The sequence below is a fragment of the Mus musculus genome, chromosome 1, assembly GCF_000001635.26.
Source record: "Mus musculus strain C57BL/6J chromosome 1, GRCm38.p6 C57BL/6J".
NCBI lineage: Eukaryota > Metazoa > Chordata > Mammalia > Rodentia > Muridae > Mus > Mus musculus.
In genome coordinates, this window is record NC_000067.6 from 166,067,297 (window position 1) to 166,128,244 (window position 60,948).

At 45.1% G+C, this 60,948-nt stretch overlaps 1 protein-coding gene across 2 annotated transcripts; it reads right to left on the reverse strand.

The window, feature by feature from the left end:
* Nucleotides 1-30,851: 30,851 nt before the first annotated feature.
* Nucleotides 30,852-60,602, reverse strand: Dusp27 (dual specificity phosphatase 27 (putative)). 2 transcript variants are annotated; one of them, NM_001160049.1, is made up of 6 exons: nucleotides 60,496-60,602; nucleotides 59,774-59,903; nucleotides 44,735-44,829; nucleotides 42,756-42,987; nucleotides 40,677-40,894; nucleotides 30,852-34,090 (listed from the first exon to the last, which is right to left on the reverse strand). In NM_001160049.1, exons 2-6 carry the CDS (start codon nucleotides 59,881-59,883, stop codon nucleotides 31,329-31,331), a joined length of 3,417 nt encoding a protein of 1,138 aa, NP_001153521.1. In that variant the 5' UTR covers nucleotides 59,884-59,903; nucleotides 60,496-60,602; the 3' UTR covers nucleotides 30,852-31,328. The 2 variants fall into 2 exon arrangements, with proteins under 2 accessions (NP_001153521.1, NP_001028516.2); NM_001033344.3 differs by having other exon boundaries at nucleotides 59,774-59,907.
* Between the last annotated feature and the right edge of the window lie 346 nt (nucleotides 60,603-60,948).

Genomic DNA, 60,948 nt, shown 5'->3' on the forward strand with positions numbered 1-60,948 from the left:
ACAAAACAAAAACAAAAACAAAAACAAGAAGAGACCAACATTACTGAGGTGAAATCTTCTGGGAAGTATTTTCTGAGAGCACAGAGGCTGTGTTCCAGAGAGAGCCAAAGCTGTACCTCGTGCTGTGGCTGGACGTGGTAATGTGTAGGAGTCACCCACTGGTTTTGTAGGCATCAAGGAATTATGAAGAGCAGCTGAGGCTTCGCACTGTGAGAGGCCAGGGAAGGCCATTGGTGAAGGTGCAGCTTCAATTGCAGTTGATGGCCCAGAACTGAAAGGGTCATATAAAGGAGTTGAGGCTTGGCACCATGAAGAGAGCCTATAAGTGGCTTTTGGTGAAGCCTAGTTGCAGCAGAAGACAGCAGTGTATTGGAGATGCCAGTACCGTGGGAAGATCACCAAGAATAGCAGCAGCAGTGGAGTGGATCAACCTGAGCTTAGTGTGCTACAGAGAACAGAGCTGGAGAAGTGATACCAGCCCTTTGGAGGAGCCCAGAAGATCATGCGTGGATCCCAGACATTGAAACAAGAAGCTGTAACACTGAAGTTGCTTTGGAGACCCCCAAGATGTTCAAGATACCAGAGTGGGCTATCTGCTGAGGAAAGCTGATAACAAGGAGTGGAACCAGCCCAGGAGAAAGAAGCTTATTGCAGTCAACAAAGATGAAAAAGGAGTTGGAGATCTCTTCAGATCAGACGTGGAGATGCAGAGTTTGGAGTTTTTCCAGCTGGTTTCCTGTCTTGCTTTGGGGATTACAGTTAAGTGACTGGATGAATCTCAGAAGAGACTTTGAACTTTGGACTTTTAACAATGTTGGTACTGCTAAAGACTGTGGGGACTTTGGAAATTGGACTAGATGTACTTTTTTATTATGCTGTGTTTAGGTATGCCCCCCCCCCCATAGACACATGTGTTTGAATAGGCCCATGGGGGGCAGGGAGTGGAATGTGAATGGTTTGTATAGGCCTGGCCCAGGGAGTGGCACTTTTAGGAGGTGTGACCTTGTTGGAGTAGGTGTGTCACTGTGCGAGTGGGCTTAATACCCTCATCCTAGCTACCTGAAAATCAGTCTTCTGTGGGGAATTGCAGGCTGGTATCCAGTTGAGCTGAGGTCTGAACCCCTATGGTAGTAATTCACCTACATGACACGGTAGGCGTTCCCTCATGCTCCTGGAACTCTGGCCCCTACCTAAGTTACCACCTCCCACAGCCCCCACAAAAGAAGCATGGTCAGTAGTCACATAAGCATGGCCCAAGCTTCTGACCTTCAGGCTAAACTCCTCCCCAGTTACCTAGCAACAGTAAAGACCATAAAAGGGGCTGTTAGGCCCCCACCTCGCTCTTACTCCTTTGTTCCTTTACCTCTCACTTCTCTCTCCTCTTCCCTTTCTCTTTGTCCTCCCTTCTCCCTCTCTCTCTCTCTTTCTACCTTCTCTCTTTCCCCCTGCATTTCTATAATAAAGCTCTTAAACCATAGAGAGTCTCTGCTCCATTAAGATCTGCTGCGCACTCTGGTCAGTGTTGGGAACTCCTTCCCTCATCCCTCTCTATAACAACCCCAGGGCTTTAGCAAGGTAGCTCTGGGGTCCCAGGTTGGGGGCTGCCCTCCTCCACCCCCCGCCGAGTGGGGTCAGCCTTAGATGCTCACCCGGGGCCATGTGGAAAGCACCGGCAGTTCTGCCTGCATCTGCCTGCCCAGAGCACAGGAACTCTGACTGGACATGGGCCCCTTTTCTTCCCCAGAGCCTCCCCCACCCTTATTTTGTTCCCAACAAGTCTTCCACTAGCAGCCTTCAGATGAAGATGTAGAACTCTCAGCTCTGCCTGTACCGTGCCTGCCTGGATGCTGCCATGCTCCTACCTTGATAATAGACTGAACCTCTGAACCTGTCAGCTTGTCCCAAATAAGTGTTGTTTATAAGACTTGCCTTGGTCATGGTGTCTGTTCACAGCAGTAAAACCCTAACTAAGACAGAGAGAATTTGATTTCCATAGTTATATTATTATGTTCCCAGTCTTCTGGGCAGAAAACAAGTTACACATCTCTCCTTTGAAGAGACAATGTGTGTATTTATTTAACATTTATGGTTCTTCTAGTGCTTGTCTGTAAGCCCAGGGACCGCACCCCTACCCCATGCCTCCTACATGGCATACAAACAAAATGGAAACATCAATAAAGAGACCAAAAAACCTTAAAAACAAACAAACAAACACACAAACAGAATCAGAGCCAGCAAGACAGTAAGAGCCTGGAGACCTGAGTTCAAGCCCTGGATCCCATAACAGTGACTCACGAAAGAAATCCTCTGACCTGCCCCATGGCACACACATGCTCCCACCTGCATACATGCATACACATCACACATATACATGAAAAGATGATGGGAGATGCCTTAGTGGGTAAGGGTACTTGCCACTCAACTTGACCCACATGGTAGAAGGAAAGAATTGACTCTGGAAAAGTTGACCTCTGCACATGCGCTGTGGCGTGCGTGTCCTCCCTTCCTTCCAAATGAATAAATGAAAATTTCCTGGAGTTGAGAAATACAGTAATGAAAATTCAAATTCCACTGGAGGGATTCAGAGGCAGATTTGAGCAGGTATAAACCAAAAATCACCAGGATGATGAACATTACCAAGTTAGAGAAATTGAAAGAAGAAAGCTTGGAAAGAAAGAACCACAACGTGAGGACTCCCCACGTCCTGACTCAGGAGAGGCGACACCCCAAATCACTCACAAGAAACGGTCTTGCTGCAAACTGCAAGAGGACTTTTTATTTCAAAAGTGCTCTCGGGCCCACAGTCATACACCACACAGAGGTAGAGGACCATGGCGCCCCGAGTAGCTGGGTAAGGGGGTATTTAAAGGAAGAAACCACAACTCAAGGGGGTGCAAAGGGCGTTGTTGGAAAATACCAAAATGCCAGTTAAGAGTCACAAGAAGAGCAGGGCGTGGTGGTGCACACCTTTAATCCCAGCACTCGGGAGGCAGAGGCAGGTGGATTTCTGAGTTCGAGGCCAGCCTGGTCTACAAAGTGAGCTCCAGGACAGCCAGAGCTATACAGAGAAACCCTGTCTCGAAAAACCAAAAAAAAAAAAAAAAAAAAAAGTCACAAGGAAGTGCAAAGTCATAAGAGTCACAAGAAATACCTGGTAATCGTCCAGGTAATTTCTCAAGACAGTTTCTAAGAGTCCCTAACAATAGCACATTTGCATAGCAGGTTCTAGCAATGGTCAGGGTGGGTGACTTTCTTTGAATGAACACTCCTTGAACCCAGGAAGTGGGTGGTTGGAGGAAAGTCGCTATCTGTTTTATGATTAGCATACCTTGAAGCATTGAGTCACAGAGGTCACATTCTCAAGCCTGGGCCTAAAGGCCTAGAATTTTGCTTTTACTCTTTCAGGACAAGGTTGGGCAGACAAACCTAAGCACTGCAGGAGCCCCAGAAGCAGTGGAAAAAAAGGAGAATATTTAAATCAATCATGACTGTAAACGCCCCCCCAAACTTAAAGAAAAGCATAAATGTAAACATCTAAGCTCAACAAACAAGCAACATCAATTCACAGTGTGTCACACTGTGGTAAGACACAATCGAAGCGAACTTTTGTAAGACATACCAAAGAGCATCCGCTGTGGTAAAGTCCACTGTCAGTTCCCAAGTAGATTTCTCATTAGAAACTTTAGAAGAGAGCATCAGTGGGTTAACATATCCCAGTTGTGAAGAGACAAAACAAAGACTCCAACATCCAGCAGTTTTTTTCTCTTTAATAGTGAGGGAGAGATTAAGACATTCCTAGATAAACAAAGCTAAGGGGATTTGGGACTATTGGATCTTGTGCAAGAACTGCGTGTGCATGGTCTGGAAATAAGGGGACACTCGGTAACCTTTTCTAACCCTGCATCTTGCAGCTGGACTTTGAATCTCTGAAGCTGTGCACTAGTTAAACTCCTTTCCTCTCTAAGTAGTCTGCGTCAGGATTTCATTATGGGGCCAATGGTTTACTGATGCAGGATGGTAAATGCAATCCTTGTAATCAGAAAGAAAATAACCTTAGAATAGACACAGAAAGAAATGAGAGACCAAAAAAAAAAGTTGGGGCTGGGGAGATTTTACAATGGGTAAGACTGCTTGCTCTGGGAGCAGGGGGACCTGAGCTCAGATCCCCAATTCCTATGTCAAAGAAAGAAAGGAAGAAAGAAAGAAAGAAAGAAAGAAAGAAAGAAAGAAAGAAAGAAAGAAAGGAAGGAAGGAAGGAAGGAAGGAAGGAAGGAAGGAAGAAAGGAAGGAAGGAAGGAAGGAAGGAAGGAAGGAAGGAAGGAAGGAAGAAAGAAAGAAAGAAGGAAAGGAAGAAGGAAGGAAGGAGGGAAAGAAGGAAAGAAAGAAGAAAAAAGTATGGGCATGTGAGTGCCTGTTACCCAAGTGCTACCAGGGTTGGGGTGGGGACAGTTTGAAAACAGGCTCTCTGGAGCTTGAGGGCCAACAGCCTAGCTCCAGGTTCTGTGAGAAACCCTGTCTAGAGGGCGTAAAGTGGAGAGAGATAGAAGACCACACATCTATCCTCCTTTGTCTTCCTCCACATGCCTGCAGGTATGCCTACACCACACACACACACACACACACACACACACACACACACACACACATACACACCCTCCTCTCCTCTCTCTCTCTCTCTAACACACACATACACACACACATACAACCTTCTCTCTTCTATCTGTCTGCCCCTCTCTCTCTCCTCTATCTTCTTCCCTGTCTGTCTGCCTCTCCCCTCCTCTCTCTTTCTCTGACACACACTCCTCTCTTTATCTCTTTCTGTATTTCTCTTTCCCACACATTCAACTCTCTCTCCCTGTTTCTCTCAGTCTCTCTCTCTTTCACACACACATACACCTCTCTCTCTTCTCTCTTTCTCTCTTTCTTTCTCTCTTACACACACACACACACACACACACACACATACATACACACACACACACACACTCCAACAGAATACAAAAGAGGAGACAACAATGCTAGAAAACAAACAGCAAAATCACAGAAGACCTTCCTTATCAACAATCCATTCAAATACACAGGAGACATTTCATTTTAGGTTCGGCAGAACGGGTCTATCTACGTACCACTGTCTATAGGAGCTATTTTAGCTCCGGAAAAGAAGTGAGTTGAAAATAAAAGAATTAAATAGCAAAGAAAACACTGCACAACTCCATGCCACCAGTAACCAATAAAGAGCCGAGGTGCCTTTAGTCCCAGCGCCAAGCAGGCACAACCAGGACTGATTCTCAGGACCCACATGCCGAGTCGTCCACTGACCTCTGCATGTGAAGTATAGCATGTGTGCATTCTTCCTCCAAAACGGAGAAATGAAAAATGTCACCTCGAGAGGCAGGATGATCTGTGTGAGTTGAAGGCCAAACTGACTACATAGTTAGTTCCAAGCCACCCCACCCAGGGCTACAAAGTGAGGCCCCATCAAACACAAACAAACAGACAAACAAACAAAAAGCAAAACAAAAACTCATGCATTTGAATATCAAACAAAATAGACTTTAAGAAGAAAAGGGTTAGAGGAGACAAAAACCAACAGAAACACCAACACAGCAGACTTTTATAATAATCATAAGCATTCACGCATAAGAGCAGACTACCAAAATATATCGTGCAAAACTGATGACCAGAGAGAAGATAAATAAGTCAGCGGGGGCACTAGACAATATCGTAAATCAACTAGATGTGACAGTCACTTCCAGTTCACCCTGCCCAACTGTGGCTTATACGGGATTTTCAATTGCACATGGGACATTCTCCAGGATAGGCCATTTTTCAGGCTACAAATGAAGTAAAAATGTGTTATATACACACAGGGGAATATTCATTCAGTCCTTTAAAATAAGGGGAGTTTGAGTCTGCTAAAACATGGATGAGCCTAGAGAATATTGTTCTCAACAAGATAAATTACCCATGAAAAAGCAAATATTGCATAATTTCAGTTATATGAGATATTATGGGGGCCAGACTTCTTTATTTATCCAGTGCTGGGATAGAACAAGTGGACTCACATGTGTGGCCCATGACCACTGGGCTACCACTCTCGCCACCCTGTGAGCTCCTGTTCAGTTGTCATAGAACATCAGTCGGTGATAGAGGAGGAAAGCTGTGACCTGGGAATTAAGAGTGGTTAAGGTTGCAACTCTGAAACGCTCTTAATAACACTGAGCAGTATATGTAAAAAGAGTTATAAATTGTATGTTATGTGCATTTTGCCATAATTAAAAACAAGAAGTTGGGGTGTAGTGACGTGTGCTTATAATCTCTGCATGTGTCATGACACTGGGGAAACCAAGACGGAAGGATTTCGAGTCTGAGCCCAGCCTGTCTCACATCTTCACTGACATCAAACCTTCAGAAACCAAAGGACAAAAACTGGAGGAGCCTTGCCCCTTTTCTCAGGGCTGCCTCTGAGGTGGCTGGCATCCCGAAGACTTTGATGTCAAAATTACACCTAACTGACAGAAGTCCAGAGAACACCTTCTTCCAGCCTCCGAGGGCACCAAGCCTACATGCAGTGAGCACACACAGGCAAAATAACCACACACAAAAGAAAAATGAGTAAGTTTTTTGTTTTTTGTGTTTTTTTTTTTTTTTTTTTCTGAGTCAGGATCTCACTACGTAGCCCTGGCTGTCCTGGAACTCACTCTGTAGACCAGGCTTGCCTTGAACTCACAGAGATCTGCCTGCTGGACTGAAGGTGTGCACCACCATGCCTGGCTCCAGGAAGTCTTCAAGATAGACATTTTAACAAGAGGACCATCGCAGATGTCTCACTTTCAATACTAAACAGAATAAAAGATCACCGAGTAAACAGAACACTTCAACAATGCACATCTACGTGACCCAGTGCCATCCTCAGAACACGCACCAAGAGAAACAGGATGCGCATTCTTCCGAATGGCTCAGGGGACATCTCATTTGATAGACCACATGCTAGGCTTTAAGATGCATCGCAGTAAATGTAAAAGGATTAAAATCCCACAAACGGTGCTCTCTGACCATGAGATTCAATTAGAAACCAGAAACAGAGGGATATGGGACTATGACAAAGCACAGCAAGGTTTTGATTTCTAAGTATTCCGTGCATTGGTCAGCAAGGAAATAAGAAAAATCAGAAATTTTTCTTGAGAGAAAAGAATGAAAAACCAACACCTCAAAATGCAGGGGAAAAAGCCATGCTTGAGAGATTTGTAGTTACAAAGCCTCATATGGGAGAAGACTGACTTCAAAGTGACAGCCAGGCCTATTACCTGAAGATGCCAGGAGAAGGGCCGTGGAGCTGGCTCTGTAAGCCCAGGCCTGGCGAGCCTGAGGTCCTGGTCTTGAGCCCTAGGAAGAAGGACAGTACAGACTCCACAGAGTGTCCTCGGGCCCCAACCTATGTGCTGCGTGCACTCATATGGACATTTTAAATAATAACGTTTTAGATTGTTACAAGAAAGAGCCTTTAAAAAAGAATCAGATTGCTGACAGGACCCTGATATAGCTCTCTCCTGAGAGGCTCTGCCAGTGCCTGACTAATACAGAAGTGGATGCTCACAGCCATCCATTGGACGGAGCACAGGGTCCTCAATGAAGGAGCTAGAGAAAGGACCCAAGGAGCTGAAGGGGTTTGCAGCCTCATAAGAGGAACAACAATATGAACTAACCAGTACCCCCAGAGCTCCCAGGGTCTAAACCACCAACCAAAGAAAACACACGAAGGGACTCGTGGCTCTAGCTGCATATGTAGCAGAGGATGTCCTAGATGGTCATCAATGGGAGGAGAGGCCCTTGGTCCTGTGAAGGTTCTATGCCCTAGTATAGGAGAAGGCCTGGACCAGGAAGCAGGAGTGGGTGGGAAGCAGAGGGAGAGGGGAGAGGATTGGGGATTTTTTGGAGGGGAAACTAGAAAAGGGGATAACATTTGAAATGTAAATAAAGAAAATATCTAATAAAAAAGAACCAGAAAAAAAGAACAAAATAACAAAACAAAATTTGAAGGAAGGAAGAAAATTATGTATGTATGTATGTATGTATGTATGTATATAACAGAATAATAAAAAAAATCAAGGATATCACAAAAGGTTAGTCCTTTGGGACCAATAACATGGCAAATCTTTAGTTAGGGTGATCAAAGAAACAAGGGGTAGAAATTATTTACATTTCTATTTACATTAGAAATTGAAATTATATCCTTATTTACATTAAGGATGAAAAAGAGACATTGTTACCAATCTTAGGGATGAGGAAGGATCGCGAGGGGAACACCATGAACTCTGGATACCAATCAATAAGAGAGCAAATGAACAAACACCTGGGAAGACATGAGCTCGCAGGAGAAGACACAGACCTGACGACCTATGGAAGGCAGACGCTGATTTAGAAATGCAAATGTCTCACAAGGAAAAGCCCATGCCCAGCTATTCACTGCTGAATCTGACCAAATATTTAAAGAAGAAAAAACACTTGTCTGTCAGCCTGGTGTGGTGGTGCGTGTCTTTGATCCCTGCACTCAGGAAGCAGAGGCAGGCAGATCTCTGAGTTCCTGGACAGTATGATCTACAGAGTAAATTCCAGGATAGCCAGGGCTACACAGAAAAACCCTGTCACAAAACAAAACAAGACGAAATGAAATTTTAAAAAAAAAAGAAAAACAAAAAACAGAAACAGAACAAAACAACAAAAAGACAAACAAACAAAACTGTAATCTTTCAGAAACACGTTTTGGAAATAGACGATGAAGGAACATTTGCAGGCTACAAGGCTAGGATTACCCTAAATACCAAAAGCAGACAAAGATGTCACAAAGAAACATTATAAAAATGCTAGGAAGACACATGAACGTTAAGTGTAACAGAAACAATACATTTCCATTATTTTACATGGACATCACTTTGAGTGGCCAGGGTAACTACCATGGGCATGCCTAGATAAAGGAGCTTGGAAACACTAGGGCCTTACTTTCAAGTTTCTCCCAGAGCAGCAGACAGCGGCCTGGGGCAGGAAGGTTTGTCTCACCTTAATGGGTATCACTAAAATTTCTTCCCAGGGAGAGAGATCCCTTCCCCTCCCTTTCGTCCTTGCCACAGGTGGCCAGGTGGAGTCATGAGAGTAGCAGAACTGGCCCTGCCCCTCACCTGCTGCAGCATTGAGGCGAGCAGGCCCTGCATCTCACCTCAGCAGCACAGCTGAGCCGGCCCTGGATGTGGAGGTCACAGGCAAGCTGGTCCCAAGGACATGAATATGGGAGAGCTAACCCTGCTTCTTGTATTCTGTGCAGTGGTGTGGGAGAGATGCCTTCCTCCCCTCCCTGGTCCCTTGACATCTATGGCAGGCAGGAGAGCTTGGCTCCAGGGTCTCACCAGCTATAACACCCAAGAGAACAGGCAGAGTAGAGCTGGCCCTGGTCTCAGGAGTTGCTGGTGAGCCAGCCCTGAGTGCATAAGACTGGAAGAGCTAGCCAGGTGAACAGCTCAGATACCTCAGGCCCAGATCTAGAGCTTTAAATTGGCCCACTCCAACATCTATCCCAGTGGTGAGCTGCTAGTATGCATGAAGAGACCGGTTTCTACAGATTCAAAGCTACGGGATCTCTAGAATATAGGATAGCCAAGAGGAGTTTCAGGGAGGGGGGTTGCAAGGAGCAGGGGCAGGTATGAAGGTGGTGGGGGGGAGATGAGTGGGATTGGGATCCATAATGTGAAATTTACAAAAAAACCCAAAACAATAAAAAGTTTTGTTTATTATTTTAAAAGAGAATTCTTTCCTTGGAAAACAATGTATTTTTCCTCACTAAAGTCTCAACAATAAACTCAGATATGATGCTATCAAAGTCCATTTACTGGTGTGCCAGTAAGTTTATTGGGCTTACTTACAGAGTATAGGTGAGTGGCTATTTACAGAGGTGTGGGTGAGGTCCCTTGTAAAATACTACACTGCAAAGTCTTTAGTCAGTAGGAATGATGGTTCTCCTATAACTGCATAGAGAATGTCCCTTCTTTTATGAGAGAGAGAGAGAGAGAGAGAGAGAGAGAGAGAGAGAGAGAGATTCCCACGACGCTTCCCACCCTTTGCCCTTCCTTCTAGGAAGTCAGCAAGTCTGGCTAGGATGACCTTTTACAGTCAGGAACAGCTGAACTCCCAAAGATGGCTGTTGTTTGGCTTAGAGGATTGTCCTGTACAACAGCTAGGCTAACTGGACTGAACACTGACACAAGCTGTTATCGAAGCATTGGCACAGCGTCAGTACACGGCAGTTACTGACCTCAGTGTTGCTCTATTGAGTGTGTTTTATAGTAGCAGGCACAGTAAGAGTATGGGGCAGTAAGTGCTGTTGCTGACGCTGAATTTGCACAGGCTTTCTAGAAGGCAATTTGGCTTGTATTAAAGGAAGGTGTTCTTGTTTTTAAGGTGTCTATGCACCGAAATTGTAACTTTCTAATTTGTTCTGAAGACATAACTGGACAGATGTATGTTGTAGCCACACTCTCCTACTAGGGATGTTGACAATCAGGTGTTTATAAGTCGGTGATTCATCTCAGTGTTGTTTGTAACAAGCACGATGCAAAAAAGAAAATTAATTGTTCAATAATAGAGATTGGTTAAAAAACAAACAAACCAGTTTCAGCCTGAAGATGGACTACCATAAGGCCATTGAAATTTTATAAACAGAAAAAAATCAACAGCAACTATCTTCCAGTAATATGCTACAGATAGCTTTACTAAATAGCGTTACTAAATATTTTCTTGAGAGACAGAGACAGAGAGAGACAGAGACAGATAGAGACAGAGACAGATAGAGGCAGAGAGACAGAGACAGAGAGAGACAGAGAGAGACAGAGACAGACAGAGACAGACAGAGACAGAGACAGACAGACAGAGACAGACAGAGACAGAGACAGAGAGAGACAGAGACAGAGAGAGACAGAGACAGAGGGAGACAGAGAGAGAGAGAGGCAGAGAGAGACAGAGACAGAGAGAGACAGAGACAGAGAGAGAGAGAGAGTATGCCAGCATATGCTGCATGTGTAGAGGTCAGATGACAACTTTTGGGAGTGTGTACTGAGCCAGGGCACATTTTCATTTCTGCCACTCTGTTGCTTACCCAGGCTAGCTAGACTTTGTGGTTCCGGGTGATTCTCCTGTCTCCACCTCTCATATTGCCATAGGAATGCCAGAATTTTATAGGAATGCCATGGAGTCTGGTGCTTCCCGGGAGTTTCCAGGGACGGGTTACCAGACTTACATGACGAGCATTTTATCCACTGAGTCCCTCCAGGTGCTTTTATATTTAACTTCATTTTTGTATTTTTCTGTATATTCATAATTACATCAATAAACATATCTTCAGTGGTATAATTGCCCATGTTGTCCTCATTTACATTTTACTATTCGTTTAACACTTTCTAATTGATTCTCCTGTCCCACCTTGAGTGTTTATTTGTCTTTTCCAAAAGACTGGGGTCAGTATGTATGTCTTCCAGGAACCTTTCCTTCCATGGTGCATTTATTCTCAATGCATCCCTCAGACCCAGCTTCATACAAGCAGCTCCACTCTGAAATGACAGCAAAGGGTTGCAGCAGCCCATGATCATGCCAACCTCCTGCCCGTGCAACCTCAAATGGACTTACCGATCACCTGAAATAGGTGCAGGTCTCTCTTGGATGCACAGTGAGTGGAATAGCTCGCCGAGCTGCAGAATGACCTTCAGGGCTCCGAGTCTATTCTGTCTCACCTAAATTTCCTAAACTACCAAGCACCAGCAATGTAATGAAGAAAGTTCATAGAGGCAATGATTGCAAATGTCACTCTCATGCAATGTGAATGCTCTCTTGTAATAAGTATTAATAATGTTTGTGGTATGCACCAACAATTCTGAGGAAACATATCTGATACTTATAGCTAACTGCAGTGCACATTATCTGGCAAACTGTCATGTGCTTCTTGCAAGGAGACTCTGGGAGCAAGGAGGGCTCACTTGTCCCAGACACAGGCTTATTTATTTCAAGTGTCTTCCAAAAGTCACTGTCTTGGGTGGGTCGGGCTCTGTAACAGCAAAAGGAAAGAAAAACAGCAAACAGCCAAGGGTGTTAAAAACATGCCCTTGAGAACAGCTATATGGTAAACCCTTCCCAGCAGAGTTTACTATTGTTATCTAATGGCATAAAAATGCCTGCAGTAGGATCAGAAGCCAGAAGCTCATTCGTGGAGTGTGGGAAGCCACATGTGCCGTTGCTGAGTGGCACTGACTACTGCTGGCCACCATGCATAAGATTGGACAAACAACCAATGTGTACATATGCAGTAAAGTTTTTTGCAAAAACACTGCCTGGCCCAGGCATGATAATGAGGTTCTGTAAGGTACTGAGAGTATAACCAATCGGATGTGAGACATGCAAATGAGGTATGATAATGAGGCTCAGTGAGGTACTGAGAGAGAGTAGCCAATCAGATGAGGAACATGCAAATGAGGCTTAGTGCATAACCAATCAGGGTATGAGACACGCCTCTCCTAGGCCTATAAAAGCAGCACCAGCTCTGGGCAAAAAGTCTTTTCGCCTCTGCAATCAAGCTCTCCCAATAAACGTGTGCAGAAGGATCCTGTTGCAGCGTCGTTCTTGCTGGTCGAGTCGAGCGCGCGCAAGAAGTGGTGCCGAAAACCCGGGACAAGAAACATCTTCAGGCACGAGCGAAGACCCCCTACTACAGGGAGGATTCAGAACTGCATCGCGGGGAAGGAGCGGTTAATAAAGGTTCCCGTAAAACAGACTGCTGAGAAGGATCCGGCGTGGATTCAGAACTCTTCAGCTGGGGAGCGGTGTTAATAAATGTTCCTGCAAAACAGACTGCTGAGAAGGATTCAACTGCGTGGATTCAGAACTCTTCAGCTGAGGAACGGTGGTACCAGTAAGTATAAAGAAATTAAGGTAAGTCTCTGAGAGGTATGCTTTCTTACGCAGTGGGTCTGGTAATTGTTGCTGGGTTTGTGTGGGACCAGCTGTTAAGGAAGGGCAGCGACTTTGTAGGAGTACCAGGAAGGCATATCAGAAACAGAGAGAAAGGAAAAAGAAGACACGCGCAGAAAAATAAGTAACTTAAGAAATATAAAAAGAAAAAAAGAAAGGAAGCTAAAATATAAAGATACAAAGGATAATATAAAATGTAAAGATGCAAAGGATAATATAAAGATATAAAGGATAATATAAAAAATGAAGAACAAAAAATTAAGTCAATTTACCCTCCTCTCGAGGACTTTGACTAAAGAGGCAGCCTTCATCAAAGGCTTAAAGATAGCTCTCAGGGAAAGAGGAGTAACTATTAGAAGCAGCCACTGTGCAGAATTCCTAGAAGAAAAAAAAAATGAAAATAAGCTATTTCAGAGCCCTCCTAGGGACAGACGGAAAACGGGAGACGTCCTGCTTCCTCTCTGGCTCCTATGGAAATATTTTTAGCTTCGAATAGGATATCTGTGTTCTATTTTCTGTTTTTTGGTGCACCAAATTGTCTATATGTCTGTCAACTCGTGTTTGTTTTTGCTTGGATGATTGAATGATTGTTGTTCTGTGTTTCATGTTGAAAAATAAAAAAGCAGTCTCAGTCTGCACAGCAAAAATTGACAAGTTAGCTGCACAGTGGCTGGGAGTCAAGTACAGCTGAAAAAGCCCTGCTGAAGGCTGATTGCAAATGGAGCTTTTAAAGGGGCAGGCAGCCTTTTGCTTGTAACAGAAAGTTAGCTTAAAATTGGAAACCCAAGGTTGGAGTTATTCTAAACAACATAAGAAAACAGGTAATATGCAAAAGCAGTGTACAAAGGGTAGAAAGAGTATGTTTGAAAATAAAGTACATATCTTTACAAATAGAAGGAAAAACCTTTCAAGGTATAATGGATACAGGAGCAGATAAAAGCATTATATCTAGTAAGTGGTGGCCTGCTTCTTGGCCTGTTAATCAATCATCACATAGCTTACAAGGATTAGGATATGAGGCTACCCCAACTATAAGTGCAAAATCCTTACAATGGAAAGATAAAGAAGGAAGGACAGGGCTTTTTCAACCTTATGTACTCCCTTTACCTGTAAACTTATGGGGGAGAGATGTGTTATCAGCTATGAACTTTATATTGACTAATGATTACTCCCAGAAAAGCAAGGAAATGATGAAAGGAATGGGATATATACCTGGACTAGGTCTTGGAAAAAATTTGCAAGGTAGAATTTCACCAGTTAAAGCCACTGTAAAGGCAGACAAGAAAGGGCTGGGTTTTTTCTAGGGGCCACTGAAGAGCCTGTGCCCATCCCGTAGCATACGGAGGACATGGTGTAGGTGCCTCAATGGCCTTTACCCTCTGAGAAATTAAAAGCAGCTAAAGAATTAGTACAAGAACAATTAGACCTGGGACATGTGGAACCCACTCAATCACCCTGGAATACCCCCATTTTTGTTGTAAAGAAAAAGTCAGGTAAATGGAGATTGTTACATGACCTAAGAGCCATTAATGCACAAATGCAAGTTATGGGTCCTGTACAAAGAGGGCTCCCCCTACTCTCAGCTCTACCTAAGGATTGGAGAATTATAGTAGTAGATATTAAGGATTGTTTCTTTTCAATTCCATTAAATAAGAAAGATAAACCTAGATTTGCATTCACCTTGCCTTCTATTAATCATATGGAACCTGATAAAAGGTACCAATGGCGGGTATTACCCCAAGGAATGGCAAATAGCCCTACCATATGTCAGTTATATGTAGGAAAAGCTTTACAACCGGTTAGGGGTGGTTTCCCCTCCTTAAAAATTTGTCACTATATGGACGACATTGTAATTTGTGGACCTGAAGAAGAAAGTATACAGCAAGCTTATGGCTTGCTTAATGAAACTTTAAAAAATAATGGTTTGAGTATTGCACCAGAAAAGGTACAGCAGTCTAATGTTAGTCATTTTCTAGGAGCCACTATTACTTTACAATGTGTCACCCCACAAAAGATTAGTATTAGAAAAGACCATCTAAAGACACTAAATGATTTTCAAAAATTATTAGGAGATATAAATTGGATTAGACCTTATTTAAGGATCCCTACTTCGGAATTAAAACCTTTATTTCAAATTCTAGAAGGAGACTCACATATTACCTCATTGAGACAATTAACACCTGAGGCTTCTGATGTTCTTAGGAAAGTGGAAAAGGCGATCCAAACAGCACAGTTAACTCGTATAAATGAGCAAGAACCTTTGTGCCTATGCATATTACGCACCATCAATCTGCCAACTGCTGTGTTATGGCAAAATGGTCCTTTAGTATGGATACATCCACATATATCCCCTAATAAGACTATAGAGCATTATCCCACCATGGTAGCAAATATGGCCCACAAAGGGATAAAAACTTCAATCACTCACTTTGGAAAAATGCCTGATAGCATAATTGTCCCGTATACTGTCGCACAAATGCAAATATTGTGTGCTACTATAGATGAATGGGCCATTCTTAGATGCAGTTATTCTGGTTTAATTGATAATCATTATCCTAAACATCCGTTATTACATTTTATGTTATTACATCCAGTAATATTCCCAAAGGTAACGGCTAATACCCCTATAAAGGGAGCCATTGATATTTATACAGATGGATCCAAAACAGGAGTTGGAAGTTATGTAATCAATGAAAAGGCTGTAAGGTTGCAATTTACACCAGGAGCCCCTCAATTGGTAGAATGTTTGGTGGTTTTAGAAGTCTTAAAAAGATTTCCTATGCCCATAAATATTATCTCTGATTCTGTTTATGTAGTTAATGCGGTTCTAGCATTAGAGACTGCCGGAAATTTTAAACAGTCCAGTCCTGTATCTGAAATTTTGATGAAAATAAAAAATTGTATTCTGATGCGTGAGCATCCCTTTTATATTCAACATATTAGAGCACATACATCATTACCTGGACCTATGGTTAAGGGAAATGCAATTGCTGACTCAGCCACCAGAGACATGGTTTTCCTATCACAAAGTTCTATAGAAAGTGCAAAAAATTTTCATCAGCTTTATCATGTCCCTGCCTCTACATTACGACAAAAGTTTAAGCTCACAAGAAAAGAAGCCCGAGATATTGTCCTACAGTGTGGTAAATGTGTAGAATTTGTTAATGCACCTTCCGTGGGTGTTAATCCTCGCGGATTGCGACCCCTAGATGTTTGGCAAATGGACGTAACGCATATCCCATCTTTTGGGAAATTACAATATGTACATGTATCCATCGATACCAGTTCTGGTGTCCTACATGCCTCTCCCTTGACAGGGGAAAAAGCAGTTCATGTCATATCTCACTGCTTAGAGGCTTGGGCTGCATGGGGCAAGCCCCTAGTGTTAAAGACAGATAATGGTCCTGCATATACTTCTTCTAAATTTAGCCAATTTTGTAAACAAATGCAAGTAAAACATATTACTGGATTGCCCTATAATCCACAGGGCCAAGGCATAATTGAGAGAGCCCATCGCACTCTGAAACAATATTTGCAAAAACAGAAAGGGGGAATAGAGGCTATGACGCCAAAGATGGCTCTATCCCTTACAATATTTACTCTTAATTTTTTAAAATTGGATGATGCTGGAAGATCACCAGCTGAAAGGCACGGACAATGGCCTCAATCACCCAATGAAATGGTCAAATGGAAAAATGTCCTTGATAATAAATGGTATGGCCCGGATCCTATTTTAATCAGATCCCGGGGAGCTATTTGTATTTTCCCACAGGGTGAAGAAAATCCACTTTGGGTCCCGACGCGACTGACAAGGACCGTGAAAGAGCAAGATGAACCCCAAGATGATTCTCCTGCTCCTGATGATTGAGACCGGGATAAGTATACCTTTGTGGGCCATAGTAAGATCATGGCCAGTACCTTTACCGGTACATTCCAATTCTTCTACCTTGCCTTTATTTTTTGCAATGGAATGTTTTTTGGATGCGCCTTGTGCACGACAAACTCCTCAAGAGCCACGGGTGTATAATAGTACTAGTTTTCATTTGAATTATACACTATGCTTTGTGCATAATGTGGATAAACCTTTTACACCCTGTATATTTTTAAAGAAAAAGATTATCTCTAATTGGGCAGATCCCATTAGCCAAAATAAGGTGAGCTCTGGAGTGTTGTTTAATGCTTTAACGCAAGTTGCTCAAGGAGCGCAATCAGGCTCAGGTGATGTTGAAAATAATATAACTTCACCTATAAACATCACCACTATTATGATAAAGGGAAAGGTGACCATTCCCAAAAGATCACGATGGCCTGTTGGCAATGCTACTGCTATACGCAGCATGCCTTGGTGTCATCCGGACCTCGCATTTCCTATAGTTTTTTCACCTTGTCAATCAAAAATTTTTCCTCGGAAAGAAATAGCAAAGGGTTTTGTCTTGTCACCCCCACTAGATTTTGCTATAATGAACGATAAAGGAGATGCTACAGGGAAAGAAAATGTTTGGCCATATTACCAATGGATTTTAAGCAATGAGGCAGGTGCTAGTACCAGTCTGTCAGCCTTTGCATTGCTGACTGGAACCTTTCATGAGATATTGAATGTTTCTGCCACTCTTTCCAATACCTCTACTCATTTAGATAATGTGACAACTAATAGAATTATCAGAAATATGACTACTTCTCCAGTAGAAGTTTGTGTCAATCCTCCATTTTTCTTTATATTGGCTGAATTTCAAAATAATACAGAATGGTTAGATTGTACAAATGTCACTTGTTTTTTGACGCAATGCTGGAATGGAACCAAATTCTTAGCCTTAGTGGTTCATCTACCAATCTTTGTCCCTGTGCCTGTTGAGGCAGATCCAGAGAAGTTCCCAATAACGAGTCTTATTCGGCAAAAGAGAGGTTTTGGAATCACAGCTGCCATTATTACAGCCATTGTGATGTCCGCGGCATCAGCAGTTACCGCAGGAACTGCTATGGCCCATCAAGTTAATACTGCTGACACCATAAGTCAGATAGCAGAAAAATCCTCTGAAGCATTGCTTACCCTGCAAAAGGTGGATTCTCATATCGCCTCAGGGTTAATGTTAGTGAATCAGAGAGTGGATATCTTACAACATAATATGGAACGGATGATGGATGTCATACAAATGAGTTGTGTGGCATCCACATCGCATGTGTGCATTACTCCCAATAAGTATATTAATAATTCTTTTATTAAAAGTACAGACCTATCGAATTACCTGAAGGGGAACTGGTCGCAGGAGCTGGAGAGGTTGCAGGCGAGACTGCAGATGCAGATCCTGAACCTTAATGGGACCAGAGTGGAACCAGTGACCCTCAGAGACTTTACCTCTTGGTTTACCTCTGCTTTTTCTTACTTTAAGGAATGGGTGGGAGTGATTTTGTTTGGTGCTGCCATATGCTGTGGACTGGCGTTCATGCTCTGGTTGGTATGCAAATTCAGAACCCAACAAAAACGTGACAAGGTGATTATAACTCAGGCACTTTTAGCTATTGAAAACGGCTCCTCCCCTGAAATTTGGTTATCCATGCTCAAGAATTAGTTGACATCTGAGTTCTCTGCTCTTGCACTCCACGGCACTGAGATGAGAGAGACTCAATGATCATTGATCAGCCCTTGCACATCACTGAGGTTTCCTCATTACAAGCGATAGAGTGATCATGATTTCACCACTAATTCATTTTTTGGCTGGCCTCTTTTGCAGAGTTCGCCCTAGGTCATTTAGCAGTTATTGTCACACAGCACTGCGGTATCCAGAGACGGGCAACTTTCCTCGTGCACAGTCCAACCTAAGACATGGGGCCCGGTGGCGATAGGGTTACCCTATGACGGGTAAGGCTGTGACATTAGAGGAACGACCTAAAACAGGAGCCACGGCGGATGGGCATAATTGCACAGGCCTAGTCCAGCCTCATTTTATTAAAACAAACAGGGGGAGATGTGGGAAGCCACATGTGCCGTTGCTGAGTGGCACTGACTACTGCTGGCCACCATGCATAAGATTGGACAAACAACCAATGTGTACATATGCAGTAAAGTTTTTTGCAAAAACACTGCCTGGCCCAGGCATGATAATGAGGTTCTGTAAGGTACTGAGAGTATAACCAATCGGATGTGAGACATGCAAATGAGGTATGATAATGAGGCTCAGTGAGGTACTGAGAGAGAGTAGCCAATCAGATGAGGAACATGCAAATGAGGCTTAGTGCATAACCAATCAGGGTATGAGACACGCCTCTCCTAGGCCTATAAAAGCAGCACCAGCTCTGGGCAAAAAGTCTTTTCGCCTCTGCAATCAAGCTCTCCCAATAAATGTGTGCAGAAGGATCCTGTTGCAGCGTCGTTCTTGCTGGTCGAGTCGAGCGCGCGCAAGAGTGGAGAGAGCCCTCTGGCCTGCCTGGAAATCTCGCATCAGGAACTCCAGTCAGGTTTGGCAGGGCTTCTCGGGTCATTTCTGTTGTGTGTCTTTGTTGCTTTTGCTTGCTCGCTCAGTCCAGTTACTGCGAGTATTTGTGCTGGATGTTGTAAGAGCCTGATTTGATGGTGTTTTTCTCTCTACCTGCAGCTCCTAGCTATCCGCTGTTTGCTATTTATTCTTTTATTTTTGCTTGCTACATACTTATTGAACACATTCATTCAAAGCTAAAAGCATGGCCGTCATAGATCATTTTCCATACAACATAAGCTTAAAACAAAAGCAGAAGATAGCAGATACTCACAGATCAAACATCTTGAGGAAGAAGGAACTGAGAACACCCCAGACAAGATGAGACTGTACCAGCGAGGTGTTATCAACACCACTGACCATTCAATTAAAAAGTATATGCCCCATGTACTAGTACTAGTTCTAGTACTAGTTCTTGACTTGAGGAGCCTAGAAATAGTAGATAAGCTGAATTATGTATAACTGAAAAGTCTGTGGACTTCAAGATCCCATGCCATTCCTGTAGAGCATGTTGTAAGTGGGAAGCCACAGGGAATGGGGAAGACACTGTTTGCTCTACAGTTAGGCAGAAATACATTTTAAAGTCAGCCCTGTCAATCTGATATATGGTTTTGTGCACATCATTTGACTTCAGTGAACTCATTCCTTCGTCTTTAAAGTGGGTGTAGAGATTTCTATCTCATAAGGCTGTGTGAGGTGCCTTCCTTTGGTGAAGACTCACTAGTCTTGCCTGTGAACTCTCTAGCAGGCAGCACTGTGTTTGGTCCTCTCTGCAGTCCTAGCACCAGAATAATCTTGTCTCACATTAAGCCCCAGGATGCTTGTCCAGTGAAAGAAGAGTTGATGAATGGAGATGACAGTGGGGTCCTTTATGGCAGCTCTAAACTTAAATATACACCAAAGTCTCGGAAGATATCCCAGTTGGTGGAGTACTTACCCAGCAACTCTTACTGGAGGCCCTGAGTCTGATCCTTAGCCCAGAATAAAACTGAGCATGGTGGTACAACCCTGTACAGCCAGCACTTGGAAGGTGGAAGTAGGTGTATCAGAAGTAAAAGATCATCAGTGGCTATATAGTGAGTTCAAAGCCAGCCTGGAATACATAAGACCCTGTCTCAAAACAAAATCATATCTATCTATCTATCTATCTATCTATCTATCTATCTATCTATCCATTCACCCATTTATCTATTCATCCATCCATTTATCTATTCATCCATCCATTCATCCATCCATCCATCCATCCATGTATCTGTTATCTATCTATCTATCTATCTATCTATCTATCTATCTATCTATCCATTCACCCATCTATCTATTCATCCATCTATTCATCCATCCATCCATCCATCCATCCATGTATCTGTTATCTATCTATCCATCCACCCATCTATCTATTCATCCATCCATCCATCTGTCCATCCATCCATCCATCCATCCATCCATCCATGTATCTATTATCTATCTATCTATCTATCTATCTATCTATCTATCTATCATCTATCTATCTATCTATCTATCTATCTATCTATCTATCTAATAGCAGACAGACATCAGGACAAATCTGTTTAGTGGGCCTAGTTTTAGAGCTATCTGCCTACATTTTGGCCTTGTGTGAAATGCACATTTGTCCTGACCCCACTTTCATCCAATGGGCAGTCATTTTCTCAGTCTGAGAGACCTCATGAGGATGAGTGATTTGCCTAATATCTCCGTCTGTCCTCACACACTCACATGCACACACCCTGAAATCAATCTGGAAACAGAACCCTAATTTCCCGGGAGCCTCAGCCCGAAAAGCCTTGTTGAAACTCCCCTCCTCCAGCCCTCTGCCGTCCTCTGGCAGTCTTTGTAATAAATTGAGAGCTACATAGCTACCTGCACAGTACGGCTTTAAAGGGGAAAGCTGTCTGAAAGACGCACAAATATTGTGACTCCCTGCAATGAAAGTGTCTCTCCCGGGAGCCGGATAGAGAAAGCCTGTGGAAATCTTAACCTCTTTGAACATGCCATCCTTTACGTAAAGCTCCTATTTAAGAACTGTCCCAGGAGACTGCATGCTTGTCATCTTCTCCACGATCTTTCGCAGTGCACTGTTTATTAGTGAGACGGTTAACGCGCAAAATGCAGGAAGGCCAACTCCGGCTCTGGCTTTGTTCGGGAACTGTCTCTTTTGAATGGCCAGGCCGCCAGCAGCCCTGCAGTTAGAGTCTAGATTTCTCTGTAATTGCTGTCTTAATCCCTCCCCGGGCTTAGATTCTTAAAAGGGCAAAATGGTACAGTACAGAAAGTGGTTTTAAAATTAGACATATCTAATTGTAAAGTCCGAGGCTCTGGTCTTTGGTTTTTTACCCTGTGACTCTGAAGATATTACTTGGCCCTTTGTCAGTCTAAGTGGACCACTGTGACAAAATACCATTGGCTAGGTAATTTATAAAGACAGAAGAATGTTGCTCAGAGTCCTGGAGGCTGAGAGGGTTAAGGTGAGGGCAGAAGCAAATTCAGTGTTTGGTGAGGAGCCTCTGGTTTTATACCTGACCTATCTTCTCAACATCTCCTCATAAGGTGGAGGAAGCAGGCAAGATCAGGCCCCACTTACTTTATGAGGACACAAACCTCATTTTCACGAACCAATCATGTGCTAAAGGCCCTACCTCTGAATTGTCTTTACTCTAAATTTAGAGATAAGACTTGATGACATAACTTGGGAGACACACATAACACTCCCTCTAAATTCCTCCATGTGTAAAACATGCTTTGTAGATTTTCATAGCAGTCTCTAAGGTGAGTGGAATTTAGCTGAACGATTGCTTGTCATTTGGCTTTCCAATGGGATTTCCAAAGGAAAAGCTGTGGAATTGTGTGTGTGTGTGTGTGTGTGTGTGTGTGTGTGTGTGTGTGTGTTTATTGCCCCTCTTTGGGGGTCACAGGGGCTGAGAGCAGAAAGCTGTCTCCGTGGCTTTCCTGTGTGAGGCCTTGTCTGCAACGGACTCTTGTTTGAGAAGTACAAGCCAGGCCCGCTTAAGGTGACTTCTCAGAGTGCAGCGAAGGGGGTGAGTCATGCCTGCTCTCTGCCTTCTTGACAGCTGCAGGGCACTGTGTTCCCTTGAGGAGTGTCTGGTTCTCCTTAGCAGCCCCTTGTAAATGAAATCACAGCAGGTTGATGGCAGCTGGTATGGGACAGAGCAGGGCCAGGACTAATTATTACTCTGGTGACATCTGAAGCTTCTTTCCTGTCCCCTGTTTCCCCTACCCTGTACCCTGCATTGCCTTGAAAAGCGTAGCCACTTGTCAAGACTGGGTTCTATTGGAGTGTTAAAGCCACCCTGTGCCCTGGAGAGAGATGCTTTCAGCTCCTTCCACTGGGCAGCCAGTGAAGTAGGAGGTTTCTCTACTTCCCAGATGGGGGACTGACCTACTCCATCCTTGAGCTCCAGCCTGGCAGTACCATCCAACTCTGAGTGTCCCTGACCTGCTCACACTCTGGGGTGCTATTTCTCCTGTCATCTTAACCATCTTGTTTACTCATGAGGTAGGAGGGATCATGAAACTAAAGAGAGAAAGTTTGGCTCTTTGAATGCTCAATGTGTTGTATAATGAATTACATAGCTAGGAATTTATTCTATGTTTTCAGAATAGGACTAATTTAAAAGCATGGAACACAGCAAATGACTGCCAGGGCACAATTGCCCTGTGCCAGGCATTTGTTGGAAACACCTGTTAAAAGCCATCTATCCTGGATGCATGTGAACTCTGACATGCAATCAGGTTGACTTGATTTCAACTGGGGTTTTGCGTTCCAGTGGCATATCATATCAAGCAATGCATTGCTTCATCTCTGTAAGTTTCAAGGCTTTCGTTGGTTTCTCCAGGGGAGCTGCCTTTACTTTGTCTAGCTAACCCCTCCTCAGTTTCCAGGTTCCAATTTAAATGACCCCCTCTTAGGGATATCTCCCTGAATGTCCCATCTAGGGTGACCTTTCCTTCCCACTTACCTCTGATCTCCATCATTTAACCCTGTTTATTTCCTTCCAAGCACTCACTATCTTCATCCATTGTAAACATTTCTTAGGAGCTGGTCCTCTTGAGACCAGGCTTGGTGTTTAGTTTCAGGAGATACAGCCCAGAGTATAAGCTATCCTTCTAGAGTTTACATCCGAGTGGGGTCAGACAGACAAATTGACAAGCTGATAATAAGCGAATAATATCCTGAGTGTTCTAAAGTGCCATTTGTTTATTACATCTCTTCATGAGAGTGTTATCTCCTAAAGGGTGAAAATCACTCGGTCTCGATTTCTACTGAATACTCAATGTCTATCATGCCATGTTTAACATGGCATATATTTTTTTTAAAACTAAGGCAAAATACCCAAAGAGTAGGATTTTGAAGAGTAAAGGAGATAATTGTAGCGATAATGTAGATAAGCTATGTTAAATCTCTCAGTGTAGTGCCTGGAATGCGCTAAACACTTAATATACATATTGGCTGTCTTTCAATTAGATTACAAAGCTGTGCTCTTAACTACTTTACCACATGGTCTATAATAACAGATATAATAATAACTGATTATTATTATAGAATTATATATAACAATGTACAATTACTGAAGTCTACTGCATGCCATGAACTGTCTGGGCACATTAAAAGAATCTTATTTAATTATAGTCCCACAATCATCCTGAAAGTTGCACATCTTTAAATGCCGAATTCCTCTAATAAAATGTAGACTGGGATGAGCCTCAGAGATGAGTACAAACATGTGCCGTGTGAGTTTAGGGCTAGAGACACAGGTAACCAGGAGGCCAAAAGACAGAACTGGGAAGGCACTGCTGGAAAAACCCCAGAGGGGGCAGGATACTGGCAGAGTGATAGGTGCAGGACTCTGCAGCTCAGGCAGAAGAAAAGCCCAAGAATGAGCACTGCAAGGTGCTCCAGGGAGTGCTCCATCCAAATGACAAGGGAAGGAATTTGGCATTCATCCCATAGATAACAAGGAGCCATTGAAGGTGTTTGTTTGTTTGTTTGTTTGTTTGTTTTTGTTTGTTTTTTGAGACAGGGTTTCTCTGTATAGCCCTGACTGTCCTGGAACTCACTTTGTAGACCAGGCTGGCCTCGAACTCAGAACTCGAACTCAGGTGTGTGCCACCACACCTGGCGCCATTGAAGGTTTTAAGCAGAAGAATACAAAGTACCAAAAGTGTGAGCTTTGTGAAGATTTATCTGGTTCTAAGGCAGGTGATGGCTCAGCACGCTGCTGTTAAGTGTGAAGCTGTGGGAAACAAGAGACTTGTTCAAAGAGATGGTGCGGATGGCAGAACTTAGGGGGCAGGTATGTGGTGCAATATTATCTGGCCCCAGGGAGGTGAAGGGTGTTGTCAAGCTTGGCTGTGAGGCTCCAGGTTTTATTTAGTATTTTGGTGTTTTCTAATGTGTTTAAAAAATGTCAAGGGCTGGAGAGATGGCTCAGTGGGTAAGAGCACCCGACTGCTCTTCCGAAGGTCCAGAGTTCAAATCCCAGCAACCACATGGTGGCTCACAACCATCCGTAACAAGATCTGACTCCCTCTTCTGGTGTGTCTGAAGACAGCTACAATGTACTCACATATAATAAATATAATATAAAAAAAAAATGTCAAGTTCCAGTTTGGAAACCTTGAAATACTGAGTGACTGGTGCATTCTCAGTGAACTCACTATTTGACAGGTTGGTGCATTGGACAAAAAACTATGTAGTACTGGCTATGAGAGATGCATCTTGCTTGGAGAACTTCTTATAAAATAAAAGTGAGAAGTGAAGGTTTTTGGGAGAATAAATGCAGTTAGCATTTAAAAAATGTCAAGTTCACAATCAGATAGCTAATAGTTCTTTAAGTCAATTTTGTTTTGTTTTTTAAATTCTCATGAGTGTCTTAAAACATCTTTCTTAAGATTGCCTCTGTTGTCTGTTGCTTCATGTAGCTTTTGATAGCACAGTGTCCTGGTGAGCTACTAGTGAAAAGGTGACCTTCAGAGAATGTTAAGTTGGAAAAAAAGAACAGGATTATTAGATAAAGCCACTCTTAGTTTGCCTTCTACTGCTGTGGTGAATACTATGACCAAGCAACTTGGGAAGAGAAGGATTTAACTGTCCTGCATGTCTTCATCATTGTCCATCAATGAAGAGTGACAAGGCAGGAGATCAAACAGGGAAGAAAACTAGAGGCAGGATCCAAAGTGGGCAGTATACAGGAAAGTTGCACATTGGCTTGTTCCCCATGGCTTGCTCAGCTTTCGTTCTTGTACAAATCCAGGCCACTTACCCAGAGGTGGTACTGCCCACACTGAGATGGGCACATTCACACCAAGAACCAACCAAGAAAATGCCCCATAGTCTTGCCCACAGGTCAGTCTGATGGAGGCACGTTCTCAAAATTTACCTCATCCTAGATGATCGTGGCTTGTGTCAAGTAGACCAAAGAAACAAAACCAACCAGCACTGGGTTGCCAGTAAAGTTGGGGGCCACTTGTGCGCTCTCTCTCTCTCTCTCTCTCTCTCTCTCTCTCATATGCATATGTGTGTGTACAATTTGAGTGCAGTTGTGCTTGCACATGTTTGTGTCAGTGGAAGTCACAGGTTGATGTCAGATATCTTCCTCACTTCCTCTCCACCTGATTGATTGATTGATTGATTGATTGATTGATTGAGGCAGGGTCTTCCTCTGAATCTGGAGTTCACTGGTTCAGCTAGCTTGATTAGTTAAGCAAGCTGTCTTTGCATCCCCAGCAATGGGTTTAGAGGTGCGCGCCTGCACCTACCTTTGTATGTGGGTTCCGGTGATCTGAGCTTGGGTCCTTGTGCCAGCATGAAGAGGACATCACAGACTTAGACATCTTACTGGCTCCCAGACTCTGCCTTCAGGAATCTAACAATAGAGTAAAGGGATCCAAAGGGATCTGCTCCTGGCTTGAGGGGTGTGCCCACTTATTCTACAGGTGGCTGAGTGGCCTGGCTCCTGCGTCAGCTGGTCCCTATACACACCAGCTCACAGTTGTCACAAGGGCAGATGTGTCTGAAGATGACTGTTAGCATGTAGGGGAACTGTGAAAATAAAACTGTATTGTTAATTACCCTCACAAGAACAAATGACTAGATGAACTCACACTGAATTTGGTAGGTATTTAGGACCACGGGATGGTTTGAAATATAGACTTTACAGGGAATTCATGTAAGTGGAGGGTGCTGTGTTTCTAGTTGGCAAATGTGAGGTATCCTGCCGAGCACATGGGGCTGAGGAATAAGTTGTCACAGGGAAAACGAAATTGGCATTCCTTTAAAACAAACTTGAAATCATATCTTGGAAGTGGAGGTGATCCTAAGATCAGATGTATATCTGTGTTTAAGAGTCTGCTCACAGGGGCTACTATGTAGCATGTTTGACCACTGATTGTGGCAAGACTTTGATAATACTTTTCATTGGTTAACAATACTTCCAAAGCTAAATGCTTCAGGGAATCCAGAGAAATTCATATTCTTGATCAAGGCACTATCCTAAACACTGAAAGCAGGGTCTTCACAATACATTACCAAGCTTGCCCTAACAAATGCACCAACCCAGTTGTCCCCACTCTGTTGCCTGTCTTCTGTTTGTTCTTCCAGAACCACACCCCTCTTCTCTCCATCCTGGCCCAGGCTCCACGATGGTGCACTGTGTCTACCAACTTCCCTTCTCTGGACTTTGGTAGCATCTGACCTATGAGATCACCGGAAAGCAGATTAGAGTAAGGAAGGGTCTTGTCGGGCTGGCTGTTTTAATTGTCCCTCCACCTAGCTCTTTCTGTAAGCAGCTCCCTCTCCTGACTCACAGGTGCAGCCTTGTCCCTGGGCACAGGTGCCCTGTGGTTTCTACACCTTGCCTGCACCTTTGTAAATAGTCCCTTAAGAGATTTCCCTTTTGAACTGCCCTATTTGGGTGTGGCTTTTGTTTCCTGCTGGGACTTTCCTGGGCGATACCCCTTGTCCCTAGAGTCCCAGCTGCCCTGTTTTCATTTTACCTGCTGGGCTTCAGCTTGGGTGAAGCTACCTAACCCTACCCCCATCCCACTTCAAAGTCCTGTGCAGGAGTCTCTTGTGGACAGCCTTTCTGTACACAGTTATCCCTTATCTTAGGAGCTTTCTCTTGGTGTATTCTAGGTTACTCAGGATGGACAAAAGCCATAGATTCAAAGCATCTCTTCATCTCCTTCCTGTAAAATAAAGTCCTTGCTCTCTCTCTGAGAGTTGATTCTATGTAGCTGAATTTTTATTCTGAATATTATTTCCCAACAGCGGGTTGATGTGTTCTGTGCCTGAGCTTTCCCTGAAGCCTGTTCACATCTGTAGAATGGTGCAACTATGGAGATGGTCCCCTACTTTAGCATGTTCCTTGTTACGTCATAGCTTTCTATCTGTCCTAGTGTGATGGTTTGTATATGCTTGGTCCAGGGAGTGGCACTATTAGAAGGTGTGGTCCTGTTGGAGTAGGTGTGGCCCTGTTGGAGTTGGTATGTCACTGTGGGCATGGGCTTTAAGATCCTCATCCTAGCTGCCTAGAAGCCAGTATTCTGCTAGCAGCCATCAGACGAAGATGTAGAACTCGGAGCTCCTCTTGCACCATGACTGCCTGGATGCCACCATGTTTCTGGTTTGATGATAATAGACTGAACCTCTGAACCTGTAAGCCAGCCTCAGTTAAATCTTGCCCTTATAAGAGTTGCTGTGGTCATGGTGTCTGTTTACAGAAGTAAAACCCTAACTAAGGCACCTGGCTCACTGTTTCTCTCTCCACAGACAACTAGACCTTCCTGCTGGATGTTCCTAGCATGAGATAAGACAGAGGATATTCATCTTGTTGGGGCACTTTCTTGGTTAGGGTTTCACTGCTGTGAAGAGACACCATGACCACAGCAACTCTTATAGGCAAACAGTTATTTGAGACTGACTTACAATTTCAGAGGTTTAGTCCATTATCATCATGTGGAAAGCATGGCAGTGTGCAGGCAAATATGGTGGTAGAGAAAGAGCTGAGAGTTCTACCAGGCAGCCAAGAAAGACTACGTATCTCACTGAGTGTAGCTTGAGCATATATGACCTCAGAGCCCACTTTGACCACATCCCCTAATAACTCCACTCCCTATGGGGAAAGCATTCAAACACATGAGTTTATGGGGGCCATTCCTATTCAAACCACCACAGATACCCCATCCATATTTATGAATCCTCCCAGACTTTGGAACCAGCCCTGAGGTAGCATTGGTTTCTTGAAGTTGCTGGTATCTGGTTACTCTTCAGCTCCCTTAACCCTCACCCATGCCCTTGAGCACAGTTTCTGGGCCAGAGGAGTGGATAACTTTCAGTTCCCAGCTCGTTGGCTATCTCTCTGTGTTCGCCATCTGCTTTTGGTGGAGGCTTCCACTAACCTCTACCATTTAATTTTATTTGGGGACTAAAGCACACTGTCACTGCCTATCAGCCTCAGCTAGAGTCTTACTTCACAGATATTTCTTCAAGCTCATCATAAACCAAATGTAATTTTCATTGATTTAATTTCTAAAAAATGTATTCTGGACTCCAGGAATAAGCTGAATTCTCAGAATTTTGAGTACAGGATTTCTGGCAGTTATACCTAGAGTCACTGCAGGCAGAGGCCTTTCCTTGGGGCTGGGCACTGATCTTTTTCTGGTGGACTGTTCTAGTGAGCTGCGTTGGTCTTCTTGTTGGCCATGAAAGCCATTATTGTCCTTGTGATGTAGGGCTCAACCGAAGGTGTATAGGTTGTCTCTTGGCATGTTTGTCTCAGGCTTACATTCAGGGCTGGAGAAAGTTAGGCAATTTAGAAATCAATACACCGTAAATGTCTAACATTCATTCAGTAAGATATGAATTGGGATTGACTAGGAATAGTTTTGATTTCGAAATGCATTGCCTATCTTGACGTGAGTGAGATTAATTTATATATTTTGGAAAGAGATCAAGAAAGAGAGAGATAGAAAGAGACATGAAAAAGAACTGGCTTTTGGTGGAAAGGCAAAAGGACCCCACTCAATGATACTCTAATTTCTCTTTTCAGAAAATTGAAATTCAAAGGTAGATACCCAGCTGATTGTGTGTACATCAGATGCCTTCCCATATGAATAAAGAGGGAGGAACATTGAGCTCTCCCGCAGACAGAATGTATAGCATGCATAGTGCCAGCCTTCTTGCAGGGGGTAAATTAGAGTAGCATCTTTATGAATGATGGAGAGACACGCTAAGCCTTAGAGATTAGGGGCTGGATCTGACTGAGTGAAGGTGGGCAGAGAAGGGAAGGGCAAGTGGGGGAGGGGCTGAGCAGTTTTTCTCAAGGCTTCTTTCTCCTGTTCTTTCTCCTGTGGTCAGTGGAGGGAGATAGACCATGGGCAAGAGTGTGGAGGCTGGCATTAATCCAGCTGCATTGGTGGCGTTTTGTGCTCTTCTGGGTTTGTGATGCTCAGGTTGGCCCCCACCTTTGCCTTGGTGTTGTCTTGTGTGTCTACTGTGCTGTGTGATGCTGAGTTAACACACAGGATTGCCGTGTAAGAGCCATGCCCCATGAGTCTCAGCTGCAGACAAGTGGAGCACATGATTATTGCTTATTATTTCTCTTGTCGGTGGGTCCCTCTTTTTTACCTCTCATTAATCATTTTTTCGCCACTTTTGCTCTGGTGTTAGAACTGTTGATGGTTGATGCCTCTGAGCCCTGCTTGGCGCCTCGTGGAAAGGCTCAAATACAGTGATGTTTGCCTTCTTCCCTTCAGAAAATGGAACTTGAAGGATGGACCCCCATGGATGGCATCTGTAAGGGATGCCTCACCAGAGCGAAACGAGAGAGTGACAGGTGCCTTGAATGTTTGCTCAACATGAGTTCGGGGAGACACAAGTTCAAGCCCTGCAACTTCAAGAACCTTGTGGAAAAAAAAAAAGAGTAAATAATTCTCACCAACCTAACCCATACAAGGTTCAAAGAAGGATAAAGTGGGTCATCCCCTGCATTACTAAGTGACTCTCCCTTACATTAAAAGCAAGAATGGCCACTGGCTCTCATTAACAAACCACATCCTTATCACTTTGACTTGAGCATCTTTCCGTCTCTTCCATGCTTATTTTACTGCCATTCTTAGGGGACCCTCTCTACCTCATGTGAGCAATGGCCTCTGATTGGCTGTATCATATCCTAAATCCTTCATCATTCTCTTTAGCAAGGAGACAACCATGGTTGTTTAAATACACGGCTTTCACGGAGCCTGGCACACGAGTGTGGCTGGCTGACGAAAACCTAGCTGTGTCTTTTTAACATGAGGTTCCTCTAGCAACCAGAGTTGGAAATGACCAGAATGAAGAAATATTTGACAGCATATCAATTTAATTGAAAAGAAGCCATGATAGTCAAGCATTGGCAGGGAGAGGCCAGAATCACAACAGAATGGATCACCTGGGTCTCATTGCGAAACCTCAATGAAGAGAACCACAGCCTGCAAGTCAGGTCTTTCTCAGTGGCTTTGTAGACTCACTTCTCCACTCTGTGGTGGACACTACCAAATGCAGAAGGGAAACAGGAAAGCTTAGAAGGGAAACAGGAAAGCTTAGAGGGCCTTTGGTGATAGAAAGTGTAAGCTGGTCCAGAATTTGGGGCTCGCATGAATGGCTCTTGTCTCTTCTCCACCCTACTGTCCAGGCCCTTTCTACTTGGATGCTTGCATTTTTGCCCATATGGAAGAGCCTGCATAACCCTTGGCAGGTCATGGTAAGCTGTTCCCAAGCCCAGTGTTAAATGGCTTCTTTCCGTGTTCCCAGTGTCTCCAAGGAGGGCCTCATTCCGCTCAGTCCTCCCTCCTCCTTTGCAGTTTGGTTCTGGTTTCCTCTTGCCGCTTTCTCCAGGCGGCAATGATGGCTTCATCATCCATTTCTTCTTCCTCTTGCTGGTTTGTGCTTCTCCGATACTGGGACTGACGCCCAGATGCAAACCTCCCTTCCTCTCGGTTTTCTGTCCTCTCCTTCTCTCCCTCCTCTTCAGACCTCATGAAGCTCTGGGTGAATTTCCTCTTGGCCCCAAACTCAGCGAAGTCTGATTTAGATGACTCTTCTACATCTTCCCAGTCCCTGGGCCTGGTCCAGTTTGGACGCCTTGGCTCTGGGGACTCCTCCCCATCAGAGGGTTCAGGGGTCCGGCGGAAGAAATAGGGTTCTGGGCTCTCCTCTCGGGAGCTCGAGGTCTCGCTGAATGTGGACCGAGAGAACTTGTGCATCTCTCTGGCCTCCTTGGTGGTGGAAGATGAGAACCGTGAGGTGTTTCGCACAGTGTCACCATTGGCTTCGTGGAAGGAGGTGTCCTGCTCCTGTGACCTAGATTTGGAGAACTTGTAACTGCAGGATTTAGACTCTGTTTCCCGGAGCAGAGAAGACCTGGTATACCTCCCCCTGGAACTTCCGGACCAATCACTTTGAGGAGGAGATTTTTCTTCCATCCTGAGGCCACTGAGCCACGTATTAATATTGCTATCCATCTCGTTACCCATGCTGCGGCCATTTCTATAGTGATCAGAGATGGCCAGAGAAGAGGAGGCATCTGTCTCCGGCTTCTGGGAATTACTGCGAGAGGAGTACCGGAAGCTTCCGATGGCACTGTCTGTGTCCTCGTCTCTGTCACCCACGCTCATGTCCTCGTCATCCTTGGCCTTCTTCTTCTTGAAGAGAGAGCTACGCTTGTTATCAGAGGCCAGCTTCTCCATTTTATACTCGGACATCTTCTCCTGCAGCTCCATTTGCATCTCTTTCTCCTTCCGGCCAAGCTCCTTCAGGTCCACGTTGTCAGCAAAGAGGCTGTAGATGGGCTTGCTGGTCCCCCTCACTTTGTTCCCACTGCCTTCAGCCCTGGAGGTCAGCGAGCTGGTGGAGGACAGCACAGACTGCACGTCGGAGCTGGGTCTCCCTTGGCTTGGAGGTGGTAAGCAGCCACTCAGGGAGGTGCTGAGCACGGAGAGCTGGTCATCCCCCCCAAGGCCGCAGGCTGCTGGAGCTGCCTTCATGCTTGCAACAGAGGGTGGGCGGGACAACAAGAGCATTTCGTTTTGCTTCTGGGCGAGGGTTTCATTGACGACATTGGCAATCCAGTTCTGGATACTGGCAATGGAAATGGTGTCTCCAGGCCCCACCGGCAGGTTAGGCAGGGGGGTGGCGGGCATGTTACTTGCATGAGAACGGTGGCTCTGGGTGCTGAGTACTGACGCAGTGTCCCCATCCGCACTGACAGAAGGGGCCGCGGACGAGAATGCAGACAGGGGGATGCTCCTGCTGGCTGTTGAGCTGTCTGCCTCCCAGCTTCCCATGGACTGACTCTCCTCCAGTGTCTGCCTGCTCCTCTCCAGTAACTCTAGTCTCCGCTGTCTCTTCTTAGCCAAGACCGTGTCTTCTCCTTTGCTCATCTCAACCACTTCCTCCTTGTTCTCACTCCCCACCTTTTTCTGGTGCTTCAGCTTCCAGGCCTGGTAGGCTGTCAGGTTGACATCAGAGAGGTTCTTCTCTCCTGCTGCTGCCTCTTCTGTACCATGCTCACTGCCCCCGTCTCCCGCCTCCGAGTCTTTCTTGTGAAACCCAAATTGGATTCTCTTAATCTTCCACCTTTCCAGGGGAGTGAGCTTGTCCTTGTTCCTACTGCAGAAGTTGTAGAAGGAGCTGGCCTCAGACAACACGCTCTCCTCATCGTCCTCTCGGACCCTGCCCCCTGCCTCTGAACAATCGCCATCCAGCTCCTCCCTCTTGCTCTTGGAGCGGTACTTCCGGGCAGCCTCCTTCTCGATCTCCACCAGCCTCTCGTTCCACATGTCCCAGGTGCTCTCCGAGGACTCCGAGTCAGAGCGGTATCTTCCGCGGCGGCTTTGGGTGCTCCTCTCCAGTTGCTGCTTCAGGATCCGGATGTCATGGCTGCTCACACTCTCAGAAGCACTGCTCTCGCTTAGGGTGTGTCTGCGCCTTCTGCTGGAGTAGGAGTTCTCTTCCTCCTCTTCTTCCTCCCGGTTCCACTGCTCGCGCCCTTTGGCTTGGTACCTCTCATTTCGGCTCTGCCACTCCTGGATTATCCTTTCTACATCCTCATCCTCACAGTCGTCTCCATCCTGTGCTGAGGACATAGAACAGCTACGTCCCTTTCTACCCTGAGCAGCCTCCCCCTTGGGGAAGCCCTGCCCCTTCCTCCACTCTTCATACAGCTTCTTCTCCTCCTCCTCGTCATCAATAAGAGTGACTGGTTTGGAGACCTGGCTGGCCTTCCCCAAGGAGGAGCCACTCAGGTGGCTAGTGGCATCATCTTCTTCTTCCACCATCAGTGAATTGACTCTAGCACCCAGCATGCTCCCGGCATCTTCCTCAGACTCCTCTTCACCATCCTCCTCTTCCCTCTCCTCCATCAATTTCTCATTGAGCTCCCGCAGTTGTTTTAGGAAGCCGTCATTGGGGTAGATAGCTCGCTTTCTGCGCACAGTCATCAAGGCCTCCAGGATGGCCATGCTGTGGAAGATCATCAGGTAGGCGACCACCAGCACTGCTGACCTGCTGATACCCATTTCACTGCTGACCAGGACTTTCCCTACAAAACAAAACGAGCACAAGAGACAATGAGACAATTTCTGGGTTTCCTTGTGGTCTTTTTCTAGTGTGCGGGCCCGATGGGTTGAACTTGGTGTGTTTGCCTTGACTCTGTTCATCCGCGCTCAAGTCACACAGGACTTGTCCCACGGACATCAGAGAGGGTGCCCTGCCCCCACTGCTGTCACTTCTGAAACACTGGGGTTCATTTCTACCTTCTCCCCACAAACTCGTGAGAGGAGAAATAAGGAAGTGGGGTAGGGGGGCAGAAGATAGGAGCTCAAAGCTGGAAAGTTCCCTTTACAGCATCCTGTAAGCCACACCCCCACCATCGGGGCCCTGCAGGATGCTGACAGCAATGGGAACTCATGGGCTCACAGATCCACAGACACACACACCTCCTTCCATGGGGCAGATCTAACTTTTGGAGAGTTCTTTCATTTATTTGGGTAAAGTATAGCCTACTGCCTCCAGCGCGTCTATGCTGATGTTCTGGGATCAACCACAAACTCATCTGTATGAAGCAGACCCTTTGTACAAAGGCCCTTACAAAAATCACTATCATATTTGTTTTGCTTTGTTTTGGTTTTCTGAGTCTTTTAAGCTTTTCCCTCCTGACTATAGCCACCCTCTCCCTAATATTAAATCAAAACATTGAACTATTAGTTAGTTAGTTTGTTTTCATGAGGAATTGTTTCTAGGATAGAACAAGGTATTTCCAGTTTAGACAACTCACATAGAGTAGGTTCCCTCATCATTTGTCCTGGACACCTAGCCTTCACTCATGCCATCTGTATTGATCATTTTTCACTACTATAACAAAATACCTGAGGCAGGTTACTTTATAAAGAAAGTAAGGGTTTTTTTAGGGGGAGGGGCTATTATGATTCTGAAGGTGCATCATTTAGAGGTTGTATCTAATAACAACCTTTCTGATGGTAGAGTCCTGAGGCAGTCGCAGCAGAGGGTAAAAGACGTAAAGTGTGTGTGTGTGTGTGTGGGGGGTGCGCTCACACACACACACACATACACACGAACACCACACACACATGCACATGTGCCCCTAATCTCTGTCTCTTAAAAAGCTACAAGAAGGGCGTGGTGGTGCATGCCTTTAATCCCAGCACTTGGGAAGCAGCGGCAGGCAGATTTCTGAGTTCGAGGCCAGCCTGGTCTACAATGTGAGTTCCAGGACAGCCAGGGCTCCACAGAGAAACCCTGTCTCGAAGAAAAGAAAAAAAAAAAAGCTACCAGGATTAAGTCGTGAGGCCTCCATCCTAACGACCTTATCTGATCCTCTCTTAAATGCTGCATCTTCAAACTCTAGTGTTAGACCAGTTTCCACCCTCTCATTGTCTAAAAACCAACTGGGGTTAATTTTCAGGTCAGGAAACCCTGGGAGGGGGCACTCGGCCATCTAAACCATAGCATTGCTTGCAGTGAGGATAACAGGTCAAACAATGACCTTAAATTCTTCTATATCAACTGAAATCTATAAAACTTGGAAAAAATTCCACCTGCCACTAAGTCATGTCTCTCATCTTGTAGTATGTTTTAAGCATAAGGATAACATCACAAATCCCTACGGATACTTTTGGTCTATGTGGTCTGTTCTTCCAGCCTACAGAAGCTTCCGGAAGTCTCAGCTGTACCATTCAGCAGACATGTTGTCCCCTGGCCTCCCCTTCTGCTTTGCATCTTTCATAAATGTGACAGACACTCTGTCAGTACCTTCATTCTAATGGCTGTTTAAGATGCAGCCTGAGACCCCTGGAGACCTTCTTCCTGGCTGCCATCAATCTATTTGCCAACAGCCTTTGGAGATGTTTGCTAAATCGGCAGGAGTCCTAGCTGATAATAGGAGCTGGGGATGATTCCTTTATTATTATATATTTTTTTTGCGCCAGTAAGGCCATGCCTTTGTCACAAGAGGTCAGAGACTGAAACCTACAAGGACCCAGGGCCCAGGGAGGCTGCTATTGCCAGGAGGCAGCAGCCACTAGAGGGGGTAAGTGAGCAGAGCCAAAATAATAAAGGCCTCTGTTTCCTGTTCAGCCCTTCCCACCACACCTGGGCCTCACCGAAGGACCTTTTTCTTAACCTTCGTGCAGGGTCACAACCTCTGCTGTTAAGATCAAGATCCTGCACTTGTCCTTTGACAAGCCAGCTCACTTTCAGGACGGTACTGCCTAGTGTTCGTCACGAGGGCGTCGAATCCTGCCCTAGCAGGAAGCAGGCTAGCAGAAAGCAGGCCAGGAATGGGGGCAAGTCTTTCTTTGCTGTGTCCTTTGCTCCTGGGCTTCTTCTGCAGAACCTGAGGGAAGCAGCCTGAAGGACAAGGAGAGACAGGGGGAGCTGGGCCTTAGGGTTTCCACTCGCTTCATCCAAGCAAGAGCAGGATTGTTCTCTTTCCTCTCCTATGTGCAGGGGCCACAGGCAACGGGATCACTCACAGGACAGAACTTGTCTAGCATATGGGAGGACCTAGCCACAGCACCAGGCAAGAGGCGCTGAGCAGAACTTCAGCGGGCACCCTCCATGACGAAGTAAAACAACTGTATCATTAAAGCAAGGCAGGAAGACAGGGAAAATTGTGGGGACAGGGGAATGGGGATGAGCCCCACCCCCACCCCGTTGAAGCCTCTCACCAATGGGGAGCAAGAGTTCCAGCAACTAGGTAACAGTGCTGCAAAGATGGCCCTCATAATGATAGCATTCCTTTCATATATGGACATTTTGTTACAACAGCAATGATATAGGTTTAAGGCCTGGATGTGTGTGACCTCGGACAGGTTTCATTTCTCTCCCTGACATTTTCTGGGGGATCTCAAACAAGTCTATGAACTTTGGTTATAGTGAAGACGCTTAACTTCCCGCATCCCCAGCGATCCAGAGTTTGACCTTATCAACAGCCATCCTGTCCGGTGCCCTTCAGGAACCACCCTGAGGTCTCATTTAAACTTGAAATCCTTTAAAGATAATAGCTCTGGAGCCCTACCAGAACGGCGTGTGTGGCTACTGTGAAGGCAGCCAAGTGGCTCTCTGTCGCGGCAGCCAATGCCTATGCTCCTGGGGTGCCCCGCTTTCTTCTTAAGCTCCTCTCTTTCTATCAACCCCTGTTTTGAAATGTGCTAAAAATGTCTTTTAATAAACACCAAGCCTGCCTCATACTGGCTCATCCTGAAATCCTTTTGTGTCAAGGATCTGGTTGTACCTCAGAGGAGGTCCCCAAAAGATTAAGGGAGAGCCTCAGGCTGATGTGGGTAATGGTATGGAGCTGTGCCTCTGTCCCCGCCACCACTGACAGGATGAAAACTTTCTATCGATAAAATGGCTCCAGGAAGATGGCCAACGTACACAGTCATCACTTTGTTTAGCAACTGGGATGATTGGGGGGTGGAAGGCCCATCTGGATAGGGACCCTGTTTCAAAGATGAAAGAGTGTCACCAGAGGCAGCGCTGGGCTTGAGCAAGACTGTGTCTACACCTTACCTACCCTTCGGTGTGTTTATTTTTCCCTTTAAATTGTGTATTTGTACTGTATTCTCCCAAGCCATCATCCCCTCATTTTCTTCAGAACATACCTTTCCACACCCCAAGGAACAAGTGCTTGCCCAGAGGCCATTCGACTGGCTGTCGTTGATAGGACTCACAGTAGATAACCAGAGAACCAGAGTCTGCCAGACAAAATCTCCAGGGTTTGGAAACAGGACTGAAGCAGGTGACTAGCTATTACAGCCTTCTTATCTGTCATAGAGGGAGAAAGAAACTAGAAACCAGGAGCCCTGTGACTGTCTGGTGTATCCTCAGGCCATGAGGGTCCTGTCTTGAAATTCTTTCCTGTGTCTCTTGGTAGCATGGCTTCCTTTAGCGTATGCTTTTCGAAGGACTTGCAGCTAATTTTGCACTTGCTAGCAAAATCTATGTCCCTTGGCCCTGTATGTGTGTATTTATTATTTTTTTGAGACAGGGTCTTGGTAGGTAGTGGCGCCTGGCCTGATACTTGCTATATAGCTAAGGTTGGCGTGGAAGTCATGATAACCCTTTATCCTCGTCCTTCCATGTGCTCGCACTGCTCACACATTTGCCATCTCGTTGGGATAAGAGCATTTTATTTTCACACAGAGGCAAAGCCAGAGGACCCGTCTATGAGTCTCCACTTCCCAGTCTGTAAAATGTAAACAGCAACACCCGTCATGGGACCACTGTAAGCCAGAGGACCGGTCTATGAGTCTCCACTTCCCAGTCTGTAAAATGTAAACAGCAACACCCGTCATGGGACCACTGTGAGGGAAACTGGCATTTCTTCTGCCAGTGCATCCTCGAATAAAGGGAAGGAAGTATCTGGGGGGAACCAGTGCAGTTGTTCAGAAGACTACAGGGGGTGTTGGCTCAATTCCAGAATAGGGAGAGGAGAAGCCTCAAGGTGGGGGTGGGTCTCCCTGCACAATGGCCAAGGGTTAGCCTAAGTGACTCTTGACCTGTGTGGGTCTCGACCCCTTGGGGTTATATACCAGATATTCTGCATACCATATATTTATATTACGATTCATAAAAGTAGTAAAATAATAGTCTTGAAGTAGCATTAAAGTTATTTTATGCTTGGGGGTCACCACAACATGGGGAACTGTATTAAAGGGTTGCAGCATTAGGAGGGTCTAGAAGCACTGACCTAAGCGGGTTTGCCCTGGTGCATGAATTCTAGAGGCCGGGCAGGTGCCCTCCATAAGTCAAAGGCAGGGAACTCCCTGCTCCAGCGCAGCATCTTCATCCTACACAGACCGGTTCAAGCTGTGATCTAACATCTGCAAAGCTCCCTGCCTACCATGGAATTCATGCTCTCCTTTAGCGATGACGACCACAAGGCATCCACAGCCCATGCCCTGCTTCCCAGACCTTTCTGACAGGAGCCTGGCCCCTGGTTGCAGGACACAAAGGAGCAAAGACTCCTTGCCACAGACATTGACACACGTATCCCACATGGATAAAAAGCCTGCATCTTAAAAAGTAAGCCAGGTGAGTAGCTCATGTGTGTAATCCTGGCATGTGAGAGGCTGAGGCAGGAGGATTGCCTCAAGCTGAAGGCCAGCCTGGGTTACATAATGAGTTATAATACAGACCAGGCTACAGAGTAAGATGTTGTCTCTCTAAAACAAACCAACAAAAATCCCTGGATTTTTTTTAAAGCATCAAAAGGAAAAAAAAAAAACCTCTTTGTGTTTGTGTATGTGTTTGTGTATGTGTACATGTTTGTGTATGCGTTTGTGTGTGTGTTTGTGTTTGTGTATGTGTGTGTGTTTGTGTGTGTGTTTGTGTATGTGTGTGTAATAACATTTACATGCACTCACATATTCTGGGTGGTGGGTATTTGCCACTAGAAGCTCCCAGTCCGGGTCATGGGTGGAGACAGGCTGTGCCTTTTCCTGGAATCACTAACAATATTATTCTTGTAATGATGGCAGTAATTTTTAAAACATTTGTCATGGGGCAGGCAGTATGCTATATACACTTGTTTCTAAGTTTTTATCCCTCACAGCAACATTAACATTAGTTATGTATAAGGATGCTGTGTTCCCCAGGGCAAGGAAAACAGTCCAAATACAAAGCTAGATACTCATGGACTCCAGGACAGATCTCTGGACAGCAAAGCCTGCACTTGTACTGCCAGGCTGTGGTCCTTGAAGGGGCATAGCCCTGTCATGGAGAAGTGTACAGAACTCTGGGCACTCCTAATGACTCTGGTCTAGTCCCACAACACCTCACACAGCAGCCTCGACCCTGCTTTACTCCTTCCTACTTGGCCATTCTCTAATCAGTCACCTCAGAGTCCTGTCATCCTCATGGGCACTCTCACTTGCCAATGGACTCTGTTCCCGATGCTCAGCCCTCAGTTGCTGTGCTAATTCAGTCCAGTATTCTGATTCCCAGACACATCAAACTTGGGGCTTTTGTACTAACTGTTCCCTTAGCCAAGAATGTGCCTACACACACACACACACACACACACCCCACCCCCAACTCGCTTCTCTTCCTAACGAAGCTTAAATGTCCTGATCTTCCCCAGCACCCTCAGGGAGTGAGCCTGCAACTATCAGTTACTTTTTGCCTTGCATTCACCATGGCTCCCTTCCCTCCTCTTCTTCCTTCCTTCTCTTCCCCCCTCCCCTACCTCCTTCTGTTCTTCTTTATTTTGTTTTTCAAGACAGGGTTTTTCTGTGTAGCCCTGGCTGTCCTGGAACTCTGTAGACCAGGCTGGCCTTGAACTCAGAAATCTGCCCGCCTCTGCCTCCCAAGTGCTGGGATTAAGGATGTGCGCCACCACTACCTGGCCTGTCCTTCTCTTTAATTTCCCCTCCCCTCACTGCCTAGTGTAAGGCCTACTGCATCTGGGGAGAGTGTGAGAGCAGCACTCTCTGCCCGTTCCTGCCCTTAATAGTGGCCCACAGAGTGAATGGTCACTCTTTCCCTTCTCAGAGAAACCAACCGCTCATGAAGACAGACATCCCTGCCCAGGCAAACAGGAAGTTTTTATAACATTCCCCCACTGGGGGATTTCCAACTGCCAGGAACCTGCAGGACCCGCTCACCTCTGTAGGTCAGCAGAGCTTCGTCAAGGAACTCAGCTGCTTTCCGGAAATGTTGGGAGATGTCCACCTCTGGGAAGTCATCCACTTCCACCCCCAGGTACTGGATCTCCAGGCCAGTGTAGAATTCAGAACCAGTGTAAACTCCTGTGCCATGTGCGGCATTCAGAATGTGGGTGATGCCCAGCCTCTTGAGCCGCCCCTTGTTCACAGCCACGCTTCTGGAACAAGAGGCAGGGCATGGTTGTCAGAGTCAGAACTAGAAAGATATATTACCAGGATGATAGGAGCACATAGCTGGGCTAGGTCTCCCTCTTATACCCCTTGTGGGCTCACAGTTAACACCTTTAATAAAAGAGGGGCCAATACTTTGGGCTACAGCAAGATAGAAGAAAGACAGGGGAGTAAGGAGGGTAAGACTAATATATATTGGAAATGTACATGCATCAAAGCATAAAGGTGGCATAAAAAGTAAAATTAAGGGGCCAGAAAGATGGTTCAGTGGTTAAGAGCAATGGCTGCTCTTCCAGAGGATCTGGGTTCTATTCCTAGCACCCACATGGTGGTTTAAAACTATCTGCAACTCTAGTCCCAGGAGATCCACACCCTCTTCTGGCATCAAGTATGTATATGGTGTATAGATGTACATGCAGACAAAACATGCAGACAAAATATTTAAAATAATTCATAGATAGATAGATAGATAGATAGATAGATAGATAGATAGATAGATAGATGATAGATAGAAGTCTTGCACTCTGACCACCCTCTTCTGGCCTCAGGCATGTATATGGTGTATAGATGTATATGTAGACAAAACATGCATACAAAATATTTAAAATAGTAAATAAATAAATACATACATACGTACACATATACATAAATAGAGTCTTGCTCTTGGCATTACATGCTGTGTTTTCCCCAACCCCTCACACACATTATTTTATTTTATCCTTATCATAAACTGAAGAAGTAGAAAGGGCAGTTACTTTTATATCTGTTTGAAGATTATAAAAATGAATTCAAGAGCGTTTACCCAAGGCTTAAAAGGAGAAAAAGACCAAACAAGGTCTAGCGTTCAGGGCCCTTTCTTTTGTAAGTGGAGCTCAATTTGAAGAGCCCCCGAGGACAGCTCTGCTCAAAGAACTGCAGAGGCCTTTGGCTAAGGGTATCTGGAGATGGCTGGTGAACACGGAGCGAGTGCTTCTGGACCTGGACATCTAGTTAGAAGTCACTTAGGTCCTGATGATCTGGGAATCAGGTTCTGGGCAACTGATCAACTCCATCACAGAGTGTAAGACCCAGTATCCTATGTTGCCTGCCCCGGGGCCCTACCTCCATTTTTCCATTCTGGATCTAAGGGTAATTGCATCAGGAAGATGTCTCATTAAGTAGCCAATGAATCAGCAAAAATCAGTTTCTCAAAATAGCCTACTGGTACCAATTATGCACCAAGAAGACCCTGAAGAGATGCAATATGCTGGCTTCTTGTCTTTACTTCAGCAGGCGCTGGTTAACTTAAAACCCAAGTTTTGTGATTATAAGAACAGTGTCTGGGAGACCTGTATATTCCAAAAGAAACCCAAAGGAGAGAACAAAACCACCTCTTGGGACTATTAACATTCTATCACATTTCTTTCTACGTGAGGTTTATGAGAATGCATACACACACACACACACTATTGTGTACATTTTCATTGTTGTTAACCATGTATGCGCATGCTCATGCTCATGGGTACTGTCAGTAGCTCTTGGTGTTCTCTTGTCTGGTTATTAGAGATGTGATGGGCAGTGGAAAGGATGGAACTGGCAAACACCTATGTCAGGAAAACACTGGGAAGGGCAAGGCTGTGCTGGAGGGCATTCATGGGAAGGAGGAAGATAGGTGCTCATTTTGTCTGGGGATCTCTGCGTGCAGGTTGGTAGGAAGACTCTCTCCAGTGTCAGGCCTGGGTAAGTGGTCAGGCAGGCTCCATTTGATGGCAGGAACTGTGGGAGCCTTTGATGAGCTAGAGGAATTTCACCTCAGGGACTAACCAAGCAGAAGGACAGAGGGCCACGTCCTCCAGGGGTCACACTCACTTCTCAGCTATGAAGACGTTGGGCCACACCTCATCCACCTCATTCCGAGGGGCCTCTTGCCGGTCCTGGGTCAGCGCCCGCTGCAGGTCCAGCACACAGGGGGTGTTGAACAGGCTCCTGTCATCCATCTTCTCACGGACACGGTTGTACAGGTCTTCCACCAGCAGTTGTTCAGCAGACTCCAGCATGCCTGGACACTCAGTGTCTGTTCTGAGCCCCCGAGGCTTGAGTTCTAAAGGGGACAAGTGACATTTGTCTCAAAGAGTTATGAACACAACAGCTTTCCCTGTCCTTTGGGAGAGCCTCTCTTGGCTAGCTGGCTGCCAGGACCCTGGCACAGATGGACCACTGGGAGGCTCTGCCAGGAATGGTTTCATTGGGACTCAGGAGGACCATGACATCAACCTTAGACATTTGTCATCAGGATCTACTGCAGGTGGGTGTGAGGGAGGGGAACCAAGCTGGTTTCTGCCATTCATGTCTTTGTAAAGCTGGCTGATAACTTCTTAGACTTCTGTGTTTGACTATTCACCGTATGTCTGGTTCCTATCTTCATAGTGCATATCATAAGGATTTATTAAATGATTAAATGATGCTCTTTCCTAACATAGTCCACCCTATCACATCTGGAACACACACACACCTGGGGAAAGTTAGATTTTATCAGTCGTTTATGAGGCATTGCCTCCTGAGAGACATTACGTTTGCTTATGTGTTTCATTCGTTGCTTCCCCACACTGACGCTCAAGTGCCCGAGGTTCTCGCCTCTCTGCCTGCAGTTCTTATCTCTCTGCAGCCCTCGAAGCCTCAGTCACAGGAGGGTGGGAAAAGTGTGATCTCACCCCAGGACAAGATGTCAGAAAACTCAAATTAGAAATGAGTTCAAAATCCAACTACCTGAGCCCTCTGTCACCAGCCTTGCTGCCTTGCTCTGGCCAACCCCACCAGAGGTGAAGCAGATGGTAGAGAAGATCAGGAAAGAGTGGAATTGTGAAAGATGTCTGGCCCAAACTTCCTAGGAAACAAACCAAACCAAACCAGACCCCTACATTTCAAACATGATGAGTAGCCACGAGTGAAATAGAGAATGCTGTCTGCCTCAAAACTTGCAGTGTAGATACAACTGTCTCGACCCACCCTCCTTTCCCTTAACTTCCTCATACAATCTAGTTTGGGTGTGTGTATGTTGCAGGCACACACACCACAGTGTAAAGGACAACTTGTGGAAGTTGGTTCTTTCCTTCCACCATGTAAGATCAGAGGCTCAAAATTCAGGCCACCAGCCTTTGTCGAGAGCACCCTTACCCACGAGACATTTCCCTGGCCCCATTTTATCAGCTTTTTTTAAAAAAAGATTTATTTATTATTTATATGAGTACACTGCAGCTGTCTTCAGACACACACTAGAAAAGTGCATCGGATCCCATTACAGATGGTTATGAGCCACCATGTGGTTGCTGGGAATTGAACTCAGGACCTCTGGAAGAGCAGTCAGTGCTCTTAACCGATGAGCCATCTCTCCAGCCCTTTTATCATCTTTTAAAGACAGATTAAAAACTACCCTTAAGCAGAATGGATAGTGATCCAAATGTAGACATCGTTGTGAACAGAACTCTCTGGGTATTCCTTATTCCTATCAGTTTCCTGGGCTTTTAGGTTTGTGTCTACCACAACCCTCCCCCACTTCACAATCCTTGAAGTTAACAAAAACCAAAGTGACCAGCTCTGTGGTCAGAGTGGAGCCGCTTCCCTCCATGACTGTGGGCTAGAGAAGCATTCGTGTGATATGTGATTAGTTTACCTCGTCCCATGAATGTTACTGAGGTGGGTTTGGCACACCCGTCTCTGTGAGATCTGCTCTACTCAGTGTGATGGGCTGCACTGGACAGGGGTGCCTACCCCTTCCATCGGGCCCCCTACACAGGCCTTCTGTTGGCTATGGGCCCTGCTTCTGCTCACTCAGATGGTAGTTGTGTTACCTTCGTTGATGATCTGTTTGGCAGCTACAGCCGAGGAGAGGTGGATGGGCTCCATGAAGATGCTTTCGGTTTCTGCCTCTGAGACCACCGAGTACCTAGGAGAGAATGGACCCATGTGGATGATAAGCCCCGACACATGTGCATGAAGGCGTCCCGACAGTAGACAGCTGCTCTGATTTAACTCTGTGTGGAAAACAATGAGAGATGGCTGGGGAGCCCACACTATGTTTGGAGAACCCTGGGGATGCTGGGTGATTGGTATGCTGCAGTTTGGTACCCACTGGTACCCTTGGGGACCCATTGGTTTTCCAATCTGAAACAACACATGAGCCTGGGTTGATGTGGAAGGATGCGGTGGTCTGGATTGTAGAAAGAAGAGCAAGCATGTCTAGGCCAACCCTAGGCTTCCACTCTCTTTCATGTGCTAATGTTCATCTCCTCTCTCCTTCTGCCATCACTACAGTTGAGAATGTCACCAACTGTGCCTCTATAGGGTTCTGAGGGATTGGAAGGCTGGACAGGCCGTCCCTGTCCCCTCCATCTCCAATAGCTTTTCCCTGCTTGTAGGGAGCTGGGCAGACAATGGAGGTGAAGTGAAATGCCACAGGACTGCTCAAGTCACAGCCTTGATTCTGAGCTCAAAGGATCAAGAACCAGGTCCAGTCCAAGGAATCAATAAAATAATTCGGGTAAACATCAAAGCTATTTCTGAGAAGCAATGCAGTGGGTGTATGAAAGGGAGCACTGAGGAGCATGGAGATGTAGGGCAGGTCAAAGGTTAGGACCCCTGTGAAGTTCACCAGTGAACTGCACTCTGCATGAGTTCTGTTTTCCAGGTACGAGTGAGCACTGAGTTTCCTTGATCATCTAGTCTTGCCTTTGGAAACAGTGATTTTAAAAAGTAGGATGGATGACTTAGTGGAAAACAATTCTCAGTGCCTTCTGGGAATGTAATACAAATGTCCCACTGGGTAGTTACTGTTACTCTTCTTTCACAGATGACGAAGTGTGATCAGGGAACTGAAGAATATGGTCCAAATGGCAAAATGAAGATGCAAACAGGGTCGTGGTGCTCAACGTCCAGCCTTGTCTTTAGCACAATACACCAGTACCATTTAGGTTGCCACAGTGAGATGAGTTCATCAGAGAAGGCAATGCCAGCCAGGTTCCCAGGCCCAATACAGATCCAGCCATAGGAAAGCAGCTCATGAGATACTTGTGAGATCATGCACAGAGGGATGGATTTGGGCCAAATAAAGTTGAGCTGAGAAAAATCTAGCTGCTCTGAATAGAGAAAATTTGAGGTAAGCTGGAATAAAATGCATTGATTACCAGACAACCTCTCTTGTAGGTATGCGTGAGACCAGAGTATACTCTCAGGAGACTAGTGTGCTCACTGTCAGAAAGGCAAGGGGAAAATGCCCTCCTAGAAGAAAGAGGTGGCCTGTGACTCTACTCAGAGCATGACCAGATCTGCCTATGCAGACCAAGGAACAGCACAGTGTGGCTTAATTACCCATAGTTCCTGAGGGCTTTCCAATCAAAGTTCCCAATAGCAATGGGTCATTGAGGGCTTTCCTATCTTAGCCTCAAGTACTCCTTATGAACAGAAAGTGCAGTTCCAAGTATACATAGGGCTTCAGAATTACTGTGTAGAAGTCAAATGTCCCCAGACGCTCCCATGTTTGAAGAGCTGGCCCCTAGTTGATGATGCTATTTGGAAGGTCATGGAACTTTTGGCCTACCTGGTGAAAGTACCTTGAAGACTGTATGTATCTCAGGTTCAGGTCTAGTGTCCTCTGTCTTCTGGTCCATCTCTGTATATTCCCAAGATCAAGGATGTAGCCAATCCTACAGCTAATGCTTTCCCTATCATGATAGATTGTTTTCTCTCCAAAACCATAAGCTAAAATAAAACGTTTTTCTCTTGTGTCATCCTGTCAGTTATTCAGTCACAACGATGAAAAAGTAGGAAATACAGAAAATTGGCATTGGGGGTGGAGAAATGGCTAAGCAGTTAAGAGCATTGGCTGCTCTTCCAGAGGTCCTGAGTTCAATTCCCAGCAACCACATGGTGGGCTTACAACCATTTATAATGAGTTCTGATGTGGTCTCCTGGCATACAGGTGTATATACAGATAGAACACTCATACACATTGACTAAATGAAAAGTATTTTTTTAAAAAGAAAAGGGAATTGATATCAATAAAATGATATTATTCTGTGACTAAAGCTGACCATACAGCTTTTGCAACTGGCTTATGATGTGCACTGTGGGAAAACAAAACTCTGAAGTGCTGTAAGAGGTTAATGGGCCACTCAAGTTGGAGCTCAGAACACTAGAATCCTGAGCAAAATGAGGACAATACAAACTTGGCTTGTGAGTTTCAGATGAGAACAGAGACTGTTGGGGACTGGGTTAGAGGTCATGCATGCCACACTCCAGAAAAGAATCTGGGGGGTGGAGAGATGGCTCAGTGGTTGAGAGCACTGACTGCTCTTCCTGAGTTCAATTCCCAACAACCACATGGTGACTCATAACCATTTGTAATGGGATGAGTTTCCCTCTTCTGGTGTGTTTGAAGACAGCGACAGTGTATATATAAATAAAACAAATAATTATTTTTTAAAAACTTGAGTGTTTGGTGTTTGTTTGTTTGTTTTGTTTTGTTTTGTTTTTTTTTTAAAGATTTATTTATTTATTATATGTAAGTACACTGTAGCTGTCTTCAGACACCCCAGAAGAGGGAGTTAGATCTCGTTACGGATGGTTGTGAGCCACCATGTGGTTGCTGGGATTTGAACTCTGGACCTTCGGAAGAACAGTCGGGTGCTCTTACCCACTGAGCCATCTCACTAGCCCCTGTTTGTTTGTTTTTATTAGAGGACACAACTAAAACTTTACCTTGAGTTTCTGAACTGACTTTGAACTAGTCAACACTGGTGAAACGATTAGGACTGTGGGGAATCTTAAAGTTGTCCCAATGCATTTCAAAATGCATCATGAAATGGCCACGATCCTGTGAGGACCAGGGATGGAACACTACAGTTTGAATATGAACTGTCCCCTGCAGGCTCCTGTGTTTGAACATTTGCTCCCTAGCTGGTGGTACTGTTTTGAGAACTTTTGGGATGTGTGGCAGAAGTGAGTCACTAGTTGACCTTGAAGGTTACACTTGCCTCCAGCTTGAACCTATTTCTCTCTGTTTCCTGGTTGGCTGCAAGGGAGGGACCACTATCACATGCCTCCACTGCCAAAGATGAAGTCATTCCCGTTATCATCTTCCCTGCCGTGGTGTACTATAATATCTCAGAAACTGTGTGCCCAAACCAACCTTTTTTTCCCCTTTAACTCTTCTTTCATTGGAAATTCTGTACCAGTAAAGAGGAAAGTAACTAACTCAGGAGGGAACAACTGCAGATATTACCATTGCAAGAGAGAACAAGAGATATCTTTAGAGATCTCATTGCTTGGTAAAAACAATGAAAAACAAAAGTAGAGTACCCATTGATGTAGGGACAGTTTAGGCAGCCATCTCATGCCTGTCTCCAGAGCATGGGGATAAATGAGCAGTGAATGGGTAAGTGCATGTACCTGAAAAATGGATAAAAACTGATAAATGGATGACTGTCTGCCTAGGTGGATTACTCTAGGCATCGGGAAAACTGTCTGCATCCCATCAGAGGAATCAAACTCCACGGTCTCTGAGGTTCTGCTCTTTGACCTTCTCTCCAGCCCAAGTCCTTGCACTAGGTTCTTCATATTCTACTCCTGTCTGGCACTCTAGTCTTCATAAAGTTGTTTCCTTCTGCCACAGGTCTTGGCGGAAGCCTGTTATAGCAGTGTGGTTGCTTAGTCTCCTCTTCTTTCGGGTCTCAGTTCGACCATCTCTTCTTTAGGGAAGTCCCTTCTAGTCTTACATCATACTGCTTTCCTTTGTGTTATTCTACCAAATGAAACTTCAGACTTACTTATGAAATGTGTTCCTAAGTAGCTGTTTCCTGTGCTTGTCTCTGCTCTGCATGAGGGAAGGAAGGGAAGGAATGTGGATGGATATTCTGTTGAGCATTGTGTTCTAGAACCTAGGCAATGTATGGCTTGGCACCCAGCAAATGGTATAACAGGTATTTTCTGACTCACAGACTGAATTTGTCCTTAGTGGCACTGCATTTAAGGGAACATGGCAGTTACAACAACCAGCAACAAGATCTACAACTGATCAAGTATTTGCTACGTGTGAGGCCCAAAAAGCAAGCCAAATGCAAAACCTACATTATGGCTGTGCTCTGTCCCTACGTGGTCTCCGCACTCCTGAAGCCAAGTTGTACAATCTTTAAGGCTTACATGAACAGCTAGCCCTTTTTTTCTTCAGCTGGAAGAAGGACTGTCCGCAGGTCATTTGGGTTAAACTGGGCAGCAGCTGAGTTTCTACAAGACATTTTAGTCTATTTTTTAAGGTCACTGTGCCTTTTTCCATTCTATCTGCCTGTCAGCACCCCCTTCCCCCAAGGATTGCAGTGAAATAACAGCTATTTATTCTTTGGTTTTCATCTTTCTTGGGGGCAAGATGGTGGTTCCTCTAGTTCTTCTAGCCACCTTGCTGGATCGTGGGCCCAGGTCTTGAGGCAGGTTCCCCTCCTGGATTATGGTATTCTCCCTGGGAGTCCTGAGCTGTCATACATTGCATAGTAATTTCCTCTGCATTGAAACACTCCTTTCTGGAGGAAGGAAGAAGGTTTCTTACCATTCAGGAAGTAAATAACTCACAAGTCTCAGGAAGTTCCTGAAACTTAAGAAGATGTGTACAGCCTCTCTTCAGGGTTATATAAACAATAAACTTCCCAAGAAGAAATTCTCCAAACTACAGACAGACAGCCTGTACTTTGTGCAGACAGCTCCCAGGGAACATCTTTCACAAGTTGTCATCCATGGTAGACCCCAAAAGGCTTTCTCACATCTGTGATCTGACACTGATTGAAATTAACACAAGATGTGCCCTCAATTATCTGCTGTGGAAAGATGCCCACAAGGAGTTTAGCATGTGGTGTTGGTGGGAACTTGGTCTGGTTCACTTTTTTTGAGGGGCCTTGATCATGCATGTCATTTCCTCTAAACTATGGTCCCTTCAAATGAAGATCGGTGCTTTTGTATGGCGTTGTTTGGTTTTGTGGCACCTGGTCTCACTAGGTAACCCAGTCTGGCCTGAACTGTCTGTGTGTTTGTTTGGTTTTTGTGGTTGTTTTATTTGACACATGGTCTCACTGTGTAACTCAGGCTGGCTTGAACTCTCTGCATAGCCTAGGCTAGCTCAAATCCAGCATTCTGCTCCCACCTCCTGAGTTCTGGAATTACAGGCCTGTGCCGCCACAGCCAGTTTTCAGACTTAGTTTCAAATGACTAATGCAGAAATTGAGGCTCTGTCCTAAGTGTGCCTAAACTCTGAGACTCTGAAGAAAGATTTATAATTAAAATTTAAGAATAGATATGCCTGAGAGTTATTCCTGCTCCTGGAAGTAAAAACTGAACTTGGCTACTGAGTCAGAGACCATGACAAGATATCAGGAAGATCTATACTTTGGGGCAGTTGTCAGCTTTATAACAGGGATACAAGGAGAACAAACATTTCCTCCTGAAATGGAAACAAACATTTCCTCACAGTATGTCTGCTCCAGGCTGCTTGGCATTATCCAGTGTAGAGTGTGGAATGTAGACACCAATATTTCTCTGAGTCTGCTGCCGGCAGGAGATATAAACCTAACAGACCTAATATTGTTCTGCCACAGGTACAGTTTATGAAGTCTAATAATGAGGGGTATATAAAACTGAAAAGAAGTTACATTCTGCGGAGAATCAGGACTGTAGAAAAAGGAGGGAAGGAGGGAGGGAGGGAGAGAAGGAGGGGAAGAGAGAGAGAGAGGGAGAGAGAGAGAGAGAACACTGTGGTCCAGTTGATATTCGCAAGGTCAGTAAGCTGGCAGCCTTGAGGTTTTGATTTATGACCACATCTGTGCCTCAGCCCGTATTCCTGAGATGGGGTGAGGTGACATGCACACTCTGATTAGAAAGCAGCAAGGCTGGCTCTTCCAGAAGGACAGGCAGAAAAAAGAGGATCTAGGATCGATACATACCTCATCACAGGATCAGGAAAGCAGCGGCTAAAGAAGCCTTGAGGGCGAATTGAAAGAACACAATAAAGGGGGTTTGATGGACTTCCTAACCAGGAGCTGGCGGGCGGCGGCGGCAGCAGCCTCAGCGGCGCAGCTTTCTTTAAACCTGTGTTTTTCAAAATTGCAGACTGTGGCCCATTTGTGCATCATAAAATCAATTCAGTGGGTTATGCCCTGTGTGTGGGAATGGAAAAAACGGAAGGATAGAGGTAGGGAGAGAGGGAAGAGGGCAGGAGGGAGGGAGGAAACCACCATTCAGTGTACAGGATAAGGGTAGCTTGAGAACAATTTTTAAATCTATATGTATGGTGCATAAACTCTGAGCTGTGAGATAAATGGTTTGTTCTATGGCAGATTATAAACAGCCAGTGCACTAGACTGATTGCCAGGTAGCCTAGTGGACAGAATGGAGCTGTGACTTCTGGCTAATCACCTTAGTCCACTGCAGATGAAACAGGGGTGGAGTCTCAAGAGGGGGTGCCCTTTTTGGTTTGGCCTTTGTGGAAAATGCTAGGTCAGCACTGGTAGGGGAGAGGTGTTGGCAGAGGTCCGTGTCACCCTGATTTCTTCAGGTTGCTAGGAGGTGAAATGAAGGTGAGGGAGAAGAGCCCTCCTGGAGCTGCTGCATCAGACAGGGGTTTGCAGCTCACTGTTAACTTGTGAAGTCCTGGGAAACTGTCTACCTGGAAGACAGAAACTCTTGCTGCAGGCTTTCCCCAGGGAGCATGGCCCCCAGTGACTGGCTTTGCATCTAAGATGCTTGAAGCCTTAGTTAGAGATGGGGGCTTCCATGCCTGCCCATTGTCTACATCCTCTTGTCAGGTTCTTACGTCATGGGAAGTGATTCGGACGAGGCTTAAAATGTGAAGACTTCCTTCCAGGAAGACTCCACACCAGAAGTCTTCACACCAGAACCACAGTTACAGCCGCTGTGTTAATAGTGGCCATTTGGGCCAGGTGCTGGAGTGCTCAAAGCACCGCCCTTGTCTTATAGGAAAGTCTGCTATGGAGGGATCTAGGGCTGTTGTAGGTTGGTTGATGATGCCCTCTCCTGCAAAGGTGTATCTCCCAGAGTCTGAAAACTGCATTTTTTAAAAATAAAGGACCATGGTGATGTAAGTAAATGAAATATACTAAGATAAAATCACCCCAGATTAGGATTATACTCAAAGCCAATAGTAAGTGTCCTTGGAGACAAAGAGAAGACCAGGATTGGGATGATGCTACCCCAAGGCAAGAGTGGCCACAGCCAATCAAAGCTAGGAGGAGACAAGGGAGGGGTCCTCTAAACCCTCAGAGGGAACAAGGCTCACAGTGACCTTTATGTCAGGCTTTTCACCTTCCAAACTATGAGATAGTACATTTATGACTTTTTTAGCTGAACATGATGCTATAATTTGGTCAGAATCCTAGAAAACAAATACAAAAACTAAGGGTTTGTTGAGTTGGGCAAAGTAGTGCATTCTTGTAATCTCAGCACTTGGGAGTCTGGAGCAGGAGGCCACTGGAGGCCACTCTGGGCTACACAGTAAGGCTCTATCTTGACAGACAAGCAATGAAGAGTGTTGGCGAGCTATCCACTAACTTGGTGTATTGGTTTTAGAGAGAGTCAAACCTTCAGCTAAAGCAAGAAAGCAAGAGGGATCTAGTCTCAGGGAGCACTATTCATTATGGAGACGCAGAGGGACTGAGTCTCAGGGAGGACCGTTCAGTATTGGGACCCATAGCCAGAAGCAATGTTCTGCTGCTGAGAATGCAACATTTGACTACAGCAAAATCAGATGAATGATGTCCTCACTGGTGTGTGTGTGTGTTTGTGTGTACGCATCCATAAAGAAAAATATATTGACATTGTGAATTACTGAAAGAGATCCTTCTTTGGAAAAAAAATGAGCTAAACCACCATTTAGTAAATACCAAATGTGTTCATATATGCTGTATTATCTATTCTCAACCACTAAGAAAAATTACTATTCCTGATTGCTACTTATATAGCACATTCTCATGGCTAATGAGCCAAAGAGTAGACCTGACCTCAGTTTTGGTCCCAACCCAACAACAGGATTCAAGTTCTTTCCATGGTGCTATTTTGCCTCCTACAATGGTTCTTCCCTGTCCCCATGACTTAAAAAAAATAAATTTATCGAGATAGCATTTATGTACAAACTACATATACTTAAAATGTACACATTGGTGTGGCGAGTTTGGCCTATGTTTCCATTTGGGAGACCATGGCCACCATCGAGGTTTGTCATATCAACTCTCCTAAATTGCTGTAGCACGCTCTTTTGCAAGCCCTCCATCTTACTCCTTCCTGTCTTGTGCTCTTCAGGGAACCACTGATCCACTCTCTGTCACTAGAGAGATGAGTTCAGCTTTATATAATTTCATAAGAATAGAATCACCGGGTGTGCACTCGGTTTTGCCTGACAGCTTTTGCTCAGCATAATTTCTTGGGATCCATCCACAATTGTATGGGTTTATGCCTCATGCCCTCTTATTGCTGTAGTCTGTTCTTGTGTATGATGGCACCAATGTGACTCTCACTCACTTGTTGATAGACATTTGGACAATTTCTAACTTCTAATTTCTTAGGAAAAAGATGTCGCCGCCATCAGTGTACAATTCTTTACATGAAATTCAGCCATCATTTCTCAGTTCATATCTAGAATGGCTGGACCATACAGGGATAGAAGCATCTCTAGGTACGTATATGTGCAATTTTGTGACAAATGACAGTTTGTGAAAGGGACGTACTCTGTATTCCAGCCTCAGGTTGTTCTTGTTGCTGAGTCTTCATGGACAGCGGGGACAGTTAGGTTTCTGTTTGTTTGTTTGGGGGTTGGTTTTTTGTTTATTTGGTTGTTGTTTTTTGTTTGGTTGGTTTTTTTTTTTTCATTTCAGATACTCCAGTAGGTGTGTAATGGTAACTTATTGTGGGCTTCTCCCAATGACTAAGGAATTTTGAGCATAATTTCACATGCTCACATATGACATGTGTATCATGTTTGGGGAAGCACATTTTCAAATCTCTTGTTCATTTTTAAATCGAATTTTGAGAGCTATAATGCAGTCATTGAATTTTGAGCATTTAAAGAATTGTATTCTAGACATAAATACTTTGTCAGACATGTAACTTGCAGAAAGTTTTTCCTAGTCAGGGAGTTGTCTTTTCAGTCTGTGGGGTGCCTGCTGTGTAAGCGTGAGAATCCGAGTTAGATCCCTAGGACCCGTGTAGAAAGCCAGGCATTGTGCGTGTGTTTATAGCTCCACTACTGGGCAGGCAGAAGCAGGAGGCTCCCTCGAGTGCACACAGCAGCCAGCCCAGCCTAATCACTGAACCTGAGGCCAGTGAGGGAGCCTCTCTCAATAACAAAGTACATGGAGCCTAAGGGATGACACTTGAGGTTGACCTCTGACCTTAACACACTTATCCCACACACATGATCATGTACACACACACAGAGAGAGAGAGAGAGAGAGAGAGATCCAGACCCCACACACACACACACATCACCACCACCAGCACCACCAACAACAACAATAGCCCCACTGGGAATGGTTTTATCAGGGTTGGTTTAAGCTTCACTCTATGCAGGGGGATCGCTTCTTCCAAAGCCGCGCTTATCATGTAAGATAGTAATAGCTCACATTAAAGACTGTGGCAACATGGCAGGAAGAGAAATAGCCCATGGTGTGTCATCCTGTGTGAGCCTTCCTGGAAGACATGTGAAAAGGTCGCTGATCAGAGATCTGCTTGCAGGAAGTTGTAAGTAGTAGACACAAACCAAGAGAGGCATCAACCTAGAAGCAGTGGGATTGGGCAGTCATCCCTGAGAACCAGAGAAAATCTGCTGTGCAGGGACCATGTCTGAAGGTTACTCAGCTTATTCCTCTTCTATTTTGGGCTCATCCTAGTTTTTTTGTGGGAAGCAGGGTTGGCTGCTTCAGGGTGAAGGGTCCCACACAGGCATATTTCAATATTAGTAAGGGCTTTTGTCCTGTGGCTGGCTAGCCTGATAGGAGACAGTGCCACTCTGGCTCCTCCCCCTCATCTCAGTGGCTCCCCTTACTTCGTGTGTACTTGCTGTCTGCCTTCCTCAGCAGATCTGAGGAGCCCAACCACATCAGGGGACAGTTAATAAAACATATTCTCCAGGGCAGTATTTATACACACCCGACTTCATTTATCCAGCCTAGTGTTAACATCGTCATGTCTGGGTATATACTTCCTTGTGCTCGTTTTACTCAGTTTTGTTTGGATGTGTGAAGAGCGAGCGTGCTGTGTCGGAGGAGAGCCAATGCACTTAACTTCAGTAGATAGAGTGTAAGAGCTCCTGGTGACTGATTCTGCCAGTTCACACTCTCACCAGCAAGGCAGGGGAGCTCTAATTCATTCACACCCTCTTAATGTTGTCCCTAGAGACTTTCATTTCAGATATTCTGGTGAGCATGATGTAGTGGTAAATTGTGGTTTAATTTAATTATTATTATTTTTTAAACCACAGTTTAACTATTGTCAGAAAAAATTGTTGTTATATACATAGCCTACTAACTGACTTATTTTAGTAAATATTCTATATGCCCATGATAAAAATGAATATTTTGAAGCAGGGTGTGGTGGCACACGCCTTTAATCCCAGCACTCGGGAGCAGAGGCAGGCAGATTTCTGAGTTCGAGGTCAGCCTGGTCTACAGAGTGAGTTCCAGGACAGCCAGTGCTACACAGAGAAACCCTGTCTAGAAAAAACCAAAAAAAAAAAAAAAAAAAAAAAAAAAGAATATTTTGAAGTGATCAGGCACACACATACACCTGTTCTATAAATATCAATTAGGTTAATTTTGTTTGAATTTTCTATATTCTTCATGATTTATTTATCTCATTCTATCATCTAATAAGATAGGTTTTAAAAACATTTGATTAAGATTTTGAAGTTTAAGTTTTTCACTTCTGTCAGTTTTTTTTAATTAATTATTTTATGTGTATGAGTGTATTGTATGTGCCCACAGATGTATGTAGTGCCCACAGAGGCCAGAAGAGGGTGCTGTGTCCTTGGAGACTGGAGTTACAGACCTTTGTGCGCTGCTGTGTGGATGCTGAAAAATGAATCCTAGCCCTCCAGGAAAACACCCAATGCTTTTAACTGAGCCATCCCTCCTGCCTGGGCTTTTGTTTTGTGTTATTACTTTATGCAGTTCAAGGCTACCTTGTTAGGCCATAGGTATTTAAAATGATTATTTTGCCTGGTGAATTGAACGTTCAATCACTATGAAATTTCCTTCTTCTTCTTTTTTATTTTTTTCTAACATGCTTATTTTATACTCCAACTTGTCTGATATTGATAGGTTCCACTGGCCTCTTTTCTGTTTGTGTCTACACTTGTGGCAGCTTCTGTTTATCTTCCAGAGATGACTATAATATTTCCTATCCTAATTTTTCTCTCTATAATGCAACTTTAAAACTCTTTTGATTGAACTGTGAGTCTATATCCTTTCTCTTTGAAATTGAGTGTGTGTTTGTCTGTGTGCAAAGTACAGCACTATAGTCTATGTATAAAGAAACTAGTCTAAGTATAAAAAAAAATCTAGTACACTTCATCTTTTTTTTTTTTTTTTGAACACAATTCTTGGAATTTAGCAGCCTTGTTTTGTTAAACCCTGAAGTGACCCACATGAAGAATTTGCACAGAAAGATAATCTTAGGAGTTCTGAACAACTATCCAGTTAGTCACAATATAAACCGACAATCACGAGACCTTTTTCTGACTCATGGCCTCAGCTGTTGGGGTTCCCTTAGGCTTAAAGTCATCCCTGATCGTCTAACTCTTCCAGCTCAGACACCGCTAACCAAAGGCGCGCTCACCCCGGTGGGCCTTTCCAGGTACCTAATTATCAACATAATTCACTGTCGTTTTATGTCACTGGTTTCTGAACAATCAGTAAAATACAAATTTTCTCTTGTTAGCCTTTGTGTATCCTTATGGTGCAAACAGCATGCCGACTTTTTAAAAGAGAGTTTGATAATTTTGCTCTTTTAATTGGAATATTTGATCTATTCATATTTAACGCAATTATGTCTCTAATTAAACACACATTTTACCTTTCCTTCCTATTTGTTGTACCTTTTCTGTATTTTTTGGTTCTTTCTTTCTTCTTTTGCTTTCTCCCGCCTTGCTGATTATATTTCACACTACCGGTTTTCCCTCTTTAGCGATACACTAGTTACGGATTCTTTTGCAGCAGTTTCCAGTAGTTACGCTGCAAACTACAACACGTTCTAGACTTCCTGCCTTAAAGTCTAGTTTCAGGCAGTCATTCAGATAATGATCATTAGGTTGCCGAGGAAGAAAGACACAAACAGGGTTGACATGGGGTGCTGGCTGTCCTGCATACTGAGATCACAGTCTACTAAGTTTTTGAAGAGTGAACTTTGGGTGGTATGTGCTCCGATTTTCCATGAGCAAGATACAACCTGCAGAGGCCGTTCAACCTTCAGGGAAGTCCCACTTTCCCACCCACTTTACAAGTGGCAGTAGAAGACAATGAACACAGGCCTCTGCAGACCGAGAGGCCAAGGGAAGTGGCAAATAAGAGCGATCCTCTCAAGAGACATGTCCTGGTTAGACTAGATTTCCTCATTTCTAGAGTAGCCATGTTCACCAGTAGCAGGACGGCTCCATCTTCCTCTCCTTTCATAGGATGGAAACTTTCCTACCCATCATCCTGGTGAGACTGTGAGCTGATACATTTGGGTCTGAGAATAAAAGTGTTCTGTGTGGGCACAAAGGCTGACGTGGGTAGACTGCCTGGAGGAGTACAACATGGCCAATGCTGCTATGTATCAACAAACTTACTTCCCCTTCTCCCTGGGCCCTGAAACCTGGGATCTATTGTCCTTTGCAAGGAAGTAGGACCTTGCAGAGTTCCAGCTGGTGGACTATGAACACAAGGGAAGTGTCTCTTTTTTTCTGAGGAAACTCCGCCCAGGGAACAGCTTGGTTCTACTCCTTTTTATCTTGATGCTGATGAGCACAGTGACTGGAAAAGGCAACGTTTCTCTAGTGAACTGGAAGATAGTAGGGGTTCTCTGCTCCCGACTGTGTTGCTCAAGGACCTGCCCCGGAGTTTATCTGAATGAAAAAGACTCCTCTGTTTGGTCTACACAAGACTGCCACTCCCTATCCACACCCTGGGGAATGTGGTTTGAATAAGAACTGCTTCTGTAGATTCACCGTTTGAATGCTTGGGTATCCGGGAGTGGTACTAGAGAGGGATTTTTAGGTGTGGTCTTGCTGCAGGAAGTGTGTCCCTGGGGGTGGGCTTTGAGGTTTCAAAAGCTCAAACCAGGCCCAGAGTTGCTCTTTCTTCCTGCTGCCTGAAGATCCGGATGTAGAATTCTTAGCTACTTTTCCAGTACCGTGTCTGCCACGCTCCCCACCATGATGACAATGGACTAAACCTCTGAACCTGTTAGCCAGCCCTCTCAATTAAATGCTTTCCTTGATAAGAGTTGCTGTGGTTGTCAGCTATTGGATGGGTCACACGGCCCCCAATGGAGGAGCTAGAGAAAGTACCCAAGGAGCTAAAGGGAACTGCAACCCTATAGGTGGAACAACAATATGAACTAACCATACCCGGGAGCTCTTGTCTTTAGCTGCATATGTATCGAAAGATGGCCTAGTCGGTCATCACTGCAAAGAGAGGCCCATTGGACTTGCAAACTTTATATGCCCCAGTACAGGGGAACACCAGGGCCAAAAAGGGGGAGTGGGTGGGTAGGGGATTGGGGGTGGGTGGGTATGGGGGACCTTTGGGATAGCATTGAAAATGTAAACGAGGAAAATACCTAATTAAAAAAAAAAAGAGTTGCTGTGGTTGTGGTGTCTCTTCAAAGCAGTAGGACACTGACTAAGACAGGAAGTGTGGAAGAGTACAACACCATCTTAAATCTCTAACTATGATAGCTTTTCTAGGTCTGTCACACGATGCTGAACTTTAAAGGTGAAATCTCTAAATTCCATCTGGGCCGAGTTCCTGACCCATGCGTGGTGAGTTCATGGGTCTTAGACAACCCCAAAGCTCATAGCTTATTTAATGAGCTGTCTTCCTTCACCAGAGAGCTTTGAACACTGAGAAGCAGAAGCCAGTGAGGGAGACTCCAAGAGAACTCAGGAACACTTGGGTGAAGACGAAGCCATGGATGCTTAGAAGTCAAGGTTCTGAGGGCAAAAGTGTAGAGGGAAGATCAGCATGCTCTAAGGCCCTGGTTCAGTCCCCCGTCAGGTGAGAAGTGGGGGAGGAAACAGTTCCCTGCGATACCTTAGTTGAGCTTCTCTTTTGATTGACAGGGAGACAGACATGGGCTCAAGACCTTAGTGATTCTTCACATCATTTGTCAACAGAGCTATGGTACTACGGTAGAACAGAAACAGGTCTCTGTTCTCAGTCGTGACAGAAGAAAACGGGAATATATGGTATTTTCTTTAAAATCAACACCTCCATTGTGGTACAAAATAATTTTAGTACCAGGGCTTGGCCCTTGGTCCTCATTCCTTCTTCATCTCTCCTCTTAGACTTTCTGGCATCTCAACCCCATATCCAGCCCTGGTCCTGGTGAATCAAGTGCATCCTGTCGGTTGACCTGCCAAATTCCTACTTCCAGGTTCAGGCCAGCAGCAGCACCTCCCAGAAGCCTCTGGTCTTTCCCTGTGTGCTTGTCACCCCTCCCCCACCCTACCAGCCCACAGCACCACACATTCTGGAGAGACCAACGTCTAGCTCTCACCACCACGCCTCAGTCCACCATCCTGGGGAATAGAGCCCAGCGTCATGCTGACTGGCTCCTATGACACTCAGCAGTGGCCCACTTACTGGCTTGGGGAGGGACTCCGGAGATAGCGGGCCTGTACAGCTCTCACATCTGCTTCATCCTCCTCGTTTGGAACTACCTGCTCCTCCTCTGCGTCTCCACCGGTAGCCATGTCAGCCTGTCAGCCTCTGTCTGCCTGACAGGAAGAGGTTGTTTAGGGAATTAGATTCCATAGGCTTTGTAGGGGGAGGGGGACGTGTCACCAATGTCACCTTGGTGGACTGAGAATGGGGAGGGGAGGGCGTGCTAATACCCGAGTGGGTAAAGGAGCCATAGGGAAACCAAGAAGATGAAGGCCGACTGTCCTTAGAAGGATACCATGAGGTGACACAATATGTAAGAAGTGACATCTTGACTCCTTTCGTGGATATTAACAGGGAAGCAGAGAGGAAAAGCAAAGGTTTATTTTAACTGTAGTGTGGGAGGTTTGTGAAAGGCGGTGGATTCCCCAGACTAAAAAGGACATTTGAAGTCCCCCTTCCAACTACATTAATGTACACACCTTTTATCTTACTGGAAGGGAAAACAGGCTCCCTTCAGTGATATTTATTGACTCTGTGTCATTCAGGGCCTTGGGCTGAAGGTCCACCCCATAGCCTACCTATTAAGGCACAAAAAGTCCCTGATAGCTAGTCCCAGCTATGGCTGTGGCCTGACACTCAGGGCAGACTGGCACCCCTGAAGTCTAAGTCCCAGCTCACCACAGAAGGGAACGAACACTCACCTTGTGCTGGTGTGTCCTCACCAAGGACCAAGAACCCCAGGAAAGTGACCAGAAGTTTGGTCTAGAGAGGGACGGGAGCTTTCTCTTCTCTGGTGTGCTTCTGCTCTGAGGGACAGCTGTTAACAAGAAACCTTAGCCAGTCTCTAAATTTAGCCTCTGGCCCCATAGGATGGCAGCTCTCTGGGAGGAAGGAATGCAGGCTTCACTTAACCCTTTCCCTTCCGGCTGATTCTCAGACATTGATGTTTAGCAGTGGGTTTAGAACAGGCTCATGCTGTGACACAAGGACCTAGAGAAAACCATCTCCCGCAGGAGGCTGGCTCCTCAAAGCACTTTCTGAAAATAATCCAAATCAGCACATTTGGAACGAACTTAACTTTACCTCATAGCATCTTGGAGGAAGCCTAGGAAAGGAAAATACCAATTATACAGAACAGGTTGGCCCTCAGCCAG

What these genes read in the sequence shown, in the direction of transcription:
- Dusp27 (NM_001160049.1), bottom strand. Translation starts at nt 59,883, where the DNA reads ATGGCTACCGGTGGAGACGCAGAGGAGGAGCAGGTAGTTCCAAACGAG. An exon ending in CAAACAGATCATCAACGAAG is followed by an intron (nt 42,988 to 44,734) that starts GTAACACAACTA and finishes TGTCCCCTTTAG; the next exon opens with AACTCAAGCCTCGGGGGCTC. An exon ending in AACGTCTTCATAGCTGAGAA is followed by an intron (nt 40,895 to 42,755) that starts GTGAGTGTGACC and finishes CTCTTGTTCCAG; the next exon opens with AAGCGTGGCTGTGAACAAGG.